Source organism: Embiotoca jacksoni, unplaced genomic scaffold, assembly GCF_022577435.1.
Source record: "Embiotoca jacksoni isolate LCO1_2020_lvr unplaced genomic scaffold, fEmbJac1.0.p SCAF_39, whole genome shotgun sequence".
Taxonomy (NCBI): Eukaryota; Metazoa; Chordata; class Actinopteri; family Embiotocidae; genus Embiotoca; species Embiotoca jacksoni.
In genome coordinates, this window is record NW_027185391.1 from 3028060 (window position 1) to 3100148 (window position 72089).

General features: G+C 41.8%; 2 protein-coding genes across 6 annotated transcripts in view; one reads left to right on the top strand and one right to left on the bottom strand.

Annotated features, from left to right (window-relative positions):
* Positions 1 to 5381: 5381 nt before the first annotated feature.
* Positions 5382 to 45066, top strand: pipox (pipecolic acid oxidase). Its single transcript, XM_069166575.1, has 8 exons — positions 5382 to 5493; positions 6759 to 6907; positions 17698 to 17911; positions 20744 to 20926; positions 23242 to 23394; positions 33889 to 34038; positions 35929 to 36004; positions 43157 to 45066. The coding sequence occupies exons 1-8, from the start codon at positions 5383 to 5385 to the stop codon at positions 43285 to 43287; spliced, it is 1167 nt and encodes a 388-aa protein (XP_069022676.1). The 5' UTR covers position 5382; the 3' UTR covers positions 43288 to 45066.
* Positions 45067 to 62790: 17724 nt separating this feature from the next.
* myo18ab (myosin XVIIIA b) overlaps positions 62791 to 72089 on the bottom strand; it is a 113981-nt gene continuing 104682 nt past the window's right edge. For 4 of the 5 annotated variants that reach the window (XM_069166559.1, XM_069166558.1, XM_069166562.1 and 1 more), the window contains 3 exons: positions 69178 to 69300; positions 66745 to 68190; positions 65235 to 65326 (listed from right to left, as the gene is read on the bottom strand). In XM_069166559.1, the coding sequence (XP_069022660.1) occupies positions 66753 to 68190; positions 69178 to 69300 (1561 nt within the window). In that variant the 3' untranslated portion in view covers positions 65235 to 65326; positions 66745 to 66752. Of the gene's footprint in view, positions 65327 to 66744; positions 68191 to 69177; positions 69301 to 72089 lie in introns of all 5 variants that reach the window. The other variant, XM_069166561.1, reaches the window with a different exon arrangement.

The window sequence follows — 72089 nt, forward strand, 5'->3', positions numbered from 1 at the left end:
GACTGCTGAGAGGCACATAGACACAGACATACACACACACACACACACACACACACACACACACACATAGACACATAGACACATATATATATATGTGTCTATGTGTGTGTGTGTGTGTGTGTGTGTATATATATATATATATATATATATAGAAGACTGGAACAGGGAAGGGGGAAAAAGACAAAAAGGGAAAAAACATTTGGAAAGCAGGGATACTGACAGAGATGAGCCCAAGGAAGGTGGTGTCATTTGCAAACTCCAGGAGCTTGACTGACTGAAAAGAGTTGTAGCTGTTTTATGTACAAGAAGAATGGTACAAGGCAATAAACACCACCGTGAGGGGAAAAAGATGTGTTTTACCCACTCCAGCTGCTGCTTCCTGTCAGACAGGATGTTGGTGAGCCACCTGGAGGTGAACTCAGCCATGTGCAGCTGTGAGGGTTTGTCCTGCTGCAGAGCTGAGATGATCATATTGAAGGTAGATCTGAAATCCCGTCAACAGCTTGTCAACGTTATTGTCATTGTAGTGAAGTGAGGAGCTTTTGGTTGGAAGCTGGTGATCTGTTTGAGACCCTTCCAGACAGAGGCTCATTTGATTTTGAGATCTGCTGTTGAAGTTCCTTAGAAAAACTCGCTTTTGAAAAACTGAATTGTAAAGATGGTCGGCTAATCCCTGTGTAATGTATAAAAAGTACTTTAGCTCTTTAGAGCCACAATGTAAATCTGTCAGTGTTTCATGGTGAACATGAAATTATAAAACTGCCCACACATTTGATAAGATGCAGGTGTAAGATGGTCCAACACAGCAGATGTCAGTCTACACAAAGGATTAAAGAACTATATATATATATATATATATATATATATATATACCTTCACATATAGTGAGGGCCCCTGCCTGGGGAGCACCTGGCCAGTCTCCCAGGAATACTCCTGGCCTGACTTGTCCTAGCTCACTCTCTCTCTCTCCATCCGATCCACCTCATCGCTCCACACAGCACCATTAGTATATTTTGGTTGTGTAGTGAGTGGAGTGTGTTTGTGTAGTGAGTACTCACTACACAAACACACTTCACTCACTGCAAAAACCTGCATCCAACAGCTGATCAGATTGACAAACATATCACACCTTTAAGAATGTTTTGTTGGTTTATTTTCTTATAATAAATGTTATTTCTTTTGTGTGCGTGCGTGTGTGTTTGTGAGGAGGGGGGGGGGTAAAAAAAAACAGGTAATGGTAAAAATTAATGACTATGTGTTGTTTGTTTGCTTTACCTTGACCATAACCTCCATCCTATGAAGCTCTGGGTATCCTCAAGGTCATTTCTCTGGGTTTACATTTAGGCTGTTATAGTGGTCATTTCAAATGTATCTTGTTTTTTGTTTTTTTTCAGAACACCTTTCCCTCCAGTCATCCATCTATCGTTCATCATTTGATATGATAATACATTCAGATTTCATAAAATGATTATGTGAATATCAAAGAAAAATTGTGTCAGATGAAATTGTTATGTTTTTACATGTATCTCACCAGAAACATATTATTATTGGACCTATAATTATTATTATAATTGTGGCTGGGAGATTGTCTGGAATCTGACAATATTGAAACCATGATGATGACTTTGTGATATAATTTATAAAATTGTGCTAAGTACTTCATGGAAAATAAATTGTATACACTGAATTTTTGCATGCTTTTTTTTCCCCCACAGCTTTTGAGTCATTGCTATTAAAAGAAAATCTGACCCCCAAATACATTATTTTGTGTTAATTTTTCATTCAAAATGTTTTGTAATGTCAGTCCTATGTTGTAGATAATTTGCAGTGATTTCAAAACAGAATAGTACATTCATCATTAATAGAGGACAACAAGAACAACCCCAGGTTTCTTTTCAGCACTGTAGCAGGCTGACAAAGAGTCACAGTTCTGTTGAGCCCTCTATTCCTTCAGCTCTCAGCGTTAATGACTTCATTAACTTCTTTACTAATAAAATTCTTACTCGGGAGAGAATCGGGCAGACCCTTCCTGCCACCATCACTGATGTGATGTTAAGCACAGCAGCCCTGGAAGCAACTGTAGGACCAGATGTATACTTGGAAAATGTCTCTCCTGTTGAGCTCTCTGAGTTAACTAGAATTATTTCTTCATCTGGATCCTCTAGCTGTCTGTTAGATCCCATCCCAACTAAACTTTTTAAAGAAGTCTTCCCTTTAATTAATACTTCCATATTAGATCAGATCAACCTATCTATTGTAACCGGCTATGTACCGCAGGCTTTTAAAGTGGCTGTAATTAAACCTTTACTTAAAAAGCCGACTCTTGATCCAGCTGTTTTAGGAAACTACAGACCAATTTCCAACCTGACATTTATTTCTAAAATCCTTGAAAAAGTTGTTGCAAATCAACTTTGTGATCATTTACAAAGGAATGATCTGTTTGAAGATTTTCAGTCAGTCTTTAGAGTTCATCATAGCACAGAAACAGCTCTGGTGAAAGTTACTAACGACCTTTTGTTAGCCTCAGATAATGGATTCGTCTCTGTACTTGTTCTTCTGGACCTCAGTGCTGCTTTTGATACGATTGATCATACGATCTTATTACAGAGATTAGAAGCTCTTACAAGGATTAAAGGAACTGCATTAGACTGGTTCAAATCCTACTTATCAGTTTGTCCATGTCAACAATGAGTCTTCCAGAAAAACAAGAGTTAGTTACAGAGTTCCACAAGGCTCAGTGTTAGGCCCAATACTTTTTACTTTGTACATGCTTCCATTAGATGTCATCAGGAAGCACTGCATCAACTTCCATTGTTATGCAGATGACACTCAGCTATATCTTTCTATAAAACCAGTTAAAACTAATCAGTTAGTAAAACTTGAAGCCTGTCTAAAAGACATAAAGGTCTGGATGACCAAAAACGTCCTGCTTCTAAATTCAGACAGAACAGAAGTTATTGTACTTGGTCCTAAACACCTCAGAAACTCTTTCTGTAATCACTTAGTTACTCTAGATGACGTTGTCTTGGCCTCCAGCAAAACTGTGAGGAACCTTGGAGTCATATTTGATGAGGATTTGTCCTTTAGCCACCATATAAAGCAAATCTCCAGAATTGCCTTCTTTCATCTACGTAATATTAATAAAATCAGGAAAATCCTTCCTCAGCGTGATGCAGAAAAACTCATTCATGCGTTTGTTACTTTTAGGCTAGATTATTGTAATTCCTTGTTGTTAGGATGTCCAAATTACTCATTAAAAACCTTGCAGTTGATCCAAAATGCTGCAGCAAGAGTACTGACGGGATTTAGCAAAAGAGATCATATTTCTCCAGTTTTAGCTTCTCTTCACCGGCTTCCTGTGAAATCAAGAATAGAATTTAAAATTCTCTTGATGACTTACAAAGCTCTACATGACCAGGCTCCATCATATCTTAGAGATCTTATAGAACCATATAATCCTAGCAGAGCACTTCGCTCTCAGTACGCTGGTCTGCTTGTGGTTTCTAGAGTTTCCAGAAGTAGAATGGGAGGCAGAGCTTCAGTTTTCAGGCTCCTCCCCTGTGGAACCAGCTCCCAGTTTGTGTTGGAGGAGCAGAAACCCTCTCTAGCTTTAAGATTAGACTCAAAATATTCCTTTTTGATAAAGCCTATAGTTAGGGCTGGCTCAGGTAGACCTGAACCAACCCTTAGTTATGCTGTTACAGGCCGAGGCTGCTGGGGGACCTTGTTACATGCTGAGCTTTTCTTTTTCCTCCTACTCTTTAACTGACTCATACCTCACCATCTTTTTCTCTCCCATAGCTTTTTCTTATTGTCTGTTGTCTCCATTTAGTTCCCTAGCTCGCGTAGTTTCTCTTCTTTCTTTTCCAGATGTCCCGTCATGGAGCTGCATGTCTCTGCCCTGCACTTGTCATCTTCACCAACAGTTCTTCTCTTCTATCTCTAGCTGTCCTTTTCTCTCTATGCTCTCCTCTCACCCCAGCCGGTCGAGGCAGATGGTCGCCTGCCTCTGAGCCTGGTTCTGTCAGAGGTTTCTTCCTGTTAAGAGGGAGGTTTTTTTTTTCCCTCTGTTGGAGGTTTTTCTCCCTTAAAGAGGAGGGGGTTTTTTTCTCTCCTAGCTTATGTGGGAATTGTTGAATTGTTGTGTTTCTCTGTATAATATTGTAACGTCTTGCTGTAAGGACGTTAATGTGTTAAGTGCCATGAAATAACCTATGTTGTGACTTGGTGCTATATAAATAAAGTTGAATTGAATTGAATTACCACTCAGTTCATCATCAGTTCTGCTGTTTGTTTTGCAGTAGAGTGGAAAGCAAATTGGGCCTTCGTGACTAATGCAAGCAAGAAGCAGGAAATAAGTACAGATATTACTTTGTAAATGTTTTACCTGCCCTTACACTGTGATTACTTCAATGTGCAATATAATATTGCCCTGAACGCAGACTGTCAGGCACTGATGTTCTGCCCTCCTCCTTCTTTGGAACTAGCAGATGTGCGATTCTGTGCTAGGCTATGTTTACAATAATACTATATATGTATGCCATATTATATTCCTTATCTACAATCTCATATTAATCAACTATTAATCCTCAGGCTATGCAACAGGCTGTTTCTGTCGAGGTCAGCGATACTGCTGGGGTCAGTGATACTGCTGAGGTCAGCGATCCTGTTGGGGTCAGCATGCTGCTGTGCATAATAACAAGGCCACAGGCCGGGCTGTAACGGTTGATGGCACGACCACGAGTTTCACCTCCTGTCTTTCTTATTTCTTCCAAGTCATAAAACAGGAATAAGTTACTGACCTGAGCAACACGTCACCACAAGGCAACACCCCCACCTCGACCAATCAACAAAGGACACATCACCATACATGACTTTTTAGTTCCTGTACTATAAGAAGACTGGGTCAGGGAGAGTCAGGAGTCAGACTTCGTGAACTGACACATACTTTGTTGCGGTCAGGGAAACATAGTCTGGACCCAGAGCTCTGTAAACTGATTATTCTGCGGCTGTTAAATAAATATCTTGAAGCCTGACATCTTCTCCTGTTGCCTCATTAAAAGAACACGCAGGACTGGGGGCTTACACATATTGGCTTTGTACTAGCATGAGCCCGAGTCCAACACAGACCGCAACAATATCCGCCCTCCTGACCCGAATTCGGCTCTGCTGAGCCCGATAGATACTGCTCGTTGTTTCCACATATCCCGCTCCTGGCAGGCATTGCTCGGGGCACAAATTAAAAACTTTTCCTTCCACCTTCAGTTGTAATGGGCGGGTCTACTTTCGCGCATTATGTAACTGTGACCTGAAACTGTGTGCCGTTTTAAGTAGCAGTGACATTAAACTGTGCGCGGTGTCTGAGTGCTAAATAAAGCCGACATGTCGACGAACAGGGAGTTTGACTGCGTGGTGATAGGAGCCGGCATCCAGGGCTCCTTCACGGCCTATCAGCTGGCAAAGAAGAAGAAGAAGGTTCTGCTGCTGGAGCAGGTGAGTTACACACGAGAGAAGAGACGAGGATCAGAAATACTGCATTTGGGTGTAGACTTATTTTCAACTGCGGTCCAGTGAGCCGTCCCGTGGTAAAAACATGATCCAATCAGCCTCCCCTGGGACTCCAGGTGCCCGGAGTGAAAAAAGAAACACCCGAGTTCTCCAAATGGGTGTCAACCTTTAACAAGTAAAAACAGCATTATATTAGGTTAGGTAGTTACTTTATTAATCCCCGAGAGGAAAAAAATTTCGCTACAGCAGCATACAGAAGCAATAAGATAATAATAGAATAATAGAAAAGCAATAAAATAGCAGTACAAAATATTAAATATAAAATGCACAGTATATACAGTACAGTATATATCTATATATATTATATACAAACAACCAAGAAACACAGTCAACAGTGTCATTGTTGTGTGATGGATTTTGCCAGAGGTGAGTTATTGTACAGTCTTATTGCAGTAGGCAGGAATGATCTCCTGTATCTGTCCTTGTGACAGTGGAGCTGGAGGAATCTTTTGGAGAACGTCCTCCTCTGTCCTTGCAGCAGAGGGTGGTCAGGATTATCCAATATGGATAATAGTTTGTTCAGCGTCCTCCTCTCCACCACCTTTTCCAGGCTGTCCAGTTTGTAGCCGATGATATTGCACATTACATGACATTTTATGTTATTCTAATAAAACCACAACAACCTAAAATTGTCAAGTACTTTATGCTCTGATTTCACAACATAAGACATGTCCTTGTGTTAAATATTACAGAAAATAATCCTTAATAGGTGACAAGACACTTTCAGTGGATTCCTGTTCCAGACAATCCATAACCCTGTTTAATATCAAGTGATCTTACTGTACGGTTCCCGAGAAATCAAAAGGAAAAGTTCACTCTTTTCACACTGTAACTGTCAGAATGTCCAAAATTAAATATTAATTTAAAACAATCCTTAAAAAGTGAAGAGAAATTCTGAGTGAATTCCTGTTCAGGATCAGACTATGACCCTAATTAATATCCAGGGATTATACTGTACAGTTACTGAGAAATGTAAAGGCAAAATTCACTCTTTTCACATTATAACACATTTTAATGTCTACATCTTAAATATTGATTTAATAAAATCCTTAAGAGGTGACAAGAAACTCCGAGTGGATTCCCATTCAGGATTCCCCAGACTATATAAGACCCTAATTACTTCTTTTTAGGTATGTTATTCCCTAGTCAAATGTCTTTTAATGTGAACCAAGTGGTTTCATCTTTTCCAGTTCATCCTGCCTCACACCCGAGGCAGCTCCCATGGCCAGACACGCATCATCCGCAAAGCCTATGAGCAGGACTACTACACGCACATGATGGAGGAGTGCTACGAGCTGTGGGCTCAGCTGGAGAGGGAGGCAGGTGTCAAACTGTACAGGTGAGCAGTCGGCAGAAACGCACGGAGAGAAAAGCCATTTAAACAGAACAAAACGAAAGCTTCGTCACAACAAGGACGTGTCACATTCGAGATGCAGCAGCTCAATCTACGGGAGCTATAAATGCATGACTTTCTCATTACCTCCAGCATCACTGCATCAGCCCTCCACACCTTCTTTTACCTTTACTCTAAACCTTTGATTTTCATTTGCAGAGCAGAATTTGTGCGTTTATAAATGTGACAGTGTGCTTCAAACTGCTTCACTTTCATGCTCATATTCCCTCTGAAGAGCTCCGTTTCCCTTCAGTGCCACTGAGCTGAATAACACATGTTCATTATTCATGTCTCAGTATAATAGTTCATGATACCAGGCCATGCCCACATTATGTACCCCCCCCTCCACGTTGAAACGTTGTGACTGATTGTCTGCCTCTGAAGCCCACCTGTGCCCTTCGGCTGGCCAAACAAATAAAAAATGTCTGCATTACAGTGAGAAACGTTCAGGCAGGGCTGGTGTCCTGCTGCTGCTCTCTCTGGGAGCCATGAAGGAAGAGGGAGGAGCTTCGCTTGCATTTACTCACAGACCTTCTTTTTTTACACACTCCACATAATAATAATGAACAATAATAATAACAATAAACTTTATTTGTATAGCACCTTTCATACAAGAAATGCAGCTCAAAGTGCTTCACAGCAAGATAATTGCATGCAGTGTTTCACATAAAAACAGATATAAAGGAACATTTAAAAATATAGAAAAGAAATGAGATAAAACATAAAATGCATAAAAATGAATACAAGTAGATTTGATTTGGGTCGTTCTCAATGATTGAATTTATGATATGAAGTAGCGGAAACAGCAGTTGGAGAAGTTGTACGTCTTGTGCACTTTTCTAGAACTTTACTTCACACAGTCTATAATATTACTCAGTTATACACTAGAGATTAAATTGTTTCTGCTGTGGTCTTCCATGACAGCGTGTGTGCACATCCACCTGCTCACCAGTCACCCGTTTACCCGTTTTGTCAGTTCAAACTAGATAATGTATCAAATTTTTGCCTCCATGCACTCGCCTGGCTTTTCTTTTTCTCTGTCACGCACTCGTAAACACGCCAGATCACAGGGAGACCAAGTCATAAAATTCTCTGATGAATGGATGAATCCTTTAGCTGGGGTTATCTCTGTTTGTGGTTTCTGACTGATCTCGAGCAGGCTTTACAAAACACCAGCAAAGGGTGAGTTAGTTATTTATCAGTTTCACAACCTCTTACTCTGAGAGCAGAGCTGCTGTGATCCACTGGTTATACAATATATGACGTCCAGGAAAATGTCACCGCTTAGATATATCAGTGACATTTATTACAAACTGGAGTCTTGGTTTCATAGTTTAGACCATTTGCATCTGTACTCATCATTTTAATTGCATAGATCACAGATACTTTTTTAATGAAACCCAACAACACAAAAGCACAGCAACTAAAAAAATATTTTCCAGGGTCCTCCCGATCCTACACTGACAGTAAAAATGCATTCATTAGTAATTACTAATTATTTTTTCATATATTTTTTAACCACTATTTGATCTTGTCACATGTACAGTCTGATCAGAATCTAACTAAAATAATAAAACTACATTTATTTAACTTTACACATTGACATTTTCTCCACAATAATGTCCCTGATATGAATATGAGGACAAAGCTTTAGTATTTTTAAGTGTCCTCTCCTGCTGTGAGGCTTAATGGTTTATGGTGATGTAATTAAAAACAGCTTTTTAGGTTTAAGTTTGTGTTGCTGTTTGGTGTTATTATTGTTGTTGTTAACTATTGGTTTCTGTTAAACAATGTAATAATACCTTCACTTCCATTCATATAGGACTTGTAGTGCAGAACGTACAGTGGGTACAGAAAGTATTCAGACCCCTTTAAATTTTTCACTCTTTGTTTCATTGCAGCCATTTGCTAAAATCAAAAAAGTTCATTTTATTTCTCATTAATGTACACTCAGCACCCCATCTTGACAGAAAAAAACAGAAATGTAGAAATTTGTGCAAATTTATTAAAAAAGAAAAACTGAAATATCACATTGTCATAAGTATTCAGACCCTTTGCTCAGTATTGAGTAGAAGCACCCTTTTGAGCTAGTACAGCCATAAGTCTTCTTGGGAATGATGTAACAAGCTTTTCACACCTGGATTTGGGGATCCTCTGCCATTCTTCCTTGCAGATCCTCTCCAGTTCCGTCAGATTGGATGGTGAACGTTGGTGGACAGCCATTTTCAGGTCTCTCCAGAGATGCTCAATTGGGTTTAGGTCAGGGCTCTGGCTGGGCCAGTCAAGAATGGTCACAGAGTTGTTCCGAAGCCACTCCTTTGTTATTTTAGCTGTGTGCTTAGGGTCATTGTCTTGTTGGAAGGTGAACCTTCGGCCCAGTCTGAGGTCCAGAGCACTTTGGAAGAGGTTTTCTTCCAGGATATCTCTGTACTTGGCCGCATTCATCTTTCCTTCAATTGCAACCGGTCGTCCTGTCCCTGCAGCTGAAAAACACCCCCATAGCATGATGCTGCCACCACCATGTTTCACTGTTGGCATTGTATTGGGCAGGTGATGAGCAGTGCCTGGTTTTCTCCACACATACCCCTTAGAATTAACGCCAAAAAGTTCAATCTTGGTCTCATCAGACCAGAGAATCTTATTTCTCATAGTCTGGGAGTCCTTCATGTGTTTTTTGGCAAACTCTATGCGGGCTTTCATATGTCTTGCACTGAGGAGAGGCTTCTGTCGGGCCACTCTGCCATAAAGCCCCGACTGGTGGAGGGCTGCAGTGATAGTTGACTTTGTGGAACTTTCTCCCATCTCCCTACTGCATCTCTGGAGCTCAGCCACAGTGATCTTTGGGTTCTTCTTTACCTCTCTCACCAAGGTTCTTCTCCCACGATTGCTCAGTTTGGCTGGACGGCCAGGTCTAGGAAGAGTTCTGGTCGTCCCAAACTTCTTCCATTTAAGGATTATGGAGGCCACTGTGCTCTTAGGAACCTTGAGTGCTGCAGAAATTATTTTGTAACCTTGGCCAGATCTGTGCCTTGCCACAATTCTGTCTCTGAGCTCCTTGGACAGTTCCTTTGACCTCATGATTCTCATTTGCTCTGACATGCACTGTGAGCTGTAAGGTCTTATATAGACAGGTGTGTGCCTTTCCTAATCAAGTCCTATCAGTTTAATTAAACACAGCTGGACTCCAATGAAGGAGTAGAACCATCTCAAGGAGGATCAGAAGAAATGGACAGCATGTGAGTTAAATATGAGTGTCACAGCAAAGGGTCTGAATACTTATGACCATGTGATATTTCAGTTTTTCTTTTTTAATAAATTTGCACAACATTTCTGTTTTTTTCTGTCAAGATGGGGTGCTGAGTGTACATTAATGAGAAATAAAACGAACTTTTTTGATTTTAGCAAATGGCTGCAATGAAACAAAGAGTGAAAAATTTAAAGGGGTCTGAATACTTTCCGTACCCACTGTATAACCAAACAAAACTCAGTTGCTCCAGGATTTTGTGGAGTTATTTTGTGATTGTTCCGATCAAAAATGTTTGATTTTGCGGAGGATTTTCTCATAAATCACAATATAATTTGTGAAGATTTAAATGAGTTTTTTTGCGTAAAATTGTCAGAAAGGAAAATGAGATTTTTTTTTTCAGGATTACCTGGTAGAGGAATAAATATGTAATCACTTCCTGTGATAATAATCATGCTGCACATCGCAGAAATATATTAGTTCTAATCGTTTTATTTATTTAGTTATTGAACTTAAAGAACCATGGGGCTAAAAGTTACAAATATACATCATAAAAGTGACTCAGCTTTACAGAGCAGACAGTTTGTGACTGTAATATATAATACAATGACTATATCAGTTGAATTCATGTTAATTCAACACAGGCCTACTGTATTCACAAGAAGTGCATTCTCTTACAACTTGACGTGTGTATAACTTCCCCGTAGCATACAGCAATATGTAATCACTTCCATTGGTAATAAGCGTTTTAATAGAACATTTTATTGTGAAGGCCACATTTTCCGCTAACCCCGCCGCTTCCGTTTTATTCTGCGTTCCGAGTTTGTTTTGGTGAGGGGATGAGAGGAGGAGAACCACCGTGACTGTAAATAAGGAGTTATTTGTGTTAATAAAACAAGTTTTGTCTGAAAAGATTTACTCTATGCCGTTAATACTTTCAGCAAAGCTTCTGCTGACAACATTTTTTACAGAAAAATCGCAGGAATTAAAAATAAATCAAATTATTACAACCTGTCTTTATAGGCAAACCAATTCAGTACAATCCTTCTGCCCCACCACGACAAAAAAACTCTTAATGGTGCAATTCCATCATTACTTTAGTGTCCTCTTCAAATGGCTGAGCAGTTCAGTGCCGCCTTTTCTTCTTCTGAAGGGATATCTGGGTCACTAAAACGCTGTTTATTACCATTAGCCATAATTGAAGAGTCTCCAAAGATGTGAATTATCCTGCTAAATGTTCAGATCTGGTTGGATGGACTCGACCCACCTTCTACAGTTTAGAACAACGCTCGCAACAGGCTCTCACTGCTTTTATTAAAGATACATTTAGCCTACATATTGTTGCCCACAAGCCCAAACATCATGTGTCACTGATCTCACATCCTTTGCATGCAAAATAAGTCAACACTGTGCAATTATTTTTGTTGTTGTGGTCCACAGAAAAGAATGGCCAATTCACAGCAATAATGATTTCTTAATTGTTTTACGTTGTGTGCATCATCTTTTAAGACCCCATGCCGTTCTCTCTTAATCACCTTGTATCGAACTAATACACCTACCAAACAGTTTAACAACCCTAGTTCTACTATGAAGCTTCGATGGAAGTTAAAATAAATAGATCGAACCTGTTTTTGGCTTCATATTTTAAATTTGGTGAGGTAAAATGAGTTTTGTGAAAGAGACTAGTTGGTATTACTGATATTAGCCAGCCTGGTGAAAACAGTGTGGTTACAGCCTCCGTTCTCAAAGCACCTCAGGAATTGGTGCAGTTTGTGAAGATTGGACAGATGGACACTTCTGTAACACGCATTTGCCAATGACTTGTCACTTGTCATCACTAAAGGTTGGATCGGAATTTATATATAAAACCAAGAGTCTTGGTCAGTTTGCAGCAGAATCAATCAAGTAACAAAAATAGAGATTTGCATTTCACCAAAGTGTCTCCTCGGCAGCAGCGACTGGCTGCTCCGGCTTATGATAGATTTAAATAGATCATTTGCTCTCATCCATTTGGGAAACGGGATGCAAACGTCATCTTCTATGATAATGTCAAATCCTCCACTGACTTCTTTTCATTGATCATCCACCCTGACTTCTCCTGTTGAACTCAGTCAGCCTCGTCTAAACTTCACCAAAGATACAGTATATATGTGTTCATTCTGTGTTCTCCACCCTCTGATACTCATGGGACCAAGTATTACCTTGTCTGTTTTATAAGAAAACTGACAAGAGGCCGTTGGATATACGCACCATAGGAGTGTTGTACATTTTCTGTAACTTTGTTAACTAAATTACATAGAATTAGAAATAGAATTTGAGATCTGGAAAAAAAGAGAAGATAGAAAAAGACATAATAATAAATTTTTGCAATATTAGTGACAGTAAATGGTATTTTATCCACATGGAACAATAAACCTTAGTAATTGTAGCTGAACAATTGAGCTTCTGTCTCACAGTAGAACTCTTTTTGTTTTTTGTCAGTGAAGAACAATTACACATTGTCAAGTGTAATCGTAGTTTCAGCGGTGTATTGAAAGGAAGCCGGCTTTCATGACCTTGGTGTTGGTGGCCCTGAGCCAGATTCACCCAGCTGCATGAAGGCAGTATTGCCAGCATTATTCAATACAGTGCTCCATTTTCAATTCAGTTTCAATAATAGCATTTATAACTTGAATCCCTTAAATCCCCCTCAAATCTTGGAAAAACACAGTCATTGATCTACTCGGTCTAACTCATTTCTTCAGGGTAGGGAAGGTAAACAACAAGGTTAACAGAAAACCAAAAATAATGTATTCCTCTGTTGAAATATTGTCATATTCTTTGTCCTCTTTAGTTACTACCTTTTTTTTAAAGCTTTCATCCTGACCCTGTCGTAGTCTTTATCGGGCTGAGTTGTCATCATGTGACCCAGGTTCTAAGACATATGAGGATTAAGGCAGAATGATTTGGGGAAAATATGTAACTGAGTTTTTGTTGACAAATATTGTGATTGTGATTGTGATTTGCGATGTAGTTTCTCATTTGATGTCAGCAACATGTCTCAAAAAAGTTGGGACAGGGGCAACAAAAGATGAAGAAGTTAAAATAAAGCTATAAAAAAAACACCTGGTGAAACATCAATTAATTATAGTTAATCTTCAACAGGTCAGTAACACGATTGGGTATTAAAAAAAAGAGCATCACAAAGTCTCAGCAGGGAAGATGACTGAAGTATGTCCTGTAGGGAATTTCATACATTTTATCCAGCAATTGGGGGAATTATTAAAACCCATCAGTAACAGTGTTAATACAGAATGTGTAGTTACTGGAGTATGTTACCTCATTTGTTACCCCACAAGTCCTTCATGAGCCCTTTTCAATTTGAGTAACACAAATGACACAAATGTTTGTGCACTGACTTGGCAAGAGAATCACTACTTTCACTGGACTTGACAAGCTGCACTGACCATATAGCTGCCTGCTGTGCTTTTGAAGTGCTGATATAGGTTTGTGATGTTGCCTCATGATGTGGCAAATGTTCTATGACCGGTCTTCCACAATATATTTGTTCCATGTCTCTTGTGGCAAGGCCAATGTACTCCGATACCATCAAAGTGCTTCTTTTCTCCGGGACTAAATTCTCAATGTTGTTTGTGGCTCAGTGGAGGAAACTTTTTCATATAAGGAATGTAATGTTTCCTTGGGTTTTACACATACTTTTTAGGTGAGTGTTGCCTTGGGACTGGTGATTATGACAAGTACATGAGGAACATGGCACTTCTGATTGGTGAGCACGAGTGTCACAAAGGAGGATGACATACAGTGGGTACGGAAAGTATTCAGACCCCTTTAAATTTTTCACTCTTTGTTTCATTGCAGCCATTTGCTAAAATCAAAAAAGTTCATTTTATTTCTCATTAATGTACACTCAGCACCCCATCTTGACAGAAAAAAACAGAAATGTAGAAATTTGTGCAAATTTATTAAAAAAGAAAAACTGAAAAATCACATGGTCATAAGTATTCAGACCCTTTGCTCAGTATTGAGTAGAAGCACCCTTTTGAGCTAGTACAGCCATGAGTCTTCTTGGGAATGATGCAACAAGCTTTTCACACCTGGATTTGGGGATCCTCTGCCATTCTTCCTTGCAGATCCTCTCCAGTTCCGTCAGGTTGGATGGTGAACGTTGGTGGACAGCCATTTTCAGGTCTCTCCAGAGATGCTCAATTGGGTTTAGGTCAGGGCTCTGGCTGGGCCAGTCAAGAATGGTCACAGAGTTGTTCCGAAGCCACTCCTTTGTTATTTTAGCTGTGTGCTTAGGGTCATTGTCTTGTTGGAAAGTGAACCTTCGGCCCAGTCTGAGGTCCAGAGCACTCTGGAAGAGGTTTTCTTCCAGGATATCTCTGTACTTGGCCGCATTCATCTTTCCTTCAATTGCAACCAGTCGTCCTGTCCCTGCAGCTGAAAAACACCCCCATAGCATGATGCTGCCACCACCATGTTTCACTGTTGGGATTGTATTGGGCAGGTGATGAGCAGTGCCTGGTTTTCTCCACACATACCCCTTAGAATTAACGCCAAAAAGTTCAATCTTGGTCTCATCAGACCAGAGAATCTTATTTCTCATAGTCTGGGAGTCCTTCATGTGTTTTTTGGCAAACTCTATGCGGGCTTTCATATGAGGAGAGGCTTCCGTCGGGCCACTCTGCCATAAAGCCCCGACTGGTGGAGGGCTGCAGTGATAGTTGACTTTGTGGAACTTTCTCCCATCTCCCTACTGCATCTCTGGAGCTCAGCCACAGTGATCTTTGGGTTCTTCTTTACCTCTCTCACCAAGGCTCTTCTCCCACGATTGCTCAGTTTGGCTGGACGGCCAGGTCTAGGAAGAGTTCTGGTCGTCCCAAACTTCTTCCATTTAAGGATTATGGAGGCCACTGTGCTCTTAGGAACCTTGAGTGCTGCAGAAATTATTTTGTAACCTTGGCCAGATCTGTGCCTTGCCACAATTCTGTCTCTGAGCTCCTTGGACAGTTCCTTTGACCTCATGATTCTCATTTGCTCTGACATGCACTGTGAGCTGTAAGGTTTTATATAGACAGGTGTGTGCCTTTCCTAATCAAGTCCAATCAGTTTAATTAAACACAGCTGGACTCCAATGAAGGAGTAGAACCATCTCAAGGAGGATCAGAAGAAATGGACAGCATGTGAGTTAAATATGAGTGTCACAGCAAAGGGTCTGAATACTTATGACCATGTGATATTTCAGTTTTTCTTTTTTAATAAATTTGCACAACATTTCTGTTTTTTTCTGTCAAGATGGGGTGCTGAGTGTACATTAATGAGAAATAAAATGAACTTTTTTGATTTTAGCAAATGGCTGCAATGAAACAAAGAGTGAAAAATGTAAAGGGGTCTGAATACTTTCCGTACCCACTGTAGATTTTGACACTATCGTTTCGACCGTCCTTCAGACCTGCTACATAACAAATATCCTAACATGCAGCCTTTTTGCGATTTGCTGATGGCGTGGTTTCAATTGAAAATTTAAATTTGAAATCAATTTGTCATTCAGCCGTAATAGGTGCAGTGTATATTACTTTATATAGTGACATGACAACATGTGCAAGCTACATTCACTGATGACAGAGACATGGTTGATATATCTGTGAAAGCTAGAATCTATTTTTTTTTTTTTTTTTTTAATTTTATACACTTTATTAATCCCCGAGGGGAAATTTCTTCACTACAACATTTTACCTGCATACTGTGCCCAAGGTGCAGAATAAACTTTGTACTTTGATTATTTCAGCGAATTACCAAAATAACATGAGGGGCTAAATAGATTTATAGCAAGGATGAGTTGAAGTGAAAGCCAGAGTGTGAAGGTTGTATTTATGTAGCATCGTATCCAGGTAGCCGGATACACGTTTTGCACGCACCAGTAAATACTGCTAAGTTTTTTTACAGACATTTGGCCGGTTTTCACAAAAAAATTACATTTAGAAAAGATGGCTAAACAGGAGGTTAGTACCCAACCTCTATGATGCTGACATGTATTTGTTGCCTAGTTTGAATGTTCCTTTAACATTAGTACAAACCTGTTTCCAAAAAAGCTGGGAAACTGTAAATGTAAATACAAAAAAACATACTATGATTTGCAAATGATGTAAACCTAAAAAAAAAAAAAAAAAGATTTAAATAACATAGAACAAAGACAACATATCAAATGTTGAAATTGAGAAATTGTATTGTTTTATGAAAAATATATATGCATTTTCAAATTGATGGTCGCAACACTTTTCAAAAAAGTTGGTATAGCATCAACAAAAGACTGTAAAAGTTCTGTAACACTAAAAGGCACACATGGTGGAACATTTCACCACGAATTAGGTTAACTGGCAACAGATCAGTAATGTGATTGGGTGTAAAAAGAGCATCCCAGAGAGACGGAGTCATTCATCACTGTAAAAGACTGCGCGGGCAAATAGTGCAACAATCTAATAATAATGTTCCTCATAAAACGTAAAATTGAAAAGAATTTGCGGATTTCATCATCAACAGTATATAATATCGTTAAAAGATTCAGGGCATCAAGAGAAATCTCTTAACCCAAGGGACAAGACCCCAAACCAATACTGGGTGGCCGTGATAATAAGGCGCTCAGTACTGTACTAAAAACAGACACGAGCCTGTAGTGGCATTAGTAGTGGCATTAGTAGCGCACAGTTCATCGCTGCATCCACAAATGCAGGTTAAAACTCAACAATACAAGAAAGAAACCAGATAGAAACATGATCCAGAAACACCGGCGCCTTCTCTGAACCCGAGATCATTGAAGATGGACTGAGGTGAAGTGGAAAACTGTCCTGAGGTCTGATGGATCACAATCTGAGATTCTGTTTGGAAATCATGGACGCTGCATCCTCCAGGTTAAAGAGGAGAGGGACCACCCAGCTTGTTATCAGTGCAAAGTTCAAAAGCCAGCATCCGTGATGATACAGGGTGCATTACTGCACACGGCATGTGTAGTTTGCACGTCGGAAGACACAAACATGTTGCGCATCATGCAATGAAAAATAGGACAAAGGAGACTTCAAACTGTTGAACAACTAAAATCCTATATCAGCCAAGATTGAGACAACATTTCACTTACAAATTTTTGTTATTAAATAATAATATTAAGTATTGTTAAAAAAAAAAGTGATGCAACACAGTGGTAAACTTGCCCCATCCCAAATTTATTTTAAAATGTGTTGCTGCCATGCAATTCAAAATGAATTTTCCATAAAACAATACAATTTCTCAGTTTATACATTTGATATGTTGTCTTTGGTCTATTTTGATTGACATGATTTGCAAAACTTTGCGCTCTGTTTATTTACAGTTTAAACGGCATATTTTTAGAAAAGGGGTTGTGCTAACGTTGCACTGCAGTGAAATGTTCTGACTTCAATGTGTCTTGACCATTTCTTTCCAAGGTGTCACCTTCATCTCCTCTGATCTCCCTTCTCAGACAAACAGGACTCCTGGTTATGGGACCAGAGAAAAGTCAGAGTTACCTGCTGTATAAGAACACCATGGAGAGGAACAAGGTTCCTACAGTGACCCTGACCCATGACAACTTTAGCCAGCACATTCCTCATGTCAACCTGGCTGACGGAGATGAAGCGGTGGTGGACATAGCTGCTGGAGTTCTGTATGCTGACCGGGCACTCAAGACTGTACAGGTACAGCTCTGATATTGTGGGTGGAGCATTGGCTTTGTTGGTTTTCGGAGCTGATGTCGTGGCTTCTGTGCGTCTACTGTTCGTGTTCTTGGGTGGCAATAATAATGTTGCAGTGCACTGAAATCTGACGGAACCGATGGCCAGTTACACAAATTAAACTTATAATCAGTCGCTCTTTTATCGCTAGTTAAAAACTATAAAGTTGATTCTGTTAAAATTATTTATATCTTAAGTTTACAAAGTCAGCGTCCACACCATTCACATTTTAAAAGGCATGGCCTTTTCAGATGAATTATCGAGGGATTTGCAAACATTATTTCAACAAAAACCTGGAAAGTCTGTTCTAGGCAGAAAGCAGACAAGGCAAGTTTATTTGTAGAGTACATTTCAACAAGTCAATGCAAAGTGCTTCACATAAAACCATTAAAAGCATCAGAACACAAGGCAAAAGAAAAGCACATTTAAAAATAACGTGTTCCTATAACACAAACCTCTAAGAGCACTGGTCAAGCACGAAACACTGCTTTGTTATTTCAATAAGGTTCCATCTTCAGTTTGTTCAGTGGGTTTTTGTGAAGCAGCAGTCCATTCTGAATTAAAGCTTGTAAAGGGAGATGTGAAATTCATCATGCTGCAGCATTTCAAAAGCTTCTTGCTTTTAATATTATGGTGAATGGTCTGCACATCTATAGTGCTTAATGACCTTATGGTCTTCAAAGCGCTTTTACACAGTTTTCCATTCAATCACACACTAATGAGACTGAGCTGCCATGCAAAGTGCTCGCCATCAGGAGTACATTCACACACCGATGGTACGCCATCGGAAGCAACTTGGGGTTCAGCGTCTTGCCCAAGGACACTTAGGCATGTGGACAGGAGGAGCTGGGGATCGAACCACCAACCTTCCGATTAGTTGCGTTGCACTTAGACCTGTTGAGCTGGCGGAAATGTAAGTGTGATTTCACTTCAAAAATGGCACCAAAACTGCACTGCATTACGTGTATGTTTACAGACACACACCTCGTTGCACCATTCCATCTATCTCAGTGCAGCAGGGTTCATGTTGAGCTGCGAAAACAGCAACTTAACACAAGTGCACCAAAAAGCCCCTGTATGAAATGACAAATGTGCTTTGATCTGTGTTTTGACCGATTTACGTCGGTATGAAAATGGGGGCCAAACGGTGCTGGTTTTCTATGCAGGGCCAGCTCTCTCAAACAGTGACTGTTTCCTGGAAGTAGCCATGTTTTGCTTTGATGACAGCTTTCTGTACTGTTGTCCAAATATGAACCAGCTTCCTGACATTAGTACCTGGGAGGACTTTCAGTTAACAAGGGGGCATGTAAAAAAATTACTGGTGGAATTTATTGCCCTCTTAATGTGTTTGCGACCAACAGTTGTGTGGTGCCAAAATTGTTTTGTTAAATAGCTCTATCATAAATATAAATTATTAAGGTCAATCAGTCTGAAAGATTTCAAGAACATTGAAATTTCTTCAAGTATAATTGCAAAAACCATCAAATTGCATAATGAAACTGGCTCTCGTGAGGACTTCCTGAGGAGAAACCAACAATTCCCTCTGCTACAGAAAAGTTCATTAGTGTGAACAGCCACAGACATACTTAATTACCAACACCTCATAAAAGCCCACATCAGTGCTTCACTGGAGCTTGGACCAGTGGAACTCTGGACTTTGGTCTAATGATTTTGGATTCCAGCTACCTTGTCTTTGTGAGACAGAGAAAGTGAGCAGATGGGGCTGGAAAGTGTGGTTACCAGTGTGATCTGAGGAGGAGTTGTGATGGTTTGTGGGGGCTTTGCAGGTGGGGCTGAATAAATCTATCAAACAGAGTTAAAGCACCACCTAACCAGCATGGCAACCGCAACATTCAGCAGCGACACACCACCTCGTCTGGTTTGAGCTTAGTGGGACCATCATTTTGTTTTCAACAGGAAAATGAGACCACACAACCTCTGAGCTCTGTAAGGACTATCTGACTATCAAACAGCGTGATGGAGTGTTGCATTAGGATATCCAGCCTCCACAATCACTGGAACTAAACCAAATTAAGAACATTTGGGATGAGCTTGACTGGAAAGTGAAGCAAAAGCAGAATAACTCCTTGCAGACTGTTAAAAACCTCATGAAGCTGCCGGAGTGTGCAAAACTCTTTTCAAAGCAAAAGCTAGTTGTTTTGAAGAAACTAAAGTTTAAAACGTATTTTTCTTGGTGTGCACTATTTTTGCTTCCCACATAATCCCTTATGTGTTATGGCTTAGGTTTGATGTCTTTACTATTGTTATACAATTTAGAAAATTTTAAAAAATCACACAAAAGAAAAAGTATTGAATGATTAATTGTATCCAATCTTTTGAACTAGTAGAGAACAAGCTCCCTCAGTATCGTTGCATATAAACACCCACTGATCTATCCAAGACGAACAGCATGAACTTTTTTATTTGTAGCTGTTAACATGTAAAATGTCAACCATTGGTCTTAGTCGTTCTCTCTACAGCATATTGCATTATACTGATTGTATGGTACCAACAGAAAAAAACAGTGGACAAATAACTAATAGGTATGAAAATAAGGAAAAAGAACTCCAGGAACAGTTCTATGAGGATATAATGTAATGAACAAAATAAATTAATTTCTAGTCTATTTCTGGTGAAGCATTATGACTGCTACGCGTGTCTTCTTTTAACAGCCATTACTACTTCATCCATCTATAATATTATATTTCAAGCCCTTAACAACAATTTAACAACATTAGCAGGTTATACCATGAAGGGATTTTCATGGACAAATGTTCAATTGCTCTCTTTTCCCAGATGCAGTTTCAGAAGCTGGGTGGGGTCATAAGAGACACAGAGAAGGTGACAGACATCAAGCCTGGCCCTGTGGTCACAGTGTCAACCCCTGCTGGTGTCTATTCGGCCAAGAGTGTGGTGATCACTGCTGGACCATGGGCTAATAAACTGCTGGCCCATACTGGCATCCAGGTGCCACTAGAGGTATTCAACCGCTTTGTGTTCCATGCATAATAATATTTTTATAGCTACATATATACATTTTCTGGGTGAATTTAAGAGGGATATTAGCATTAATGAAATGAACATGTATATTAAATGAAGCCGGAAGCTATTTTTTTATTGCTACCACCTGAGACTGTAGTATACAGAATTTGATCATATTTCTGCATATTGAAATGAAAGGATACAATGAAGATGAATGGATTTCCGCAGTTTAATCTGTGATTGTTTTTCCTCCATTATCCAATCTAAATAGTTATTAACAAAATGGTCCAGCTAAAAATATAAATCATCCCATTTGACAAATGTTCAGTCAGTTTTGTTTCCATGCACAAGTTTTTTGTTTTTGTGATTTTTGAATCATTGATTTCTGTTTTTCTTCACATTTTACAGCATCCTCACTTTTTGGGGAAACGGGGTTGTATTATCTTCATGTAGTAGTCACCCAGTGCTTATGTTGCATCTACACCTGACAGAGATCAGATCACATTGGGATAATGTTAATAGCAGGTCTGGGAGGCTGTGGCTCAGACGGTAGAGTGGGTTGCACACTAATCAGAAGGTTGGTGGTTCATTCCCCAGCTCCTCCTGTCCACATGCCTAAGTGTTCTTGAGCAAGACACTGAACCTTAAATTGCTCCTGATTGGTGTACCATTAGTGTGTGAATGTGCTCCTGATGGCAGCACCTTGCATGGTGATCTGTCTCATTAGTGTGTGAATGGGAAAACCATGTTAAAACGCTTTGAGACCAAAAGGTGATAAAGCGCTATACAAGTACAGACCATTTACCATTTAATAGGGTATCAATCACAAAACATTCCTTAGGTATTTAGAGTAAGTGAAAAGAATGTCAGAGAAGAGACCAAATTCTCCAATATTACACGTGCAAGGATGTGTCTATTTATAGCACTCACTGCACAATTCATCACAACCTTTTAAATCATCACTGGCAGGAAGCTCTTTTTCATATTCTGTTGTTATTTGGGGTGCAGCACTCTTAGTGAAACAGACTTTACAAAATGTTCCACAATGAAGCATAATAGAATATTACAGGGAAATAAAATGATGACTTCAGTGAAGAGGCATAAATCCCTGTATATCTGCAAAAATGATGCACAATCAGCGAAAATGGCTAACAACCCTGGATGACCATTGTTTTCTAACTAGATTGCGTTACCCATATGAAGAGTCATGTATTTATGGTTTGAAGTTTATGTTTATGTTTGGGAAATGGACTATGCATGTTTTTGTGTGTGCATCATTTAAACATCCACCCCAAAACACACAGTAGAATCAAGCCACACAATTCAAATGAGCCCCCGTGCTGTGTGTACCCAGATGCTGCCTTGCAGCTTCAGCTTTATCTCCTATCCTCTTTCGCTCTCTTTTTACCACTGGGGTCTTGCCCTGCCTACACTTTAAATGCCCACCTGAAGATGCAACTGACAAAAGAGCATATCCCCTCCATATTAAAACATCTCAGAGACAGCAAGGAAGTATTTTCCATTTGTAATATGCCACACAGCTTGAAAAAAGAAGGCGATGGGAAAACGAGCAGACAGCTGTTAGAGTGGAGAATTGGAGTTGATATTGGAATTGGATAATTCAGGCAAGCAGCAGGCTGGGGGGGCCTAGGGAACGCCATGCCTGAGTGAACCATTGAAAAGCACAGACTCTGAGCTCATTGGCTTGCCGGAACACTTCTGTCTGCATTTTTATGGTCCATGGGAATGATTGGATGGCCTATTTATTCATTACACTGAAAGCTTCTGAACAATATGTCCTTGTTATCATCCTCAGATGGACATCATTTATACAAACTTGTGGACATTTTATGAAATACTAATGATCAGCTAACCATCACAGAGCTAAGTCTAAATGCACTTTAACTCGTTAAGAAAACTGATGATGAGGATGAGTATGTGGTGTTATTGTGTATTGTAAAGTGTAGCCAGTGTGGGGTTTTACAAAGCTGCTAATTTAATATTAATGTCTCTGGCTTCTTGCAGAGCAAGTGTATTATTGACCAGCTGAACAACATACATACACAATAATACATATAAATATATGTCGTATTTAAGGTACCCATCACTCAAAAACAATTGATAGAATTCCCCTCACATTTAAGGGTTATTTTTGGCAGGTGACAGTCTAGAGGAAGGAAATGTAGCTATTTCAGTCAAATTGTATGCATCAAATCATTGTTTACATATGGTCAGTAATTCGGTGATTGATGACAGCCAGGTCTCGGGGAACTTTGCTAGTACTAATGGTGGTCCTGGTTACACTTTTGCAGGTGGTGAAGCTCAACGTGTGTTACTGGAAGGAGAAGGTTCCTGGGACATACGGCGTGCAGCAGCGCTTTCCCTGCTTCTTACTGACTGAGGGGGAGGAGTCCAAATATCACATCTACGGTCTCCCGTCCAACGAGTACCCGGGGCTGGTGAAGGTTTGTGACAGTACTGAAGCCTCCAGTGAGATTTAAACTGTACACACACCTCTAATATTTAAGCAATTAAAATGAAATAGACTTTATCAATGATTATTTATTTGTAATGTAGCTCAAGTGGTTTTATTTTTTTTATGCTAATATTTAGTGCTTTTCGCTGCAGAAAACAGCTGGAACACTGAAGAACTGCTAATCCACTGATGTGACTTACATAATACCAAAGCATGTGTTCTCTTGCAGATATTACCTAATTTATGCCAGTTAGCATTCAAATGTAAAAGTATTCATACATTTATATATGAATATAAATATTATTTCAAGTGACCTATGACGCTTTTGATTGATTGATGGATTAACTAAAGAGCAACTGAAGTGCTTTAGTGCTGTCTGATGTTTAAGGACTAATATTTGTGCTGAAATGTAGACAAAATCCACAAGTTGCTTGATCATCATCAGTTTATGAGTAACGCATGTTTTTGTGAGCGCTGGTCCGTCCACACGCCGATTTCTCTGTGAAAATGAGCAACGGGCTCACGTCAAGTTAGTGTTTAACTCTGGATAATGGCATCTGAGGAACTTAGAATCCTCGAGGAAGCCTATGGCGATGAAGCAGTGAGAAGGGCGAAGTGTTTCGAGACATTCACGTGTCCAAGGGTCGCAATATACTGTGCAACACCAAACAAAGGTGCATCAATCAGGCGCACAACCAGGGAGGTTTTCTTTGACGTTCAGCGGGTTGTGGCTGTGAATCCGTCCTATCAGGGTAAAACGCCAGACACCGAGCTCTCCTGTGATGTGCTAAGGCGTCTGAAGGTAAACATTCAGTGCAAATGACCCAAACTGTGGTGCGATGGCACTCGGGTTCTCCAAAAATAACAATGCACACCACTCACCATGTGTTTAAAAAGTAGCTCCTCACCACATCTACTTGCTGCATTTGGCTCCCTGCTGCTTCTTTCTGTTCCCCAGAAATTTGCTTAAGTTTTAGGTTTGTAAGACATTTGTACCAGTTACTCATTAGAGTTGTACCTTCCTCCTACTCCGTGTATGTCACAGTGCTGCACCAGGATCAGCCTGGGAACTTATTGATTCTACCTCTTAATGCGCTACTTCACACGGTCTGCTGTGCATATAGACTGCAAGTTCTGAATTTGAATGGGTCATTACAGTTCCAGTGTAATTACGTTGGAACTAATGTTTGAATTTGGAAAAAAAAAGTGACAGCCGGGTAGGAAAAATATCTATAGCTGTTTTTCATAAATGAGGGGCTCTCACTCACCCTCACTCTCCTTATTCTGAACTTACTACTTACTCTACTGTTACTACTTATTCTGAACTTACTACCTACTCTACTGTTACTACTTATTCTGAACTTACTACTTACTATACTGTAAGTACTTACTCTACTGTTACTACTTATTCTGATCTTACGACTTACTCTACTGTTACTACTTACACTACTGTTACTACTTATTCTACTGTTACTACTTACTCTACTGTTACTACTTCATGTTCAGCCATTGTCAATCCACTGCAGGACAAAGGTCTGAGCATGGAGTTTCCACAACTGTCTGTCCCTTGCGAAATTATACCAGTTGGCAGTGCCCCAGTAGTATTGGATTTCATCTCTCCATCTCTTCTGCTGTCTTCTTCTATTTCGTTTGCCTTCTATTGGTGTCCATACAGTGATTTCTGTACTCCATCTTCCATCCGTTCGCCTGGCCAAATGACCTGCCCAAGTCCACTTTCTGTTTTTGATGGTTTCCATGATGTCTTGCACTTTAGTTTGTTCCCTTATCCACCTATTTGTCTTTCTATCTTTATATGATATTTAGTATGCTGCGTTCCATATTGTGTTGGGCTGAGGAGAGTTTATTTTCCATTTTAGTTGTCAGTGTCCATGTTTCTGAAGAATATGTCATGACCGGTATGATGCACTGATTGAATATTTTCCTCTTTAGACATATTGGGAGGTTTCTTTTCATGATTTCACCGTGTCTCCCAAATGCTTGCCATCCTGCTTTTATCTGCTTTCTTATTTCATTCTCCTGGTTTTTCTCAGTTAAGGTGAATCTTTGTCCCAAGTAGATGCATTGTTCCACCCGTTCTAGTTGTATACCATTTACACTTATTGTCTTGGGGGTCGTTATGGTGCCTGCCATGACTTTGGTCTTGTTAGTGTTAATTTTTAATCCACATTTCCTGCTTGCAGTATCAAGGTCTTGGAGCATTGTTTCTATTTCTTGTAAGTTATCTGATACTAATACTATATCATCTGCAAATCTGAGATGATTAAGTCGTTGTCCATTGATGTTTATCCCTTTGTTTTCCCAGTCCATTGTTTTGAATATGCTCTCAAGGCATGTGTGAATAGTTTGGGTGAGATGGTATCTCCCTGTCTTACTCCTTTCTTGATTTTAATTTTGTTGCTTTCTTTATGTAATTTCACTGTGGTAGTGCAATCGCAGTAGATGTCTCTTATTAACACTATGTATTTACCATTAATGCCTTGTTCTTGAAGTGCTTTCAATACAACCTGGGTCTCTACAAATTCAAAGGCCTTCTCATAGTCGACAAACGCTACACAGAGAGAGATGTTATATTCAAGGCATTTCCCTTTGAGTTGATTCAGAGTGTGTATGTGGTCCATTGTTGAGTAGTTTCTTCTGAAACCTGCCTGCTCTTTTGGTTGGCTTTCATCTAATGTGCTTTCCAGTCTGTTGGTGATAATCTTTGTGAAAAGTTTGTAGATGTTCAAAAGTAAATTGATGGGCCTATAATTTTTGAAGTCTTTCTTATCCCCTTTTTTGTGCAGAATTATCATGTTGGCTTTTTTCCACTCTTGCGGTACTTTCTCTTGTTGTATACATGCGGAGAATAGTTTCGCAAACTCTGTGCAAACTATATCTCCACCTTCTTTGAGTGTGTCCATTAGTATATTGTCTGGGCCTGGTGCTTTTCCCCTTTTCAAATGTTTGATGGCATGCATCTGTCAGTCACAGATGGCAGGCTTTCTTGAGTTATTTCTGGTGCTTCTGTTGATTTATTGCTGTCGTACAGTTGTCTATAGAATTATTCTATTCTGCTGAGTATAAGGTCTTGATCATTTATTTCTCCACTGTTGTTATCAAGAAGGCTGGTTATCTTCTGCTTCCCATGGGCTAGCTTCTTTTTGGTCTTCTTCAAACTTTTTATTTTCCTCTATTGTAGACTGTATCATATTGGTATTGTACGTTTGGATATCTTCCCTCAATTTTTTTCAAATAGTTTTGCATGTCTCCATATATTCTGTTTTGAATGCCTGCATTGTCCATTTTCATCTGTCTCCTCTTTTGCATTCATTTTCTAGTGTTGTCTAGAGATTTTGTTATCTTTAGCTTTGGGTTTCTTTCCTCCAATTTTGAGTGCACTTTCTTGAATAACTTCTGTCACCTGCTTGTTCCATTCATCAAGAGATCTTGAACCATCCAACCCCTCATCATTTAGTGCTTGAAACTTGTTTTCCAATTCCAACTGAAATTCCTTACATTTTGCACTCAAATTTTCTAGATTGATGTTGCTGTATTTAGGTCTGACCAGTTTATTTCTCTCTCTAGACGGGTGTTGATTTTCAACTTGCACATTAGCATTCTGTGGTCGCTACCTATATTTGCTTTGTTGATTGTTGTGACATCTTGAATGTTGTTTAATTTGTTTGACAGTATGAAGTCTATTTCATTTTGTTCTCCCATCGGGACTTTTCCAAGTCCACTTCCTTGAATCCCTCTTCTTAAAGAAGGTATTCAAAATCTTCAGTTTGTTGCTTATAGCGAATTCCACAAGTCTATCACCCCTGTCGTTCCTATGGTTTGTGCCAAAGTTTCCAACTGCTTCCTCTTCTCCATCTTTTTTCCCCACCTTAGCGTTGAAGTCTCCCATTAGTATTTTAAACTGTGCATTTCCTTCCTCTAACAGGTTTGCGATGTCTTCATAAAGTTGTTCTACTTCCTCATCCCCATGGGCAGATGTTGGTGATTACACCTGAATAATCTTTACTTTATACCTTTTGTTAATTTTCAGTGAGTTGTGCCAAATGTTCATTTACTCCTTTTATTTCTATTACGTTTCCTGCTAGGTTTCTATGCACAAGGAATCCTACCCCAGCTTGACTTTTGTCTTTATTTTCATTTAATTTCATCTTTATTTATATAGCGCCAAATCACAACATAGGTTATTTCATGGCACTTAACACATTAAAGTCCTTACAGCAAGACGTTACAATATTATACAGAGAAACCCAACAATTCAACAATTCCCACATAAGCTCAGAGGGAAAAAACCTCTTATTTAAGGGAGAAAAACCTCCAACAGAGGGAAGGAAAAACTCCCTCTTAACAGGAAGAAACCTCCGACAGAACCAGGCTCAGAGGTGGGCGGAGCATCTGTTAACAGAACCAGGCTCAGGGGTGGGCGGCCATCTGCCTCGACCGGTTGGGGTGAGAGGAGAGCATAGAGAGAAAAGGACAGCATAGAGATAGAAGAGAAGAACTGTTGGTGGAGACGACAAGCGCAGGGCCGAGACATGCAGCTCCATGACGGGACATCTGCAAAAGAAAGAACAGAAACTATGCGAGCGAGGGAACTGAATGGAGACAACAGACAATAAGAAAAAGCTATGGGAGAGAAAAGGATGGTGAGGTATGAGTCAGTTAAAAAGTAGGAGGAAAGAAAAGAAGCTCAGCATGTAACAAGGTCCCCCAGCAGCCTCGACCTATAACAGCATAACTAAGGGTTGGTTCAGGTCTACCTGAGCCAGCCCTAACTATAGGCTTTATCAAAAAGGAACGTTTTGAGTCTAATCTTAAAGCTAGAAAGGGTTTCTGCCCCTCGAACACAAACTGGGAGCTGGTTCCACAGGAGAGGAGCCTGAAAACTGAAGGCTCTGCCTCCCATTCTACTTCTGGAAACTCGAGGAACCACAAGCAGACCAGCGTACTGAGAGCGAAGTGCTCTGCTAGAATTATATGGTTCTATAATCTAGCCTAGAAGTAACAAACGCATGAATGAGTTTTTCTGCGTCACGCTGAGGAAGGATTTTCCTGATTTTATTAATATTACGTAGATGAAAGAAGGCAATTCTGGAGATTTGCTTTGTATGATGGCTAAAGGATAAATCCTCATCAAATATGACTCCAAGGTTCCTCACAGTTTTGCTGGAGGCCAAGACAACGTCATCTAGAGTAACTAAATTATTACAGAAAGAGTTTCTGAGGTGTTTAGAACCAAGTACAATAACTTCCGTTTTGTCTGAATTTAGAAGCAGGAAGTTTCTGGTCATTCAGGCCTTTATGTCTTTTAGACAGGACTCAAGTTTTACTAACTGATTAGTTTCATCTGGTTTTATAGAAAAATATAGCTGAGTGTCATCTGCATAACAATGGAAGTTTATGCAGTGCTTCCTGATGACATCTCCTTATGGAAGCATGTACAAAGTAAAAAGTATCGGGCCCAACACTGAGCCTTGTGGAACTCCATAACTAACTCTTGTTTGTCTGGAAGATTCATTGTTGACATGGACAAATTGGAATCTATCTGATAAGTAGGATTTGAAACAGTCTAATGCAGTTCCTTTAATCCTCGTAACGTCTTCTAGTCTCTGTAATAAGATCGTATGATCAATCGTATCAAAAGCAGCGCTGAGGTCCAGAAGAACAAGTACAGAGATGAGTCTATTATCTGAGGCTAATAAAAGGTCGTTTGTAACTTTCACCAGAGCTGTTTCTGTGCTATGATGAACTCTAAAGACTGACTGAAAATCTTCAAACAGATCATTCCTTTGTAAATGATCACAAAGTTGATTTGCAACAACTTTTTCAAGGATTTTAGAAATAAGCGTCAGGTTGGAAATTGGTCTGTAGTTTCCTAAAACAGCTGGATGAAGAGTGGGCTTTTTAAGTAAAGGTTTAATTACAGCCACTTTAAAAGCCTGTGGTACATAGCCGCTTACAATAGATCGGTTGATCTGATCTAATATGGAAGTATTAATTAAAGGGAAGACTTCTTTAAAAAGTTTAGTTGGGATGGGATCTAACAGACAGCTAGAGGATCCAGATGAATAAATAATTCTAGTTAACTCAGAGAGCTCAACAGGAGAGAAATTTTCCAAGTATACATCTGGTCCTACAGTTGCTTCCAGGGCTACTGTGCTTAACATCACATCAGTGATGGTGGCGGGAAGGGTCTGCCCGATTCTCTCCCTAGTAAGAATTGTATTAGTAAAGAAGTTAATGAAGTCATTACTGCTGAGAGCTGAAGGAATAGAGGGCTCAACAGAACTGTGACTCTTTGTCAGCCTGCTACAGTGCTGAAAAGAAACCTGGGGTTGTTCTTGTTGTCCTCTATTAATGATGCATAATATAAAGTTCTGGCCTTACGAAGAGCTTTCTTATATATTATTAGACTATCCTTCCAGGCCAGGTGAAATTCTTCTAAATTAGTGGAACGCCATTTCCTTTCCAGCTTTCTAGTCGCCTGCCTAGCAGAGCGTAATTCTGAGTTGTACCATGGAGACAACTTCCTCTGATTCATTACTCTCTTCTTCAGAGGGGCAACATTATCTAGAGTTGTGTGCAGAGATACTGCAGTGTTTTCTACCAGATGATCCACTTGTGTGGGACTAAGATCAACGTAGATGCCTTTCACTGCTTTAACACACAGCATCGAAGAGGATAAGCATGTAACTGCTTCCTTAAACTTGGCCACATCATTATCTGACAGACATTTACTGTAGTGGGATTTATTCCCACATGCTGTGTAATCCATTATTGTAACTTCAAATGTTAAAAAGAAGTGGTCCGACAAAACAGGGTTTTGAGGAAATACAATTACATTTTCAGTTTCCATGCCATACGACAGAACCAGATGGAGGGTGTGGTTACCACGGTGAGTGGGTTTATTTACATTCTGAGAAAAGCCTATAGAATCTAATAATAAGCTAAAAGTAGAACTGAGGCTATCGTTGTCCATGTCAACATGAATGTTAAAGTCTCCCACTACCATCACTTTATCTGAACTCAGCACTAAATCTGAGAATAAGTCAGAGAATTCAGTTAGAAACTCTGAATAAGGACCAGGTGGGCGATAAACAACAACAAATAGAATCGGTTTCTCTGCTTTCCAGTTTGGGTATGAGAGACTAAGAGTCAGACTCTCAAATGAATTATAACTAAGTTTAGGCTTTGGATTAATTGATAAACTTGAGTGGAAGATTGCTGCCACTCCTCCTCCTCGGCCTGAATCTCTAGGAATATGATAATTAATATGACCGGGAGGAGTTGCTTCATTAATACTAACATATTCTTCCTGATGAAGCCAGGTCTCTGTGAGACAGAGTAAATCAATCTGATGATCAGTTGTCAAGCCATTTACTAACAGCGATTTAGACGAGAGATCTGATATTTAATAGTCCGCTTTTAATTGTCAGATTTTTTTGATCCATTAATTTGGTAGGATACATTTTTATTACATTTTTATTGATACATCTTTTCTTGAGTTTTTTAAATATAGGTGGTCTGGGTACAGACACAACCTCCATAGGATGTTGAATGTTTTGGGTGAGTGACAGCTCTAAAGAAGCTGCAGAGGAGCGTGTAAGACTCCAACTCTGCGTCCTGCCTCAACCCTTGGATGTCAGGTTTTAGGGCTGTTAAGAGACATGGCCATATTTCTAGAAAGAAGAGCTGCACCATCCAAAGTAGGATGGATGCCGTCTTTCCGGATCAGACCAGGTTTTCCCCAGAAAGTATTCCAATTGTCAATGAAGCCCACATTGTTAGCGGGACACCACCTCGACAACCAGCGGTGAAGTGAAGACGTACGGCTAAACATATCATCACTGGTCTGGTTAGGAAGGGGTCCAGAGAAAACTACAGAGTCTGACATTGTTTTTGCAAAGTTGCACACCGATTCCACATTAACTTTAGTGACCTCCGATTGGTGTAACTGGGTGTCATTACTGCCGACGTTAATAACAATCTGGCTGTATTTACAATTAGCCTTCGCCAGCAGTTTCAGGTTTGATTCAATGTCACCCGCTCTGGCCCCGGGAAGACATCTGACTCTGGCCCCGGGAAGGCATCTGACTCTGGCCCCGGGAAGACATCTGACTCTGGCCCCGGGAAGACATCTGACTATAGCCGCTGGTTTCGCTAACTTCACGTTCCGCAAAATAGAATCTCCAATAACCAGAGTTGGTTTCTCAGCGGGTGTTTCGCCGAGTGGGGAAATTGGTTGGAGACGTGAAGGGGTCGGTGGTGAACCGTGGGCTTCTGCTTGGGACTATGCCTCCTTCGTACTGTCACCCAGCCGCCCGGCTGTTCGGGTGCTGCGGGGGACCGGCTAACTAAGCCTGTAGCCCTGGGCAGCTCCGCACCCCCTCCCTGAGAAACTCCTATGGCTAGCTGGTTATTTAGCATGGTGCACAGCTGCGATTCTAATTCGGTGACCCTGGCCTCCAGAGCCCTAACTACACTACATTTATTACAGGTAGCATTGTTATTAAGAGAGGCAGGGTCATAACTAAACATGTCACACACTGAGCAGGAAAAACAAGAAGAGATGGAGGGAGATAGGGACGCCATTGCTAACTGCTAAGCTCGCAGTACCAAAATGCCAAGTTAAGTGAACGTTGGTCAAAGATTTAACAGTAGAATTGTTCAAGAAGAGCAAGCTTGAGTTTTAACTTGAGATTAGAAGAAGTGTAGAGAGTTAAGATATGTATAATTCAGGAAAAGAAGCTGAAATAGCAGAGAGAAGTAACACTAGTCACAATGTTTGTATACAGGAAGTGACGCAATACGCTCACCGTAACGTCAGACGAGATCAATCCAATGAATGCCAAGTGTGTGGCAATCCAATCAATTCAATATGGTAAAAATGGTGTCCACATTTTAGTTCTTCAAGCTGCTGATTCCTACGATGTCCCATTTGATCCCCTCTAGTTCCTCCTCCAATTCCAGGAGTCTCTCTTCTTGCATCAGCATCCTGACATTATACGTTCCTACATTCAGATTCCATTTGTGGCCTGTCTTTACCCAGAGATTCTTAGGACCCCCTGCTCCATTTCTGGTCATACTGCCACCTTGGTCTGGTATAATAGAGCTGCTGGGGACTGGGGGCCTTTGGCTTTGTGATTTTTCCATGCTGGTTGTAGGCCTGCCCTTTCCACACTGGCCTGGTGCGGATTGGAAGGGGGATGTTTATATCGGAGGTCCCTCTCCTAGACTAATTGCTTTACAGGGCTAATGAACTTCGTCTATCCAGTGTCAGGAAGCTGAAGAGAGTTGCTGGATGGCTGATGGCTCATATATGAGCTCATACGCCCTTTAGAGATGGATCTTGTTTTTAATTCCACCATGGTGCCTAGCCACCCTCCTCCATAGATGGAGACTGGTGGGGGTACTGGTTTAGTCGCCGATCGCCCGACCCTGAGACATGTAGTACTGGATTACAGGTTATCAGTAGCAAATGACAGGTCTCCTGACATCTGACTACTTACTCAAATGTAACGACTTACTCTACTGTTACTACTTATTCTACTTTTACTGTTTACTCTACTCTGACTACTCACTCTACTGTTACTACTTACTAGAGTAAGTAGTGTTACTGTTACTCTGCTGCTCAGTAGAAGACTAAATTTGGATGACATTGCCGCACTACTGCTGTACCTGTTCACTTAAAAAACAGAAATCCTGCTGCAACTATCAGATGTGATTCTTCCCACCTCAACATTAGATTAGTGCCGGGGATGATGTCACCCAATGGCATCTCTACTTTGAACATTATGGCAGATCAGCAGGAGCTCACAGTTTAATACCAGACCACATGCACAGAAGACAGTGTGGGACAGATGGTGATGAGACAGTCACCAGGGATACCAACAATTGGACCATTTAACCTAGTTTGAAATAAATGCCAACATGAAGCAAAAGAATACTGCTCTCTCTAGATTACATATTATTCTTTTGTTTGTTTGTTTGTTTGTTAAAAGTGCATACCTGCCAAAGCAGAAACCTCTGAAGGAAGAAGTTAAAATGGCAGTTCTTTTAATCCCTCGGCCTGCCTGCTGTGAAACTGTATGTGTCAGACCAGACAGGAACAGCACACAAAAACATCTTTGGAAGTTTAGTGTATCATAACCATCCTAGCTGGCAAAAGGAGCCTCAACAAGTAACATAGACATGTGAAACATTTTCTGCCATATTATTTACCTGTACATGAAACATCATTAAATTATTCTTCAAATAACCTTGATTAATGCTACATAAACAGGGCTATTTGTCTCCAGCTTTCTGTACAGTGTTTGCAGCATGGTATGATAATCATAGACAGGAGCTGCTGAATGGTAACAGAGTAAAGCGCAAGTGGTGCACCTGTGTCTGTGAACAGGAGTGGCTTTGCTGTGGGCAAATGCACGTTTCATTGAGAATTTACATCGATTATGTCATCTGTATACAGGTATGCTACCATATAGGTGGCAAAACAGACCCGGACCAGAGAGACCTGCAGACAGACCGGTCTGACATTGACATCCTCAAGCGTTTCATCCAGCGCTGTTTGCCTGGCCTGATTCCTGAACCTGCTGTGGTGGAGAGCTGCATGTATACGGTACAATAGGCACACTCTACATTACAGAGTTCATTATGTCATCCTCAACTATCAAAGTGTAAAAAAAGCAAAGGAAAACAAAACCATTATTTACCGTCTTAGATACATTTCATCAAGCAAGAAGTTGTTGCTCGTGGCGAAATTCTAAGAACATTCTTAGAATTGTGACGTTTTCCAAGAATTTCCCCTTAAAATTCTGAGTAGATCCAATTGTAAAGATAAAAGTCATTCAGAGAACATCTTAACCCTTAAGAGAGCTCCTCATGAGTTAAACTGTTCGGAACAAGGAGGATGACGAATTTCTGTAGAAGTACAGCGAGGTCAGAGAAATATTCTTTAAACTCTGAATGAGGGCATGTTAATGAAACGCTACAAATGATATGGTGCAGAGATGATGTTTCAGGTCGATCTCATTAGAGACGCTCACTTCTCCCACTCAACACAGTAACACAGAAATAAAAGTGATCGCAGCAAGAAGATATTCGGCGACTGGAAAACTTAATCAGGTCTGTCGCAAACGTCATTATCAGTGATCACACAAACAGAAACACTTTCGCAGCCTCGTATTGGCATGCAGTTCATTTTATTTCCACTGGATGTCACTGTCCATTCTGTGCCGTTTCTCGTCAAGAGTGCATTTTTACGTTACGTTACGTTTATTTCATAAAATATTAAAACCAGAATAACGACCCCCCCCTCCCCCTCCCACACACACACACATTATTTTTGTGCATTATTTCTATTAAATTGTTTTATGTGACTAGCCTGACATTTTTTCTCACTATAGATGAACAATAATAATAACTATAGCAACTTTAAAAAAAAAAAAAAAACTAGTTCTGTTAATAGTTCTCTTACTCTTGTGATCACAAACATTTCTCAGAAGCTCAACTCTGGGGCTGTCCTGTAAATGCTGTTCTCATAAATAATAAATTTAGCAATCTCTGATCAACCCATATTAAATGAACAACTTCAGATTAGTCCCCGCCCACTTCCGGTCTCGGCACCAATCACGTCCAGATTAATTTTCTCTATCCGGACAGTGTGTCTTGCTCTGGAGTCTGCCAGTAAACACGATTTTTCATCAACATCAACAGAATCCAAAATGTTTATTTTACGATATGTTTATTATCAAGTGCATAAACTGTTATATGAAGTGTGTAAGTGTCTGTCTGCCTGTTCTCTAATGCCATTCTGAGGTGACAAATTCTGCAGATGTTACTGCGCTGCTGCTCTGCAACATAGCAAACTGCTTTCAGCATGATCACACTGAACCTGGAGGAAAACATCATTTCTGTGACCTTGTCCAATGCCCCTGAAATCCTGACAGTCACACTTATTTTATCTCTTAACAGCAAGTGTTTTGTTACATGTCAAGTGATTCTTAAAAGAGAACAGGGTGAAACAACATGTCTCTGCAATTGTGGTCAAATTTTGTCTTCAGTCAGGGGTCCATATGAATTCTAAGATGGGGTCTTTCATTCAGTAAAACACATTTTTAAACACAATTTTTACAAATATTTTGAAAGGAACAACTCCAGAGGCCGCGGGGCTCTATGCACAGGGAGCATGTTTGTTTTTGACAAATAGCTTCAAGGAAAATCTGCAATTGTGCAATTCACGATTCATGTCTCTGGAATGAAGAGACAGAAGAAAGAGTGCTGCAGCACTCTTGAGGAAATGTGAGTGGCTTTGACCCTAAAATCAGGATCTGCTAGATAGTCGCAGACCATTTGAAACCAGCATGTTTTCAGTTTGGGTTTTAAGTTGACAGCTTGGTCAAAGTAAATCACTTTCTGAAGGAAGATTTCTAAAGAAACTAAAATGACAATATCAATACCTACACTTTGATTTTAATGACTTTGCTGTCTCTTCATGCTGTTTTTGCAGATGACACCTGACAGTGATTTTGTGCTGGACCACCACCCTTCCTACAGCAACATTGTGATTGGAGCAGGATTCTCAGGTACAATACAATACAAACTAAATGACAGTAAAGACGATGCCGTGTGTGTTCGTACAAAAGATCCCAAAACTGTGACAGCTGTGAAAACATAATTACTATTTATACATATTTTAAGGAAAGTAGCCATATTAAAATGATCTTTTGAGGTGTCTTTGCTTCTCTAATTATTAGCAGACGCTGTGGCCCAGCAGCAGGTAGGGAGACTGAATCCGGCAAGTCTCCAGGCTGAGAATCCATGTAGAATTATGATGACGCTGCATTAGAGCTGGAAAGTTAATTAAACCAGACTCAGAGCTGTCGTAGGCATAGTTGTGCTCTCAACTTATGTTCTAAATTGCTCTCGACACTAACATTAACCCCCTTACGCACACTTTTCTTTTAAGTAGTTTAAAAGTAATAATATAAGAATTAACTAAACTTATCCACAGAATGTGTAGAAATAGCAGTTTTGATGTTTTGTCAAAGACATCTGTATATTGTGTTGCACATTTTTTTTTTCTTTTCCAGGTTGTTTGTCTCAGCAGTCTGTGTGCGTCAGTGATTCAGGATTAGAGTGTGCTGTAGCCAGTCTGGTCCCATCTTATCATTCCAGGGCTGAATTTCTTTACACACTTCAACTCTTTATAAAACTGCTGACAGTTAATGTGTTTTATTTGCTGTTTGTTGGTACGTGGTTCAGAGCCTGTACGCGTCTTCCAAACTGATGCCACTTTATATATGCATGTTGTCTACCAAACAATGTAATCAGTATAATCAGTTTTGCTTTGTGATCTTGCTATAATGGAGCCAAGCGAGCTATAACGTAAACTACAGGGTCAAAAGATTGATGGTTTTTTTAATCTATGCACTGAAGGGTTCATACAGTTTAGCATTACAATCATTAGTTATCAATTAAAATCACCTTATAACGAATGACCAGGAAAGAATATGTAAATTTGGTCAAACTGCCAAAACTCTGGGAGAGAGATGAAAATGTGCCGCACATCAGATTGTGTGAGCCACTGAATAGTCGTCCATCACCCTTCATACCGAGACCTAACCAATCTAACCACTCTGTCAGTCACACAATCTCAAAAGTCACAGAGTTCAGTTCAACACTGGCAACAGTCTCCTGGATGCTCTAGTGATTCACTACTGCCTCCTAATGTACAGACTGGTATTAAAAGATGGGATTTAAAGTGTAAAATCATCCTATTCCTCACTTTCACAATCACCATCAACAGTTCATTAAATTCATATGATTCTTACACTATCTCTATGATTGACAGATTCTCAAAACACACGCCTTTTTTTCAAGCACAACCTTTTTCTCCTTTCATAATTTTATATTTTTTGCAAAACCCAAGACAATGTGTTTTATGAATATGTAATGAGATAAAAACATTTGAGATATCATCCGCATCATTTTAAGAGAATGTAAAAAAACCTTGAGTTTCAGCACATCTAGTATCTCTGGACACTTTGGGATTTTGCAATTTAAAACTTTGTCATTTTCCTTTTCCATTTTGGGGGGGGGGGGGGGGGGTTGTAATAGAGCCCAAACAAAATATATAGGCCGATATTAAGAAATTATCTGATATGAAAAGACTTTCATTACAGAACATAATGCAAAAAAAGATGATTGGGTTAAATTAGAAATGATTTGCATATAGACACACATACACTCAGAAATGTGTGTGTGTGTGTGTGTGTGTATATATATATATATATATATATATATATATATATATATACAGTGGGTACGGAAAGTATTCAGACCCCTTTAAATTTTTCACTCTTTGTTTCATTGCAGCCATTTGCTAAAATCAAAAAAGTTCATTTTATTTCTCATTAATGTACACTCAGCACCCCATCTTGACAGAAAAAAACAGAAATGTAGAAATTTGTGCAAATTTATTAAAAAAGAAAAACTGAAATATCACATGGTCATAAGTATTCAGACCCTTTGCTCAGTATTGAGTAGAAGCACCCTTTTGAGCGCGTACAGCCATGAGTCTTCTTGGGAATGATGCAACAAGCTTTTCACACCTGGATTTGGGGATCCTCTGCCATTCTTCCTTGCAGATCCTCTCCAGTTCCGTCAGGTTGGATGGTGAACGTTGGTGAACAGCCATTTTCAGGTCTCTCCAGAGATGCTCAACTGGGTTTAGGTCAGGGCTCTGGCTGGGCCAGTCAAGAATGGTCACAGAGTTGTTCTGAAGCCACTCCTTTGTTATTTTAGCTGTGTGCTTAGGGTCATTGTCTTGTTGGAAAGTGAACCTTCGGCCCAGTCTGAGGTCCAGAGCACTCTGGAAGAGGTTTTCTTCCAGGATATCTCTGTACTTGGCCGCATTCATCTTTCCTTCAATTGCAACCGGTCGTCCTGTCCCTGCAGCTGAAAAACACCCCCATAGCATGATGCTGCCACCACCATGTTTCACTGCTGGGATTGTATTGGGCAGGTGATGAGCAGTGCCTAGTTTTCTCCACACATACCGCTTAGAATTAATGCCAAAAAGTTCAATCTTGGTCTCATCAGACCAGAGAATCGTATTTCTCATAGTCTGGGAGTCCTTCATGTGTTTTTTGGCAAACTCTATGCGGGCTTTCATAGTCTTGCACTGAGGAGAGGCTTCCGTCGGGCCACTCTGCCATAAAGCCCCGACTGGTGGAGGGCTGCAGTGATAGTTGACTTTGTGGAACTTTCTCCCATCTCCCTACTGCATCTCTGGAGCTCAGCCACAGTGATCTTTGGGTTCTTCTTTACCTCTCTCACCAAGGCTCTTCTTGGATTGCTCAGTTTAGCTGGACGGCCAGGTCTAGGAAGAGTTCTGGTCGTCCCAAACTTCTTCCATTTAAGGATTATGGAGGCCACTGTGCTCTTAGGAACCTTGAGTGCTGCAGAAATTATTTTGTAACCTTGGCCAGATCTGTGCCTTGCCACAATTCTGTCTCTGAGCTCCTTGGACAGTTCCTTCGACCTCATGATTCTCATTTGCTCTGACATGCACTGTGAGCTGTAAGGTCTTATATAGACAGGTGTGTGCCTTTCCTAATCAAGTCCAATCAGTTTAATTAAACACAGCTGGACTCCAATGAAGGAGTAGAACCATCTCAAGGAGGATCAGAAGAAATGGACAGCATGAGAGTTAAATATGAGTGTCACAGCAAAGGGTCTGAATACTTATGACCACGTGATATTTCAGTTTTTCTTTTTTAATAAATTTGCACAAATTTTTGCATTTCTGTTTTTTTCTGTCAAGATGGGGTACATTAATGAGAAATAAACATGAACAAAACATGAATAAAATGAACTTTTTTGATTTTAGCAAATGGCTGCAATGAGACAAAGAGTGAAAAATGTAAAGGGGTCTGAACACTTTCCGTACCCACTGTATATGTGTGTGTAACATCATCTCCACCAATCCACAGTTACCCTCCTCAGGAGTGGTTGACCAACGGAGGTAACTCCAAGAGCAATGCATGGAATAGTCTGTATGGTTTGTCATGGAAATTACAAACCATACGGATGTCCAAAATGAAAATGTCAACAAGACAAAGAGCTGTTCACACCAGATGTTTACTAATGAGTAGGAGCAGCAGCCAAATAAACCCGTCTCAGTTGGTTCTTTGTGCCACTACAGAGGACAATCTTTCCCTCGACATTCAGCGACATATGGGCCTGAACTATCTTAATTCTACCAACTCTTTTTCTTTGGGAATAAGTTTGCTCCATGTCATGCCTTTTTCTCAGTTTCCTGTGAGCTGGATTGAGCTACAGAGATGAAACTTTGGAAAATAACTAGACATGATGTGTAATGCAAATGAGCCAAATGGGCTGCTTCCTTCTGTTGAGCATAAAAGGGCTTGAACCCGCAAATTGCCACATGTGGCTATATTTCTAATTTGATGTTATTGCAAACTCAAAACTTCCCTCGTGTTTATATTTTATATTGATGAATTCAGGAAAGTTCTAATTCTACAATACAGTAGAAGTGCAGTTGTGAAGTGCACATTCAGGCATCCAAACGGCTCCACGTTGTCTCGATTCTTAATTTGACCTATAATTATTTCTTCAAGGGACCTGACATTTTGCGTAGACCTTTTATCCTGTAGAGCAGCCCGTTGATAAAATCCTGTGGGGGAAAAAGGACATATTCTTTTCTGTAACTTTTATAAACTAGACAACATAAAAATGACAATAATGAAGTCATGTTATTGTTTCTTAGTTGATTCAGCTATCTTTTTTTGTTACATGCTCCCTGTGGTTCTACTTGCAAGTAGTTGCAAATACCTGTTCAGAACTCTTTTTTAGCGCTGAATTTCACATCTTGTTTGTGTTGAAGCCTGCTCGGGTGTGTTTTCTGCAAGACAAGGAGTCTCAATGAGAGGATAGGAACTGTCTTTTATATTATGCCATCCAGTCAGTTGGTCTGGAGCTCTCTGTATAGCACACTTTCTCTCAGGATATGTGCATCATGGACAGACCAAGGCCACTTCACCTCGCAGTTTGTGATGATGAGGTCAACATCAACCACAAGTTAGATGTTGATACTGGGCCTCCCTGTCGGCCGACATACCCCCACTGTCTTTTTACTCTAGTGCAGCTACTAATACTAATAGTATTTGGTATGTTCCCCAGGAGAAAGAAATCTGTGCTTGGTTCGGTCATCCTTTGCGAATATAACAAATTGATTCTCCAGGCTTGCCAATGTCACTGACACACCTTTCAGTAATGAATCACAGTTTAATTGTTCTTCTGTACTGATATATAGAAGCCTCATTGCTCTTTGCAGCCGTGGTCCTTCACAGACAGAGCTAGACTCTTTCGGGTTCTTTGTTGAAGATTTAGCCTATCAAGGTCTGTAATGTACTTAATATTAGAATTCCCAAAGCAAAACTGAGCAAACAGTTTCTTAGTGGTGTATTGTTTCAGTCGTTTTGTATGCTCATGGTACACACTCTGATGGTATCTCACTGCCATGTCAGTGCCCCTCTGTAAATCCTCGAAAAAAAGGCTGAATGAGATGATCATGTCATTTTGTTTTTTTAATCACACACCCAGTAGACATCAATCAGCTGGTGTATTTTGGCTTGTGTTTGTTTGTAGTAATTACATCAGTCATGTCCAACGCCCATACGCTCTATGTTCAGTACACAAAAGAGGTGGAACTGGATCAAGGACTTGTTGCAGAAACCCACACACTGCCTGAGGGTGGTAGGTACCATTTTGCCGTAATAGTTGAAAGTTTAAATTCTAGAAAGAATTGACTAACAAAAAGATAAAGGACACATGGGATGAAATCACCCAAAATGCAGATGCCATGGTGTGTGGCCAGATGAGGACCATGGAACAAGCAAAATTTAGATGGAAGAATTTTAAGGCCAAGGAAAACAAAGAACCATGCCGAAGCAAAAAACACCCAAACCGTCAACTAGAAGTCATTTAGAAGAGGTGACTCAGTCTTACCCAGCTACAGCAAACCAAAGCCAGACTTGACAGCCCCCTCCTAATGCATGTTTACCACTGTTTTCATCACCTCTTCTTTTTACAACACTCTGTAAACCTTTGTGAACTGAGGAGACCAGTTTCTGGAGTTTTGGAAGTGAAATGTCCTATTATTGCCTAAGATACAATTTTACCTGCTCAACAGTTCAGGATCTCCTTTGTAGTTTTTTTCATTTTAATAATGCACCAAATTATTTAAATTGGTGACAGGTCTGGACTGCAGGAGGTCAGTTTAGCACCCAGACTCTTCTACTAGAATGTGATTGGACATTGTTCTGCTGAAATAAACAAGACCTTCCCTGAAAGAGATGTTCTCAGGTCCAGAGAAGGCGGCGGTGTTTCTGGATCATGTTTCTATCTGGTTTCTTCTTTGGAGAGTTTTAACCTGCATTTGTGGATGCAGTGATGAACCGTGTTCACAGACGATGGTTTTCACAAGTGTTGGTTAGCCCAAACAATGTTTTCCACTCCAGAATTGTGTCTGTTTTTAATGCAGTGCTGCCTGAGGGCACGAAGATCACCACCATCCAATATTGGTTTTCAGCCTTGTTCCTTGAGATGTCTCCAGATTCTCTGACTCTTTTAATGATATTATAAACCGTAGCTGATGAAATCCACAAATTCTTTGTAATTTTACGTAATTGTGCTGTTTTCTGTCTCTCAAATTAAAAACACTTGACGGCTTTTCAACCAGATGTTCTTTAATAGCTAGTAGCCTACGTTCAGATTTGTAGTTCCATTCAGAGCACCAGTTTGTCCAGATGTGATCATCTTGTAGAGTTTGTATCCAAACTGCCTAAAAACAACCAGTTTTGCCAAGACTCCAGTTTTGCAGTCATAATCGTGACTTGGATGATGAATGTTTATTTTCAGTGTTAATAATTTTGTGTATGCATGTGCTCATTGTACAGTTCTTTACAGGAACAGCACAAAAGCTCAAACTACTGGAAAAGTTCACAGGGTTTATCCATAATACAGAATAAAAAAATGTGTTGACTTCCTCCGCTTCCACTACGTGCATTTGTCATCAAAGCCAGAGACAAGTGCTTTAAAGCAAGTACTGGAGGGGGCTGGGGGGCTGGGGGTGATGCCATGGCTACAAAGTCACCCTGTGGGCGTTGCCATCTATTGAGGTTTTCGATTCTCCTTCTCTGGTGAGATGAAAATTCACATGGCCAAACTGTCAGGGCCAGGCTTTTATGACTTCAAAGCCAGACAGAATCCACGGGAGCTCCAAGACCTTTGTCAGATGGCAGCGTGCTGCATTTCTCAAGCCCTGTTGACATTCTCAATTTGCCTCTCAGACCTCAGCAACAAAGGAATCAGGCTGTTGCATTTTGAAAATAGATTCCCCAGTCTCTCCTGTGCTGGAGCACATGAAGCCATTACGGGAGAAAGAACAAATCTCCCTTTATTTAGCATTTGGTCCCAGTTCTCTAAAGTGAATAAATGCTAAGTGACAGGCATCGCAACAGCTTTGCTTCTCTTTTATGTATTCGCTCATGTGGGGCTTGAATTTATTGCAGGCAGAGATGCAGGCTATTTATAGGCTAACAACAAGGTGCAGGGCATTTGCTCATGTGAAGACAGAGATTTGTCTAACATAGTTTGATAACCTACGAACATAATTTTGCACACTGTAATTACTTTTTTTCTTTTTTTAGGTCATGGCTTCAAGTTTGGACCAATCGTGGGCAAACTCCTGAGTGAACTCAGTACGGGAGAAGTACCCTCCTATGATCTTTCACCTTTCCGAATCAGGCGTTTCCCGTCAAAGACTAAATCAGCTTTATAGAGCTGAGACTGGATACACGAGGAGTCTTACCTAATTGTAACTGGTGCTTATTTTAAACTATCAACGTTATGTAGCTATAAACACAATCACACATTGACTGTCTGTCTTTCTGCTGCTTTATAGCCAGTTTGTGTTGCTCATGCCGCATGATCATTTAGTGTATTCATAGCCAGGTAGGTTACAGCCAGCTTCCTGAAGTAGGCTCATCTGATTTCTGACAGTGACATTACGCCCTTCGGAAACACGAATGCCAATCAAAACATCTTTACAGGCTCATTGCTTCAATGCCATAGGCTTCCTGTTGTTCCTGATGTTTCCACAGAAGAACGTTATCGATGCAATTAAGTTCATAAAGTCATTACCACTGAGAGCTAAAGTAAGACAAGTGTCAACAGAGCTGTGACTCTTTGTCATCTGGTGGGATAAAAAAAAAAAAAAAAAAAAGGATAGTAGCCTACTTTACAGTGTGCCAGACCTGACCTATAAGGCCCTCTTTTCACATCCGGCGCAGCACAGGTGTAGTGCAGATCCAGGTACATTGACTTTTTTTCCGAGCTTGCACTGAATTGCATTTTCCGTGGATCAATGTAAACCCATCTGCGCCAAAATGGACACAACATCGGAACAGGAGGATTTGTCAGTAAAGATGTGCCGCTGCAGTACAATTTTGATGTCAATTTTGAGGCGAAGGGTTCTTTTCGTTTCTTCAGTGGGCAAGAATGAACCATATGAACAGACCCATCCAAAATCCCCATTTCATCTATTCATCTAGTTTAGTAATCTAGCCAGCCATGCAAGACCAAGAAGTGTGACACTGCGTCATTTATGCAAAGAAGGTTGGGCAATTTACACACAGCAGCTTAAGGCATTTACTTCATAATTGGAAATTAAATTCGGCACCCTTAATGTTCCTGATGTAATTCATTTATTAACACCATAACTTCAGTGACGTTTGGACCACATTGCTTTGATCAGTGATGTTCATACATGGATTTGCATTGGTAGCTTTTAATGTGCATAATTAATGTTCACTCATCATTGTCCCAGCACCTGATTTAACTCTATTGTATGAGCAACCCGTGTTCACTTTGACATTTAATGAATGCCAGGGTTTTGTGTCTGTAAGATGCAGGTCTTTGTTACCTCTTCCCAAGACAATTTAACATCATTAGCCTGTGAGGGCTGACTCGTAGTAACAGAAATGTGATGATTACGAGCCTGAACCTCCAGACAAGTATGTCAGTTTCCTCCTGCAATTGACAGTTTGTGTTTGTATGGATGTTCAGTATATAAATCCGTCCTGATATCAGTGCCGATCTCACAAATCAAAGATCACTGAAGCCTGATTTCCTGGTAAATCATGATTATAACTGGTGCTGGTTCTAATTGCTATTGTGTCATACAGTGCCTTGCAAAAGTATTGACCCCCCTTGGCGTTTTTCCTATTTTGTTGCCTTACAACTTGGAATTAAAATTGATCTTTATTTGGATTTCATCTAATGGACATACACAAAATAGTCCAAATTGGTGAAGTGAAATGAAAAAAATAACTTGTTTCAAAAAAATTCTAAAAAATAAATAACGGAAAAGTGGTGCGTGCATATGTATTCACGCCCTTTGCTATTAAGCCTCTAAATAAGATCTGGTGCAACCAATTACCTTCAGAAGTCACGTAATTAGTTAAATAAAGTCCACCTGTGTGCAATCTACTTTGAACATCCCACAGAGCACCATTAAAGCCTTTATTAAAAAATGGAAAGAATATGGCACCACAACAAACCTGGCAAGAGAGGGCCGCCCACCAAAACTCACGGACCAGGCAAGGAGGGCACTAATCAGAGAGGCAACAAAGAGACCAAAGATAACCCTGAAGGAGCTGCAAAGCTCCACAGCGGAGATTGGAGTTTCTGTCCATAGGACCACTTTAAGCCGTACACTCCACAGAGCTGGGCTTTACGGAAGAGTGGCCAGAAAAAAGCCATTGCTAAAGAAAAAAATAAGCAAACACGTTTGGTGTTCGCCAAAAGGCATGTGGGAGACTCCCCAAACATATGGAAGAAGGTACTCTGGTCAGATGAGACTAAAATTGAGCTTTTTGGCCATCAAGGAAAAAGCTATGTCTGGCGCAAACCCAACACCTCTCATCACCCCGAGAACACCATCCCCACAGTGAAGCATGGTGGTGGCAGCATCGTGCTGTGGGGATGTTTTTCATCGGCAGGGACTGGGAAACTGGTCAGAATTGAAGGAATGATGGATGGCGCTAAATACAGGGAAATTCTTAAGGGAAACCTGTTTCAGTCTTCCAGAGATTTGAGACTGGGACGGAGGTTCACCTTCCAGCATGACAATGACCCTAAGCATACTGCTAAAGCAACACTTGAGTGGTTTAAGGGGAAACATTTAAATGTCTTGGAATGGCCTAGTCAAAGCCCAGACCTCAATCCAATTGAGAATCTGTGGTATGACTTAAAGATTGCTGTACACCAACGGAACCCATCCAACTTGAAGGAGCTGGAGCAGTTTTGCCTTGAAGAATGGGCAAAAATCCCAGTGGCTAGATGTGCCAAGCTTATAGATACATACCCCAAGAGACTTGCAGCTGTAATTGCTGCAAAAGGGGGCTCTACAAAGTATTAACTTTGGGGGGGTGAATAGTTATGCACGCTCAAGTTTTCTGTTTTTTTGTCTTATTTCTTGTTTGTTTCACAATAAAACATATTTTGCATCTTCAAAGTGGTAGGCATGTTGTGTAAATCAAATAATACAAACCCCCTCAAAAAAATCAATTTTAATTCCAGGTTGTAAGGCAACAAAAAAAGAAATACACCAAGGGGGTCAATACTTTTGCAAGGCACTATATACGGCTGACCTCAGCATTACTCACGTCATCCTTAACTAAAAAACAAGATCTCTTAGATTTTAGTTTTTATAGTCTGCGACGTCTTCACATGACCTCATTCAACACTGGGATTTCCAGTTTAGCAATCAGGCCTGAATCTTTTTTTGCAGACTTAATTTGTGTGTTGTTTTTATTGATTTTTATTGTTCCATTAATTGATTTTATTGTACTGAGCCGGAGACAGTGCACGAAGGGAACCAAATTCAGGTCTCAATCATGTCTGGAAAGACAATAAACCAGTTTGAATCCTTGAGTCGTCAGAACTTTAATTTCTGTTTGCCTTTTCTACTGTTTGGTCCTCTGTTTACTTTTTATTTATGTTGTATAAAAAGTACTCTACCAGCTCTTAAACATCAGTCATGGTAATTTCAGGCTTCTTCCGACGTCACTCAAAGTATTATTTACTGCACATATTTGTAATTAATTGTTTTCTTCATGCTTTTCACTGAACATAACTTTCTCATTACTTATTGTGGTGGCGGGGCGTGGTTAGCTCAGCTGCAGGAAGAGTGGGAGAAGTGGTTCAGGGAACAGTGCAGGGCAGGTGTAATGAGCACAGCTGAGCCGAATATGGATTGATGAGCACAGCTGAGCTGGATGTGGACTAATGAGCTCTCCCCTATAAAGGGAGAAGGGGGAACCAGGAGAGGAAGTGGTCACACAAGTGCATGGTGTATGGGCTGGGCAAATAAAAGCATTTTACACCTGAACGTACGGCTGAGCGTGTCATCTGTGTCCAGGAGAGACCCCGGTAGCACCAATCTTGCTACAGTGGCACCCACTGTGGGGCATGGACACAGGTGAACAGCAGAGCGGAATGCCAACGCAGCCGATCGTCGCGTTAGGGCAGATGCTGGGCGGGATCACGGCGATGCAGCGCGATCAGGTGGAGGCGAGCCGCCAGCTCCTGGGCGCGTTGCAGGCCCAAGCCGAGCGACAGACCCGCGCCTGGGAGCAGCTAGCGGCCCGGCCAGCGGCGGCCCCACCAGCGGCAGGACCGGCTTCCGTCACAGGGGTGGCCATGCACAAGATGACGCCGGCGGATGACGTACAGGCCTTTATGGACATGTTCAAGTCAATGACGGAGGCGTGTGCCTGGCCGGTAGCGGAGTGGGCAGTGCGACTCCTGCCTCTCCTGACAGGGGAGGCGCAGACAGCGGCTCTGGGGCTGCCTCCCGGGTCCCGACGACAGTACACGGACATGAAAAGAGTCATTATGGACCGGCTCGGCCTGTCCCCGGAGGACCACAGGAGGAGCTTCCGGGAGGCTAGGCTGGGGCCCGGGATCGGCCATTCGCCTTCGCTCAGCGATTGAGGGACTCGGCAACCAGATGGCTGCAGCCGGAGAGCGCTGGAGGAGCGCCAGCGATGGTGGACAAGATCGTGGGGGAGCAGTTCACGGAGGGATTGCCGGCCAGGACAGCGGCACGGGTCCGCTGCCACCGTCCGGCGACGCTAGAGGCCGCCATCACCCTTGCCGAGGACCACCTCGTGGTTTATCCCAGCGGGCAGGGGGATGGCAGTCGGCCGCCAGCTGCAGCCCGACCGATTCCTGCGCCGCGGTAGAGGATCCAGCAACCGGGGGTGGCTCGGGCCCTGCCAGCTCTGCGGGCACTAACAACCCCCAGGTTCACCGATCCCACGGGTCCGGCCGGTCCCGGCACCCTTCCCAACCTACAGGGGGTTCCTCAACCGCCAGGGCAGAAGTGTTGGAGGTGTGGGCAGCCCGGACACTGCCGGAGGGAATGTCCGTTAATGGAGGCAGGACAGACGGTTCGGGTTGCTGGCCCTCCAACACCCTCCCCCGGTCCAGGAGCGACGTATCGTGTTCCGGTAAGGATCCAGGGGGGTACACATCAGGCAATGGTGGATTCGGGCTCTATGCAGTCGCTGATCCACCAGAGCCTGGTTCGGCCCAGGGCATTGGTGGAGGCATCGTGGGTGAGGATTACGTGTGTGCTTGGGGATGTTCACGATTATCCGGTGAAAACATAGTGAAGGCTGCGGTTAGCTCCCGCCTTACGCACCCCCTAATCTTGGGGACAGATTGGCCCGGGTTTCATAAATTAATGGGGCAGTGTACGGAGGTGCGTTCACGACCGGCAGGGACATGCGGGATGTGTGCTGCGCTCAGCGGTGACGCGAGGTCGTCCGACGCTGCAGAAAGGGAGAGGGAACCAGCGGAGACTCCTGTGGAGACTCCCCCGGTTCCCGAATTATGCTCCATGGAGGATTTTCCACTTGAGCAGTCTCGGGACGATACTCTACGCTTTGCCTTTGACCAAGTGATAAGAATTGATGGTCAGCTGGTGCGCCCTGATGCAGCGCTGTCATATCCGCACTTCTCATTGATTAGGGACAGATTGTATAGAGTGAGTCGTGACACTCAAACAGGTCAAGAAAACACCCAGTTGGTGGTGCCGAAAAGCCGTCGGGAAATGATTTTCCAGGCGGCTCACTATAACCCAATGGCAGGCCACATGGGATATGATAAAACTCTGGACCGGATAATGGCCCGGTTTTACTGGCCGGGCATCCGGGGGGATGTGCGCCGTTGGTGTGCATCTTGCACGGAGTGTCAGCTGGTAAACCAGCCGGCCATTCCGAGGGCGCCTTTGCATCCTCTACCCTTGATGGAGGTCCCATTTGACAGTATTGGCATGGACCTCATCGGGCCATTTCACCGGAGTGCACGCGGATATCGCTTTGTGTTAGTTCTGGTGGATTACGCAACACAATATCCCGAGGCAGTGCCATTGCGCAGCATTTCGGCAAAGAGTGTTGAACAGGCTCTGTTTCAGGTCATCTCCCGAGTCGGAATCCCGAAAGAGTCTGACTGACCAGGGCACCCAGTTCATGTCACGAACACTGAGAGAACTTTATGAATTACTGGGCATTAAGTCTATTTGGACCAGTGTTTATCACCCACAGACTGACGGGCTTGTGGAGTGTCTGAATAAGACTTTAAAGTCCATGATTCATAAATTTATACACGACGATGAACATAATTGGGATAAATGGCTTGATCCTCTGTTGTTTGCAGTGCGGGAGGTCCCCCAGGCCTCGACAGGATTTTCTTCCTTTGAACTGCTGTTTGGCAGGAAACCACGAGGGGTGCTCGACCTGCTTAAGGAAAACTGGGAGGAAGGTCCGAGCTCCAGCAAAAGTGAAATTCAATACGTCCTGGACCTACCAGCAAAACTCCACACACTGGGTCGGATGTCACGTGAGAATTTGCTCCAGGCCCAGGAACGTCAACAATGGCTGTACAACAGAGGGGCCAAGCTGAGGAAATTCACACCGGGAGAAAAGGTACTTGTATTGCTTCCTTCTTCCAGCTCGAAACTCCTCGTCAAGTGGCAAGGGCCCTTTGTGGCCACACCGCGAGTAGACTATGAGGTGGTGCGGTCTGACAGGGGGCGGAGCTACACAGCTCTACCACCTCAACCTCTTAAAAGCATGGAGAGAGGCGGAGTCTGTTTCTCTGGTGTCCGCGGTATCTGAGGAGCTGGGGCCAGAGGTTCCAAAATCCACCAATCCTGCCTCACTCCCTTTCGACGCCCATCTCTCCGGGACTCAGAGAACAGACGTTGCCCAGTTGCAAAAACAGTTTGCTGATGTGTTCTCCCTCCGGCCAGGACGCACAAACCTCAGTGCACAACGTTGAGACGTCTCCGGGCGTGACGGTGTGGTCGCGACCCTGCAGGCTACCTGAACACAAGAGACAAATTGTTCAGAGAGAATTGGCGGCTATGCTGGAGATGGGGGTAATAGAAGAGTCCAACAGTGCCTGTTGTAGCCCCATTGTTCTTGTTGTCAAGAAGGATGGACCTATACGGTTCTGTGTGGACTATCGCAGGGTGAATGATGTGTCACGATTTGATGCGTACCCAATGCCCCGGGTCGACGAACTCCTGGACCGGCTGGGCACTGCGCGTTTCTTCACGACACTGGATTTAACCAAGGGCTACTGGCAGATTCCTCTCTCGCCAGAGTCCAAGGAAAAAACAGCCTTCTCCACTCCGTTTGGATTATACCAATTCACCACACTTCCCTTTGGGTTGTTTGGTGCCCCGGCCACTTTCCAACGCCTCACGGACCAGGTGCTGCGTCCGCATGCTGCATATGCTGCCGCCTACCTGGATGATGTCATTATCCACAGCACCACTTGGGCAGAGCATGTGCAGCGGGTGGGCGCAGTGCTGGAGTCCCTGAGGCAGGCCGGGCTTACCACCAACCCAGGGAAATGTGCAGTTGGACGGAGGGAGGTACGGTATCTGGGGTACCACTTGGGCGGCGGGCAGGTGCGCCCTCAGGTGGACAAGACAGCGGCTATCGCAGCCTGTCCGCAGCCCAGGACAAAAAAAGAGGTGAGGCGGTTTTTGGGGCTGGCGGGGTATTACAGACGGTTTATCCCGGGCTTCGCAGAACTGACCAGCCCCTTGACTGACCTGACCCAGAAAGGTGCCTCAGATCCGGTCCAGTGGACGGAGCAGTGCCAGCAGGCGGTTGAGAAGGTAAAACAGGCTCTCTGTGGGGAACCACTTCTCCACACCCCTAACTTCTCTCTCCCCTTTAGGAGAGGGAGGCCAGGTACAGCACAGTGGAGAAGGAGTGCCTGGCCATGCGGTAGGCGGTCGACTCCCTGCGGTACTACCTGCTGGGACGCTCATTCACCCTCTGTTCGGACCACGCTCCGCTGCAGTGGCTACACCACATGAAGGATACCAACGCCCGGATCACTCGGTGGTATCTGGCGTTACAGCCTTTTAACTTCAAGGTGATCCATAGGCCGGGGGCGCAGATGACTGTGGCTGACTTCCTCTCCCGCTCTCGGGGGGGGGGGGGGAGTAGGTTAGGCCGGATGGCTCCCCGGCCTAAGTCGGGCGGTGGGGGTATGTGGTGGCGGGGTGTGGTTAGCTCAGCTGCAGGGGGAGTGGTTCAGGGAACAGTGCCGGGCAGGTGTAATGAGCACAGCTGAGCTGGATGTGGACTAATGAGCTCTCCCCTATAAAGGGAGCAGGGAGAAGGGGGAACCAGGAGAGGAAGTGGTTACACGAGTGCATGGTGTATGGGCCGGGCAAATAAAAGCATTTTACACCTGAACGTACGGCTGAGCATGTCATCTGTGTCCAGGAGAGACCCCGGTAGCTTGCTAAGCCAAGCTTGCTACACTTATTTTTTACCAGAATTCACTGGCATTGAAGGATTAAGGATGAATGTATCAGGTTGTTTTTTTGTCTCGTTATTTTTGGGGGAGTTTCCTGTACTGCACTGCTTCACCTCCTTCAAGTATCTCAATGGGGTCAAATCACCAAAGACTTTTACATCCCTCACATTTCTGTTCTTGTGCATACACATGGCTATTAAATATTGTATTTTTCCCCTAGATTGAAGTCTCCTGATTTAAATGTAAGTTGTAATCAAAAAAATACGTCAACATATCAGTCGTATTGAGCTAAAAAAAAATGGTGAACGTGGCCACTTTTGGCTTTTGTACATCTGGAACTAAATGGTTCACCAGCAATGAAAAGAGACTTTCAATCTGAAGAGGAGGAATGATTAAAAAAAAAAAAAAACCTGAGTCCCTGCTAGTACTACTGTATGTTTTTGGCTCACTGTAAACAGCTCTGGGCTCAATGCATCATTCAGGATTCCTCATTTAAGAGCCGCCCCGCTGCAGGCAACGACATCGGGCCTCCGGGTCGGACGGTTTTCCCATCGAGTGTCTCGCCCTCCGAAGCAGATGACATTTCAGAGGGGCTGTCAGCCGTTTGCTTGACACAAGGTCAGAGGCAACAACTGCGAGTCAGCCAGAAAACAAGATGGACTGTCAGCGAAGAAACCCGAGGGGAAAGATAGAAACAGCAGCTACATTTGGAAGGGTAATGAGCTCGGTGGCGAGGCAGTCAGGAGAAAACATTGAAAGTATGGCGTGTTTTTACAGCATCTTCTTGTCACTGTCACTCTCTGGGGAGAAGGTATGTTTTCCTTCCCACCATTGCCCCCGCCTTCCATCATCTCAGTTTGCCTGTCCTCAGCTCTCCCTCCCTGCCAACGGAGATGAGCTATCCTGGTTGAAAGGCCAATTTCCATCATTCAGCTCATGAATGTTTATAAGTAGTTTTGATTAAGAAGGTGAAAATGTTGTAGACGATCTTCCACAGTCGTTCACCTGTCAGAGAGGGATTTTTAAGTGAGGATGAAGATTGGAATAATTCATTTTTACTTATCCAAACAATGAAAGGCTGTAGCTGTGTAAGGATGAGTAGTTTTTCTTTTCATTCCTGACAGAATAGAAATGTAAGGTACAACTCCATTTTTAAAACAGTCGTGACGCTTTTTTAAATGGAACACGATGTGATATGGAAAAAATGTAAACCCATATTTAATTGAGAATAGACCATGGACAATACACCATATGTGGAAATCCAGACATTGTATTGTGTTTATGCTCATTTTGAATGCCAGCAACATGTTTAAAAAAAAAAAAAAAAAAAAAAAAAAAAAAAATTGGGACAGGGTCATGTTTACCACTGTGTTGCATCACCTCTTCTTTTAACAACACTCTGTAAACATTTGGGAACTGAAGAGGCCAGTTGCTGGAGTTTTGAGAATTAAATGTTGTCCCTGATACTGCTTGATTTCGGCTGCCAAACAGTTTGGGGTCTCTGTCATATTATTTATTTCATGATGCACCAAATTTTGATGCACCTGGACTCTTCTGCTACGGAGCCATGCTGTTGTAATATGTACAGAATGTGGTTTGGCATTGGTTTGTTGAAATCAGCAAGGCCTTCACCAAAAAACTGGGTGGCAGCATATGTTTTTATCAAAACCAAAATATCATTCAGCATTAATGCTTCCTTCCTACATGTGCAAGCTACCCATGCCATGTGCACTAATGCATCCTTGTACCATCACAGATGCTGGCTTTTTAACTGATTTAACTGATACCAATCTGGATGGTCCCTCTGCTCTTTAGTCTGTAGGAAGTGTGCAGGATTTCCAAAAAGAATTGCAAATTTTGCAGATTGTAATCCATCAGACCTCAGGACAGTTTTCCACTTCACCTCAGTCCATCTTCAATGATCTCAGTCCAGAGAAGGCGGCGGTGTTTCTGGATCATGTTTCTATCTGGTTTCTTCTTTGGAGAGTTTTAACCTGCATCTGTAGACGCAGCGATGAACTGTGTTCACAGACAATGGTTTTCACAAGTGTTCCTCAGCCTATGCAGTGATTTCCATAACAAAATTGTGTCTGGTTTAAATGTAGTGCAGCCTGATGGCCTGAAGATCCCCACCATCCAATATTGAATTTTGACCTTTTTCTTTCAGACATCTTTAAGGATTTCCTGATTTTTTTTTTTTTTTTTGAATGATATTATGAACCATAGATGATGAAATCTCCAAATTCTTTGCAATTTACGTTGAGGAACATTATTCTTAGATTGTTGCACTACCTGACCGGTCTTTCACAGAATAGTGAAAGACTGAACTAAATCCTCTCTGGGAAGCTTTTTTTTTTTTACTGTACAACCAATCATATTACTGACCTGCTGCCAGTTAACCAAATTAATTATGAGATGTTCAAACAGGTGTTTCTTTTATCGTTACACAACTTTTCCGGTCTCATGTTGCCCCTATTCCAACTTTTTTTAAAATGTGTTGTGGCCATCAAATTCAAAATGAGCATGTATTTTACACAAAACTATAACAAATTCTCAATTTCAACATTTTATAATGTTTTGTTCTATGTTTAATTCAATATGGGTATACAGGATTTGCAAATCATCACATTCTGTTTATATTTACATTTTATACAGCGTCACAACCTTTTTTGGAAACAAGGTTGTATTTTTTTTTTAATTGAAGTTGCGATATCACTGCCCTGGAAGGGCTCAGGAAATAGTGGCTGACCTCAGCTTCTCCTGACATCGTGAGCCGCCAAGCTGAAGCCTTATGAGAGGTGAAGCTGAGCAGCTGCCTGCTGTTTGGAATGGTTCCCTATAGTAGAGCCCCAGCGAGGTACAATTCACTATCACTTAACAGCTCCACAGATGATCTGACCTTGCCTCTGGTCGCTTTCTGACTTTTACTTGTCAGTGGTACTACACTGCAGGCAGGGAGCCACCAATAAAGAGCAAAGCGTATTTGGCTCTTGAAGAGAAAACTCCATGAGCCTTTGCACATTTTTCCAAATATGAAATGTTAGAGAGAAAACATTTTCTGATGCTTTATTAATTTCGAATGTAGATTTATTTTTAAGCCACCTTTTTTGCACTTTGATACGACTGCCGCAATTATTAATGATTATCAGAAGTTGTAGTTAAATGCTGAAAATGTTCCGGTGTAAATGTGATTTGATAATTTTTTTAAAAATAAACATTTGTAGGACAAAACAAATTGTAAAAAAAATCCGCTTTTAAGCCACAGGTTGGACACTGGACACAGAGCAACACTAGCATTCATTTGTGTCCATCTGATGAAGCGAAGCCCAATATTTACTTCCTGTTTTGGATTCTCTTGCTTTTGCTCTTTAGCTGCAAAGTGTCCCACAATGTTCATCAACTGCAACCTGCAGGAGGGAAGTTTGTGGGCCATAAAAACAGAAAAGTGAAGACTTCTGCAGGATTTCTCTGTTCTCTGTAGGTTTGTCACAGCAGCCTCGATTTGTGACATTACACATAACCATTGGATCTATTGTTGATATATTTAAAAGTGTATACAAAAAAAAAAAATCAATAATGCTTTACATATCATGGACTTTGAGTGAGAACTACATGTGTAACACTGATAGACAGGCTTCAACATATCACTGCAGAAAGCTAAAACTACAGTAGCATTGAGGCTGAGGAAACAGGGCTTTTTGGCTCGGTGGCAAAATGTAAACAGAAAGGTTAGAATGCTTTTATTTTCAATTTTTTTTAGGGTAATTATTTCACACCCCCACCCCACTTTCTCCCAATTGCCATACTACCACACAACTCTCCCCAACCCCTCAAAAATGGAAATCTCCTGCAGTATGTACCAAAGGCTACACAGCTGTTCATGCACACAAGGGAACTTTATTCTAGTCAGCTTTCATTACTAAAATTATTTACAGTTCATAATTGAAGGGAATCAAGTGTTTCTTTCTTTCCCACTACTATCATTAATTAAACTGAACACACAATACTTTTTCACAAATAATAACAAACAAGGTCTGTGTAAGTTTAACAGAATTTATTAACATTAGCAAAATTATATGAATGATTATTGTTATTCGTAATGAACAAATTCTTTGATAACGGCAACATCAATCTGGGATCAATTCAATACTACTTCCAATCCCCCCCCAAAAAAAAATCTAACAACTGTAAGAACAATAATCATCATTCAATATCACTTTAAATGAATAAACTCATCTGACTCTACAGTTACAAACAACACAGCACAAAGGCCACGCGGGAACATGGACACGTCCAAAAGGGCCGAATGTAACCAGGTTCAGAGTCACGGTACCGCAGTGAAGCAAAGCTCACTCCGAACATAACGAAGAAGGGATATCCACACAGTAACAACCTCATCAAGTTAATAACTTATTAAATATAACTCAAAGTAAACCAAACAGATGGAATAAGGGCTAACTTAGAAGTAACCGTGCCATAAACAGAGGATAAACGTAACATGATCAAACCAGCTTTTATAGATTCCTCCGCAGGTGAAAACAATCCCTCATTAGGTAGGAGGAGCCAAAGACTCAAGAAAAAGGTTACGCCAGACAATAAATGCAATAACAGGGTCATCACAGGGGCAGGGCTGAACTCGATGAATGGAGATATGTAAAAAAAATGTAGCGCTAAGCTGCTTTATGAACAGAAGTGTACTAATGCTTACTCTGTTGTAACTTGGAAGTGTGTGTAAATGTAAGCGTTTTGGATTTGGACTTTGTCTGTGGATTAATGAAAGTACAGATTACTGACTTTAGTGCGGTGGCTTGAAGGAAAAACACAGTGTAGCAACACATGAACAGTGTACGGACACAAAAGTGGTTTTGATTTCAGCTTCAGTGCAGCAGATTCATGAGTCTGATACGGAACATATGAACACTCAGTTCATTCTCTCGTTTTCTTTTATAAACACAACCTTTGAACAAGTACTTTTCTCCATGTTTCCTCTTTCTCGCTCTCTTTGAGATTATGTTCCTTATTGCTAGTCTGCTGCTCCGCATGATGTCAGTCACACTGCATTGTTATTTGTTAAAAGTACAGAGTATGAGCACTTGTTTCAATGCAGCTGATGGCGCAGAATCAGCACAAATTAAGATTGAGATTTTGATGCAATTTTCCATGTTCAAGTCTCACCCTTTTAAAAAAAAAATGGAAAAACAGCCCCAAGAAAATACTGAAGGAACACAGATGGTGTTTCAGCTACTCGACTACTAACGTGGCCGAGGAATGCCGCGCGGAGTTGAAATGCATGCGAGAATGCACAGCATGCATCTCTACACCACCTTCCTACTATCTGAGGTTTCTTCCTTGTTAAAAGGAACATTTTAATTCCCAATGTGCAGTCGTGGCTCTTGATTTGTGTATCATCTGATAGTCTCTTGCGGAGTAGCGGACGTCTGAGACGTACACTGATAGATCTCCCAAAACAAAGTCTAGTCACAAAATCGGCCCACCAAGTGTAACAGATCCGCTGATGGGGGCAGTCGGGGCAGCCGACCTCTGATCGTTGCTGGCAAAAGGCCGATAAGTTAAGTCATCCATCACTGCATCACCTGCCTCGAGCTGAGAGGGAGGCTCGAAGTCCAAACGATTACCAAGGTTACCAGAATGCCTCAATTCATCCCCACCAATCACATTTACAGAAACCAACTTTTAAACTGGACACGGGACCAAATGATCGAAGATAAACACACATTCCTTCATGAGATTGTCTGATTGATTGATTGAATCTCACATGGTGAAGCAGAAAAGGGGGAAAAACAAACAAAAAGCAGGAAGGAGCCCTTCATCACCCTGACAGGGAAGTGATAAATCAAACACACCTGTGAGCAGAAGGAGCTCAAGAACAAACACAAGAAGCATAGAGGAGGAGTGAGAGAGACTGAAAGAGGAGCTGGATTTAGTTTTATATATTTTTCAAGTGACAGAGCACTAGATTATCCCAGAACCGGCTGGACTGCTGAGACATCTTTTGGAGGCCGAGGCCTGGTGGAGCTGAGTGGATCCCTGGAGCAGGCGGACCGAGCCCGATCCGTTCAACTCCCTCTTGGACCTGTATAGCTGCTGCTGAGGACCTCCCTGGTTCTGGTTGGGTGGAAGACAAATCTCCTTTAAGGAAACTCTCCCGGCTTCTCTCTGTCCTTCCTCACCACTCACTCTCATCTTCCTGGACATTAGAGCCAAGCAATTAGGAATCAGGAACATTTAATTTGATATCTGTTTTGCTTAAGTATAACAAATCTTTAGTGATGAAAATGAAGGTTTGTGTTATGTTTACTTTCAGCCTTTTGTAGTGAGGGTATAAAGTTTTCCAGGTTATCTCCCCAACTGATTTCTATCTACATTTTTTAAATTGAAGGGATATAATTTGGAGGATTTTCCTGTCTAGTGCCCTCCACTTACCACTTGTTTTGATTATTCTGGGGATAAAGCGGCGCTACGACGGGAGCGCATGATTGGTTTGACCTGGAGGATGCTGATGTTGCTGCTACCAAACATACTTACCTGACTCACACAGTTGTTTTAACATTGATTGCAGAGGATTTTGCCGTAATCGATGTGAAGCCATCGGTCGCTGTTTCCTACGATCCTCCTTCACTGCTGAGTCCTGAAATGCTTTTAACCTCAAACCAGGTGCGCTTGCTGCAGACTGCAGTTTCAGTGAAAAGGATTTGTGTCAATGGAGACAGGTGACAACATTAGCCAATGAAGTTTTGACCTGATGGAGAAAAATAATATCTAGACACTCTTCAGTGGAGCACAGCATGTGGAAACCTACAGGTTGGTGACGTTGTGATGGGCTTAAGCAGACAGACTCGTTCGATACGCATCTCACAGTGAGTTTTAAGTTGGGCCACTTCCATACTTTCCAAAGCCTTGATGGGATGGTTGGCATAACGATAACATCGCAGCACAAAAATACAGGCACTCATAAAGTCCACATAAAGTAGAAATAGATTTGTTTCCTGAATTTTTCACACCACAGAAAATTGTTATTATGGAGCACCCAGCCAAAATTTTAATTGTTATAAATATCGATCAATATATTCAATTTATAAACTGTGAGGAAATAAACAGGATTCAAACATATTCTGGCACAGTTTTATGAGTCTGTGTTCACAGATGAAACTTGCAGCCGTCCTCCACAATTTTATTTATTCAGTTTATTCATTCATCTGTGTGTCTCATTTTTGTTTTGTAATTACTGTGAAGGGTTTTTATACATAACACACGGTTCATTATGCAATCCTGTGCTGTAGAATTTGAAGTGGACCTTGTGACTATCAAAGTTTAATGATGTTAAACTAATAATTAAATATCTCTGTGCTAATTTATAAACAGCTTGCATTAATGTGGTGCTGCACTGTACGAAGGAGAACAGCACTGTGGGACATGATTAACTGATCGTAATCAATTCACAACCAGTTCGTTAAAATTGAATTTTTTTTTTAACAATGACACAAGCAATCAATGGATTATTAGTAATTCAAAAAAAATGTAGCTGTAACTGTATGTAGAAATCTACTGAACCTCCTCTCTCCCCCCAAAAAACAACTGCTGTCCTGGAACATCCAAAATAACTTTAAACGAACTGTTAGTTGATTAATCATTTCTATCCAAGAAAGAAAGTGCCTTTAATTCACTACCCACCCAAAACTCATTTATTCTTATCCATATTATATATTATTATTTTGTCATGACCGGCTTGCTCACTTCTTGGGGCCTGTTTCAGAAAAGCAGAATTATGAAATCCAGGATAACAGAGTAAATCCAGGCTTGACCAAGTGCATCAAACATCAAACCTGGCTGATCAGGAACTGCTGCTTCAGACCAGATAATTCATCTGGAAAAAATGAGCATTCACAGCTGTGTTCAAAAGACCACAAGATCGATCACAGAATCACTGATGGAGAAAAAGAAAAGAGGCTCAAATCCCAGTGAGAAACAGCTCTGAATGGAAACAGACAAAAGGGAAAAGGAGAATATGTGAAAGAAAACATTGCTGCTTTAATTAAGGAGTCAACAGGTGTGGCAGACTGAATACTCAGTATCCTAAAAATAAACTTTACCAACTAAAAATAAACTTTACCAACCACAGATCTGAAAGAAAACCGTCATAATTCTACACTTCAAGGAGTTATTGGTTAAAATAATCAATTTTAGAAATGACTTAAAAATGAGCAGAGGAAGTTAATGATGACTCATCATGTAGATACAAACCTCTCTCTCACACTTACACTTACACTCAAACACACACACACACACACACACACACACACACACACACACACACATTCACACTCAAACACACACACAAAAACACCCACACTCAAACACCCACACCCACACTTACACTCAAAAACACACACACACACACACACACACTCAAACATACAACCCCCCCACACATACACACACAAAAACACACACGCACACACACACACACACACACACACACACACACACACTCACTCAAAAACACACACACACACACTCACACTCAAAAACACACACTCACACTCAAACACACAAAACCACACTCACACACACTCAAACACACACACACACACACAAACACTCAAACACACGCACACTCAAACACACAATCACACTCACACTCAAAACACACACACACACACACACACACGCCACTAATCACTAATTAGTTTTCTCTAAATGAAATAGCTTAGTTATTAACTTAACGACACGCGTTATCCAGTTAACATTTAAAAACAAAAGATAATCCAAATGTCCAAGGGTCCAATATGTTGGACGTGAGAATAATTATCAGTCGTTCAATGTCATGACGTAGTTTGTTATTTTCTGTGTAGTTATCTGACTGAACTCTGTTCATGGCTGGATAGTTTATTAATATGATGAGACTGATGTCAGACTGTCAGAGAAAGATTATAACCTGATTCTGTAGCATGTTGTCGAGGAAAAAACTGCTATTAACAAACCTCAAAGAAAAACACAAAACACCTGTTGCGGTTTTTAAAATCATAAATATCATGTTGATCGACGTAACATGGAGACGTTTCTTCAACCAACTCGGTTAGTGACAAACATACACTTGTGTATACAGAGTACAGACCAGTTATACATGGTTTAACCCCTCCCCCCGCCCCCATACTTAGAACATACCAATCTGTCCCCCCAATACAGAGTAGAAATGTTCTGATGCAGTGAAAGCATAAATGATGCACATCAACCACATCAGGGACATTTTCTGTTCTCTCAAGTAGGAAGTTAGTTTAATGAGGGACAAAATGCAGAGCAAATTCCTCCCACATATAAAAACATGATTGAATATTGATCGGCAAAGAATGATTCCATCTGATTTCTCTCTGATGAACTTCAAGGACACTTTTGAGCAGAAATTAAAGTCTGCACACACATGAACGCGCTCAGCAGACGTTTTCAAAGCATGTTTGATGATTCAGTGAAAACACATCGTCATCTCCAGCAGTCGCAAGTCACTGAGACGGAGTCAAAGTTGACTGTTATTACAGAAAAATCACAACGAAATGATTTTGACAGTGAGTGAAATAGCGCCTCTCTAAATGTTATGTGGGGTAAATGCTCACGTCCGCGGGCCGAATTAAAAACAAACAAACAACAAATTAATGGTCAACCAATCGGATGAAACTTTGATGCCCTCAACCCGATCAAATCATAGCATGTCAACAACGTCATTGACTAACAGAATATAAACATTAGTGTGTTTGTATTAGCAAGTGCAGTTATGGAGGAAGCAGATTTGGAGATTTTAGCCAAAAAACTGTTTTGTTAAATTACCGTTAGAGGAGCAAATTAAAATGAAGTCAGACGGAAGGCAAACATCAAAACTGGAGCTGTGCATGGAAAGGAAAAAAGGGAAACATGATGTCCGCAAGGTGAAAGTAAACTGCTGGCTGATCTGGCTGGCTGCATCTTCTTTCATGCTCACTTAACGATCAATAGACCACTGTAGGATTTATTGACTTGGCCAACTCGTCCCAGGTGATACAGAAGCATGGCGGCTCGGGAAATGAAAACATTTTGGACTGACGAGATTCTGGACTTGGCAAGAAGAATAACGCAAAGAAGCTTCATGAAGAAATAAAAAATAACGGCGATGCTCTAATGAAACTTATTACCTCGTTACCAGGCGATCATCGAGTTGCATATCATTGGCTGCAAAACAAGCAACGTATTTGTTTCTGCAAAAAATAACATAAATGGTAAATTGTCTGCACATGTATCGCGCTTTATCACCTTAGTAGGTCTCAAAGAGCTTTTTACAGTTTCCCGTTCACACACCAATGAGGCTGAGCTGCCATGCAAGGTGCTCGCCATCAGGAATACATTCACACATCGATGGTACGCCGTCAGGTGCTCAAAGACACAGACATGTGGACCGGAGGAGCTGGGGGATTCGAACCGCCAACCTTTCCATCAGGGGTCAACTAATGCCACTCTACCATCGGAGCCACAGCCAGCAAGAAAAGGTTGCTCATTGCAAAATGTTTGAATGATTCAATATGGAAATTAAAGCCTGTTGCTTATGGTGTACTTCATTAATATATTATATAAAACAAAATGGCCTGGATTCAAATTTTAATTCATTGTGACTATAAAATATGAAACCAGTTTATCTTTACTAACAGGAGCAGTTTAAGGACTGACTGTTGGTAGAGTGTCGGTGATGGATGCTGATTGGTTCAAATGAACCCGGAGGTCTACGGCCAGGAGGATGAACGACGTGGCCGGGCCCGTGGATTCATGCAGGGAATTTGGGTCGGGCTTCGTAGGGCCAGCGAAGATCTACAGACGAGGAAAGAACCTGCAGAAAGACGTTGCTTCAAACGGTCTCTCTACTATTCTCTCTGAAGTTTGGAGAAATGATACAGAATTTATCATCACAAGAGCTAATAAACTCTCAACCACTTCAGCCAACCTTCTCAATGTTGTTGTTGAAATTTCACACCACAGATCATTTAATATTGCAATTTTTATGCGATATTTCGTAGTGAAATCCTGCACTTGAATCACATGAATTATCATTCAAGCTGGATTTCAACAACAGAAATTCAGTTGTTAATTGTTATTAAATGAAACTATTTCTCCTCCTTTAAGTTACAGGCAGTAAAACAAAAAAAGGAAATCATCAGTGGCTCGCGTTCATTTGAAATATTTGCAGGGTCAATGTTGCCGTTGATATTTCTCACAACAGATGAAAACACCACAGTGAATGCATCAGAAAACAACACTCGGTGCCATTTTGTTTCATCTGCACGCCTTCTGGAAATCTCCCAGCAAAACTCATCCAAAGTCAATATTTCAGAGTAAATAAAGAGACTTGCAGCAGAAAAACACTTCCAGTAGGACAAATTCAGTCTCCAAAGGATTCCAAAACAATCACCATCATTTATTTACAATATATTAAATCGTAATGCAAAATTTATAACTAGTCCATTTGTTCAATCATGAAAATAAAGAGGAACTATTTTCAAAGCTAGCATGAATCATACACATACTTGTATATAAATACTGTGTGCAGTCAGCAGTATTTCTTTTTTCTGTTAAAGAGATTTTGATGGGGTCAATCAGGTCCAAAGAAAACCCAAAACACATTTTCACGTGGTTTGACTGCATCTACAATGAAAGCTAAGAGTTTACAAAAAAGCATGTTTAGTAGAATCACACCCAAATAAAGAACATCCAGATTGTATATGACTTTCAAATATATCTATTCCTAAGCAATAAATACCAGACAAATGACCAAAAGTGTGTGATGTAACATTTATGCAACTATTAATGCCACCCCCTTCCCCCTCCCCGACATATCCACCTCGACATACAGGCCTCAAAGACACAATTTCACAGTATTGGTTATACAGAGCGCAGGGTGTCCAGTTAAAGCTAAAGTGAAGTTTAAATTTGCTGTTGTTGATGAAGCAATGATCTTTAATAAACCATTAATCTTATCGTTCTGTAATAACCATCAATGTAGGAAATAACTCAATCTTCTGCAAAAAAAAAAAAGGAACTCTAAATTTGTAAGCCGTTTTTATAGTTTTATGTCCTCAGTGGGAATTAACGAGCTGACTCCTGTGAGTAGATTCATTCATAGACTTTAATAAAGATGGACGACATGTCACAACTTCCTCCCACCGTACAAACATGGATTCAAAATATGGCGAAAACGAGCGCCGTTATCTTGCAACCACCATTTTTGCAGTAGCGATCAGGAGGTAGGTGGTTGGGGGTAGGTGAGTGGGGGGGTGGAGACGTGGTGTTAAGGTCCCGCCCCTTTCCCAACACCAAATGTGGAACACGCATCTATGAATTTACATCGCTCAGCCATTGTAATCTGGACTGTCCTGGATGTTCAGTGTACACGTATCATTTTACAGGTATAAATTATTCGCGAATGTCACTCCTGCACAGACTGGTAATAAATGATATCACCAGCACAAGACTTCAGCGACCAATCACAAGGCCTCACTTCTGACAATCTGTCATGTCATCCAGTTTTATAAACAGTGCATGGCTCCATCTACATAGACTAAAGACAAAAAAGAGCTTCGAAGAAAACATTCGTTTCCATCCCTAATTTCTAAAGATAAAACATGGCTGGTTGTGATCCTTCCACGTGATTGGTTGACAGCCTTTAGCTTCTTCTTTAAACATGCTGGTTGATACTGTACATACTGTATGATCAGTGTGTTCCGTGAGAAACTAACTAATGACTAGTGCCCGAAGTAAAGTACATTCCCTTTGAAAAAGAAAGCACATCAAACTCTAACGTGAACATCACACACGGGGACGATGTCACGGTATCACTAAAGATGTCTAGCGAGCACCAAGTCCAAATAAAAAATAAGACAAGGCAGTAAGCTCAGACCTCATGGAAATTAAATCTGCTTCACGGCGACCCCTCTGCAAAAACAAAACTGTCAAACATCAAAAACAAAAGATTCAAGAAGAGAGAAAAATGTTTTGCTTTCATAGCAGAGCAGTTAAGTGAAGCGATCCTCTTGTCCTGGAAGGAAAAAGACAATCTACCCTTCGAACGGCAGAGAAACCTTTTCAGGAACACAACAATGGAGCGAATGCTAACGAGGGCGTCTTGGTTGTACAGTGCAGTCGTTCATGAAGCCCTGCAGCTGCAGAGAAGACGGCGATACAGCAGTGCTCTTAGATCAAATGGAAACTTGTCCCGGAAAGGAAAGAAGGAAAAAAAAAAGGCTGCGGCTTTCATAGGATTTTAGCATCAACAGGCAACGAGGAAAACAATGTGCACATGTACTTAAAACGATGTTTTTTTGGCAATACATTTTAGTGTGGCAATACATATTACTGTGGTGCCCTATGTGTGGAAAAAAAAGGGGGAGTGGGGGAAAGTGTGTATGTGTGTGTGTGGGGAAGGGGGTAGGAATGGGGGGAGGGGGGTTACAAAGAGGGAGAAAAGACGATTATAATGATCATAATGAAGTTCTTTGGCTGAGTTACAACCGTGATGGGAGTCGAACCGGGTCGCTGTTCAAGACAAACACCTGCTGGTTGCTTTTGGTAACAACAGAGCTGCTGCGCGTGCAGAGACGAAGCTGTTAGTCCAACTGGGACCAAATCCTCTGGAGATCTAAGCCACAAGAAGCTCTGACGTCGAAGGTCTGCGTTTCCAACTGACCACAACTGCGGCCGACTTTGCATGCACAGATGAACTGTCAGCATGGAAGGATGTCGGCGTGCGGACGCTGAGGATCGAGGACTACGACGGGATCTCATGAGGCGCGTCTTCGCCGTCGTCGTCTTTCATATGGCTGCTGAATCTGTGCCGAGAGGAGTAGGAGCCCCGCGACACCCCGCCTTCCTCTTTTTCTTCTTCCTCTTCCTCCTCGTCAGATTGATCGAAGCAGTAGCGTCTTCGGCCGGGGGGGCTGGAGGAGGGGAAGGGGAGAGAGGAAGCCAGTGTCATTATAAAACAAATGCAAATAAAACAGCACGGTGGCTACGGGAGCTTTATCCACATCTATGTAAAAAAAAAAAAAAAAAGAAATCCAGCATTTGCATTGTCTTTGATTTTTATAGGGTGGAGTTCAATTAATGAGTCATATCTCTGTCAGAGGAAATGAAACTGATCTGATCTGTTCTTCCTCTCACCTGAAAGGTTAGCTTCCTGCTGAGAAGACTACCCATCATGCTGTATTTGTACACATCAAATACTGAACCAAAGGTTTCATACAAATTACAGTTCATGTTTCCGGAGATCCTTGTAGTTGTTTAAAATCTACTCGCATGTTGTCTTGAACGACTTGCAGTGTTTCTGTATCATTTTGTGTTTTATATATTTACAACACTTTTTTGAAAATGATTTGAAACGGAAAGTCAATCGAAGGAGTGATGAAGTCTTCTCACTTTGTTTGTGTTGTTTATCTGTTTGTGTGTTGAATGTTGTTCTCAACCAACAGACAGATCACACAACATGCATGTCGTTTGTCCATGTTGGGACGTCAGCCTTTCCTAAAGCATCTAAGACTCGGCAACGTCATGCAATGCGGTGCCATGCTCGTATGAAGAAGTGCTTGATGTTAATGTGGTGATGACGGGACGTATCGTGCCATTCAGAGGAGGGATTTCATCCTCAAAATGTCACTCAACAACTATCAATTAAACAAGTGATATCTAAACGTCTTTTTGTTTTTTTGACCAACGACTCAAACTGTCCTAAATGGACTCCACCAGAAGGAGAAACCGATCCCATAACTATTCTACATACAGACCAGCACAGCTTTTTAAAATTATTTAACATTAAAACTGCTTAAATATTATTTACTGTCAAATGTGCATCATATATGAATTTGCTGGTTGATATAAATCAATGATCAGTGGTGTAGTTATGGCTGGAATAAAAAATACATCGTGGCCTCTATTGATTGAACTTGAACTTATTTTTACCATTTTAACTTAAAGTGACATCTCAGGGTAATTAAAGGCTGCGTTAACATCCTTCTCATCAATTTTACTTTTTAGTGTGATAAATAAAAAAAAGTCCAAAGCCTTGACAGTATCAAACTAGTTATGAGACAGACACGGAGGCTGTAATTTCTACTACTTGTCCGGAAATTCAGAATACTGTATGTAGTTGTGAACTGCAGAAGTTGTTAGCATGCCTAACCTGAACCTGACACATCATCAAAAATGCAACCTGCAAATTAGATGTGTAAACTCTAATCCGAGTCAGATTAAGTAGTGAAATGATGGTTAAAAAACAATTGAAAACGGTCTTTGATTGGTTAGATCATGTCATGCTTCACAAACACACTCAAACGTGAGTCGGTATCAGGCAGCCACCTACTGCCGGCCTCAGTCACTGTCCGCCCGGTACAAGTACTTCATCATGAGGTTGTCAACCTTCTTCTTCCTCTTCTTCTCATCCTTCTTGTTCAGGGTTTGGCTCTCGCTCCGTGGCCCAGGCTCCCCCTCCGCCTCTGGGGTGGACGCCATTCGAGTCGGGGCCCTTTTCACGCTGTTGGAACTCCTGTAGGATATCGTGGAGGCGCCGGAGCTCGACTCCGATCCGGAGTCCGACGATGAAGAAGACTGAGAGGAAGACGAAGACTCATCCTTCTTCTTGGACTTTTTCTTAGACTTCTTGGGCCTCCTCTTGGAGCTGCTCCGGTGACGATGGTCGTCTCCTGCGCTGTCAGACTCGGAGCTGTGGCTTCTCTTCTTTTTCTTTCTTTTGCCTTTGCTCTTGCTGCGACGGCGGCTGATGCTGCAGCTGCTGGTGCTGCGGGACGCTCTCATGCAGTCCACGGCGGATGCAGAGCGTCTCAAGCTGCTGCCGGCCCGAGTGCTTCCTCTTCCGCCGATTTCTCCACCGTCACCTTCGTTATTCTTGGATTTTTGTTCTTCGCTCTCAGAGTCCTCCAAACTGGCGCGCTTGAATGTGATAGGTTTAAAACTCAGGACTTCGTTGATGGCTTTCTCCAGGTCGGGGTCGAGGTAGTTGCGATGGCTGACTGTTTTGATATCCGCATTATCGCCCGGGTCATAATCAGAGGTGGACCTGGCTTGCGGCGGCATGGAGATACTGCGGCCGGCGGATGAGTGCGGACTGTGGGCTGACCTCTCAGTGAACGCTACACTTCGACTATCATCGATATTCGCGTCGAGCTCGCTGAGACGGCAGCTGTGTGCGAGCGACATGCGGGAGTCGGCTCGACTGACGCTTCCAGGACTGCGACACCCGGACCGTCGACTAAAGCACGGGCTGCTAGGACTGCTGCCGTACTGACGCCGTCCAAGTCGGCTGGACGGACCAAAGCTGACGGGAGACTTGGCATCGTTTTCTGGGCTCAACCCAAAACACATGGAGGCCCGACTCGTTGCGGCGAATGAAAGGACGGATTCTTTGTCAAAGTCACGCAAGTGGCTATCCGCGCCTCTCCTGGCTCGGCTGTTGGCCTCCGAGTAGGCTTTGGAGACGACGGACTCTTTGTCGAGCGCGTCATCGCCTGCCTGGGACTTCCTCCTGGATGTCACCGAGTAGGTGTCATCCTGGAAATCGGTGGTCTTGGATTTGGTCTTATACAAGGACAGAGTGTCTTCTGGATCCGGGTTCTCCTTCAGGGCACTGAAGAGGGCGTCTCCTTTGGAATCGACATTGGATCGTTTTCTGTAGCTTAAGGAGCTCATCACTGACACCGGCCTGCTTGGTTCTAACTCTTTATTCACCTCTTTCCATTCCTTACCCTCTTTCCACTCTTTCCCTTCCTTTGCGTCTACATTTACAGCGTATCTACAAAGAAACAACAGCGGAGAGGATGAAGGAATGAAGACAGGAGGAAGAGAAGATGTTGGGAGAGGAGAAGGTGAATGAAGGAAGAGATGAAAAAAAAACTGATGAAACTTCACAAATAATAAAAAACAAAAATGTGATGAAATGAAAATGAAAAAGAAAAGAAAAAGGACACAACAAACTGGAGACAACTGACCAGGAGCCAACCGGATGTGTTCCTGCACAGTGATGGTGAGCCAAATACCAAAATACATGTACTGCTCACCGAGGACAAATGGAACCCAGAGGAATGGTATGAAAATGGATCTTCTTCATTTTAAGGTAATTTAATGCCACAATGTTGCAACAACATCTGAATAAAAAATGTGCTACTGGATTTTAATTCAAATCCCGGCGCCTGACAAAACAAAAGAAGAAATCATTCTACTACCAGAAATCTGCATCTGTTCTAAAGAACTGATGTAGAACAGAAGTCATTGAAGTCATCACAGAAAAAAAATTGAAAAGATAAAATAGCACCATTTCTGTTGGTCTATTCTTTGGTAAAAATGAAAAAAAAGATCATGGCAGGAGTTCCAGTAAACAATGAGTCTCCATCACTGTATGTGTTTAGGGACATTTAAAAAAAACTCCAAAAGTTTCTAAAGCTGGGAGTGGCTCAGTCGAGGCAGCTAAGTTAAAATCTTCTGTCAGGAGACAAATCTGGGGCAATCGAATGTGTCAACTGGCAGACATGTTCATTAATCTCAGCGAGCAGCTGAGGTAGACGATGCCAGCTGGCCAATGGGCACGTCGATAAATCTACGACTGATGTGCTTTGTTTTTAAGAAAAAAAAAAGACCAAACAGCTTAAAGACTAAATTGAAATCGCAGCAGTCTCTTCAACTCAGCCGAATGCTTTCCTTGTAGTTTTATTCTCTCTGGGTCGGATCATGGAAACCTTTCATATTCAAACAGGCTGCAACAAACTGCTGCATTCACACTGACCTGGAGCTCTTGAGGCTGCCGTCATCTGAGAGGTTCTTGGCGGAGCCTTTGCTCTTCGACAGCCAGGACTTCACCCCGTCCACACGATCCTCCAGCTCAGAGTCGGTGTCTGAATCTCCCTGACTGGTGAGGAGGCGCGCATGCGCGCACACACACACACACACACACACACACACACACACACACACACACACACACACACACACACACACACACACACACACACACACAGGACAACAAGTCAGAGGAGTCAACGTGGAGCTGAGATGCTGGAGGAGGTGGTTAGGAGCCGAGCAGAAGTCAGATGTTGCCATTCAGTGAGGACAGAATGAGATAAAGGGAACGTTAGTGAGAAACGGGAACCAGCACAAGTAGAAATGTTCCTGTAACTCTCAGCTGCTGTGGAACCACAGAAAGGAGAACCGGCTACGAGTGTTAATATGGAAGCAAAAGAGCTGATGCTTATTGTCGCTGTAAGATGATTGCTATCATGGTCCTGCAAAGAGGCATCCAACAAAGATTCAACCTTTGAATTTCCTCTGCTTCCTCTTTGAAATTCCCGGCATTGATTAGAATCTTCAAAACTCATCAAAATTACATATGGAAGTTTATACAAGAAAATCAAATCCTGTAATGTCTTAAAACTGCGTGTGAGGGTAGATCAATACGTTCTGAGACGACAGAAAGATAAAACCCTGATAAGGAACTGGTACAAATGTCGTCGCTCGATCATCATCAGTTCCTGTGTTTCACACGTTTTTGAGCAGTGGACCGGCTGCGTCGGCCATTTCTCCGTGAACGTGACCAGAGGGTTCACGTCAGATCTTTTATCAAACTCTGGAAATCGTCAACACAGACTCTTACGATGCTTCTGGAGGTCCGAGACCACGAAGCAACGATCCTGGAGACGTGTTCTTAGAGACGTTCATGACGTCTCCGTCCAACACTGGAAGAAGAGCATCAGGAGAACCAGGCGGGTTTTCTTTGAGGGTTGGAGTGAAACCAGGGAGCTCTGCTGGACCTTCTGAGGCATCTGAACTTTAAGTACAGAGCGTGATGGAAAGACACAAGTTTCTCTCCTATAGCAACACAACCGTCGCTCCTCACCACTCCTACTCACCGGATGAAACTCCCTGAGACTTCTCTGTTCCCCAGAAACTTTTCACAAATTACGATGTTCGCCGTCTGGTAAAGTTTCACCGCCGACACACCCAGAACAAAGAAGAAACTCACAAACATGCGTGGAACTCCAACTGATGAAGATCAAGAGATGAAATTTGTACCAGAAATCTCAGAACTTATTGAGTTATCCTCGTATGTATTATGTATGCACAGATCTGGGAATACCCCCCCCCCCCCACACACACACACCTTAATTCATTAAATAAATAAATGAATGAATGAGTTTGGTAATAGGAACTTTACAACCTCTTTTTTTTTCATAGGTTTGGCCATCACTTATGTTAGATAGGATAAAACTTCACATACTAATTGATTACTTGACAACACTAGAAACCAATCAACCCCCTGAGCTGACTAGTTTTCAGCCCACACCTGAACTTAGTAATTTAAAGTCCTTAAAAGTTAAAGTGAAGAGAGAAGTTAATATGAATTGTTGACTAGGTAATAACTTCTGTAGTTTGGTGATTTGGTTAACTGACGACGTGGCTGTGAAGTGACAGTACCACAATTTAGTACAGCACTTAACTCAAAGTTAAACGTGACCTTCATCAATTACCCACTATCCTTTTCACAGGTGTTTGGGAGTTCTTCGGCATTCACGAAAACCGTTGCATGAAGCCCTTTTGTGGCTTTCGGACGGATTTGTGTGGAATCTGATCGCCTCAAACGACATCACTCGAGTCAGCTTCGGTTGGAGCTGACGGTTAAGAGTGAAGGTGGAAAAAAGGAAATCTGTGTGGAGTTAGAACGCACACATCTGTAACCCACGGCTAATCTCTGCTGCAGGCTCAAGGCTCCGGGATACGTCAGCTGCTATGATCATAACACACCGAAATCTTTGAACTCAATTACAGATGGTCCAGTTGCATTGTTGTTATTGTAGGCATCAGGATTTGACCAGAAGAATGCATGGAAAGACAAAGATAATATGAAAGTACCACAGTTTACTGATTATCTCCTCTGTGTTACGTTGGACTATGTGCAACTGTTTTCATGTGCGCAGTAGATTGATGTGAAAGTTGCATGTTTGAGGCCAGAGGGAGAAATGGACACAGCTCATATTTAGCCATTTGGGCTTCTAAAAGTTTGTGGTGTCACAAATTCCTGCTCATGTCACTGTTCGACCATTGGAGTGGAAGAAAACACCAAGTGGTCAACGTTTCACGGAGCCAGCAGGCTACAAGACCGAAGGAAACCGGTGGTTGGCCTGGGCATGCGTCACTCAAAAAGTCCAGATTCACCGATCATCTGGTAATTACTTTCATCATCAGCTCTGTGCATACATGCAGTCTTATGCATACACATGATGTTTCAGCTGTGGACAGAGTCATTCTGTACACAGCTGTGCACTGCACTAAATAATCTTTACACCTTCACATACCACCGCGAGCCGTCGAGTAAAATAGAGGGCTCGTCATAAAATTTGACACGGATGAAAAGTTCGCACATCTCATTAAGTGCCGTCGAAGCCCGGTGCTTGAACAGCGCAGTCAAACGAAGTTGTTACAGTTTAATGGTCCTCCAGAGACATTAGAGGGTGGCTCACCGTCTCTGCATCCCTTCACAAAAACCTCCCATTTTGTCAAGGAAGAGAGAGAAAGACATTCTTTCCTTCCGGAGCTCTGAAAGGACCCGGCGCCATCTATTATCAAAATCATTAGCAGTCTGAGACAAAAGCCCAGCGGATTTCAAAGGGTATATTTCAAATTATAGCTTACTCTGTGAGATCC

Bases quoted from the DNA above. Each gene is read 5' to 3' on its own strand.
- pipox (XM_069166575.1), top strand. From the start codon at position 5,383: ATGTCGACGAACAGGGAGTTTGACTGCGTGGTGATAGGAGCCGGCATC. The intron at 5,494-6,758 runs GTGAGTTACACA...CATCTTTTCCAG, and splicing joins AGGTTCTGCTGCTGGAGCAG to TTCATCCTGCCTCACACCCG. The intron at 6,908-17,697 runs GTGAGCAGTCGG...CTCCCTTCTCAG, and splicing joins GCAGGTGTCAAACTGTACAG to ACAAACAGGACTCCTGGTTA.